This window comes from Psittacula echo (assembly GCF_963264785.1).
Source record: "Psittacula echo genome assembly, chromosome: 4".
In the NCBI taxonomy this organism is placed as follows: domain Eukaryota; kingdom Metazoa; phylum Chordata; class Aves; order Psittaciformes; family Psittacidae; genus Psittacula; species Psittacula echo.
In genome coordinates this window covers 72,918,761-72,990,849 of record NC_137738.1, presented here as the reverse complement: position 1 = coordinate 72,990,849, position 72,089 = coordinate 72,918,761, and positions in this window count along the sequence as shown.

The window sequence follows — 72,089 nt, the reverse complement described above, 5'->3', positions numbered from 1 at the left end:
TTACACACCATAGGCCAGATACATACGGAAATTGTGATTAAAAGAAAAAAAAAACCAAAACCCACAAACTCTGCTGCCAATCAGTACAGTCCAACATTGGGAAGTGCCTTTTAGACATACTTGGACTTAAAAACATTATTGGTGGTGAAAATTTTCTTGTGGATTTAAACCTTCAATCATTACAGTCAACACTAATTTTATTAATCGCAACTCTATATCACAAGCAGTGAGTACTAACTTTTTCCCCAAAACATGCTCCATGTGTGGAAGGCTTGTGCAAAGCTCCTACTGTAGTAGCCTAATCCCTGACTTTCTTGTGGCTCTGCCTCAAAAATTGTTTTCTGTTTCCTTGTCCCTGTGCTATTCAATCCCATGAAACATAAACAAAGGCAATCCCAGATGAAGTTAAATGGAAACTGAGGGTATGTCAGATGCAATAAATAGAGACTAATAAACAAGCATAGAGGTGCATGGCTGCTTGGTCTACACTCAGTGAAGACTTGGGGTGAAAACCTGGCTATGACGAAGTCAGTGAGAATTTTGCTGTTGAAAGAATGAGGCTTTCATGCAGTCTCCAATGCTGCTGCTCAGAGGATGATACATGGATACCTTTTGACTTTCCTGTGCCTCATCAACTGTCACAGTGAAAATAGTTTTCATGAACTGGAAACTGGTTTTGTTACAAAAGTAGTTAAGAACTGCTAAAACAGCAGCTTCAGCAATGTAATTTCTCTATTCTTTTTATTTTTCTTGTTTAGTTACATATGGTACTTGTTCTTCTTACCATGCAGGTGCTACGCATACTGTGAAGTTTTCAGATCGATTTTACAAATTCCTGGATTTACACCAACATGTTTCATCACTTGACTGAAATAAGGCATACAACCTGACACAGATGGGTTATAAGTCCACTTGAGCTGTGGCAATGTGGTGAACTCTAGTTACCCTGAACAATATTGCCAACAAAGATACATATGCTAAATCTGGCTACTAGCAGGAAAATTCTGGAAAGGATTTTCGTAGGTACATGGATGACCCCTGTTTCACATGAGCCATCAGAAGTCAACAGAAATCCAAGCTCTTAAATTACTGAGCTGGTTTAGAAAAATTTCACCCTTAAGCTTGCACTGGGTGATGATTAGAAGGATCTGCCATCATCTGACAAATTTCTCCCCAGTCAACCTACAGAAATAAAGGACAGGGCAAACCAGTGCATGTCCAATGGAGGAACAGGTAATAGTGCTGACCTGACCACTCCCACAACAGCCAGGAAACAGGAAAGTTCCTAAGTGGATCCATAGTCTGGAGGAAATGTTTCACCACATTTCTGAGTTGAAAAAACAAACTGAATAATTTCAGGGACCCTCTTTCTTAACAGAGTGAGATTTCTTAACAGAGTGGTATATGGCCGACTATGTTTTCCATCTCTTCTTCACTTCACTGGCTCAAAGATATACAGATATATATATGTTTATAAAAAAAGGAGCTTCAGGGAATTATGCTCCTCACATGTGTCTGAATATTTGGGATCATTAAGTTAAATGGTTTGCTTCTTCCAGATACCAGAATTCAAACGAAGAAGAGGGAAGTATTTTCAATTTAGCTTAGGAAAAAAAGGAAAATACTAGTGGTACAAAGTATTTGTTGCTTAGAGATAGTATATAATTAACTGTGTAATCTCATAATTAGATCAAAAATTCTGTCCACTCAAAGAAATAAACAGCTGTCAGCCCTCCTCAAGTCATATCTCTAACAGCTTTGAGACTAGCACATATACAGAATGAGTGAGCTATGGCAGCATACTGGTGAAATATAGGTATATACATTCTGCTCATACATCTCTAGGAACACTTCTATTAAAATCTAATGGCAAGCTTCTTCAAATATTGCATTAGAGATAATAACTTTGTGTAAATATCAGTGTGATCCTCTGGGATACATTATGTCACAATATTCTGACAACTTTTTTTTCAAGATTTTTAGTGAAGCATTTTTTTTTACTTTTGAATGCTTCAGTTTTGCTTTGAGATTCATTGCTGTTGCTCTTAAATATTCAAAAATACAATTACCAGGCTAATATTACAACAAAATATTTCCTTTGACATTTTCTCCCTCATTTTCCCCCAGAGGTTTAAAAATATTTGGTTATTTGATTTCAAATAGACCAGATTTCCTAAATTCATTGTTGCATGGAATTTCTGATCTCTATGTGGATTCAGAATGTCTGTATATGTATAAAAGGAAATGCAAAGACAAACCAATAAGTACACCATTAATCACCTTCTTTGTAGAAATAAAAATTACTAAATACTGGATTATATTGCAATTACACTTAACTGTTCCTGCTATTCTACTCTGTTGTAGTAGTGCCCCTGTGAATTTTATTGCATGTCTGTTAGGCCTTCCAAACCAAGGAATAAATTCTCCATAACTGTCTCAAACCGTCTGACATTTTAAAGTGCTAACATATTTGAAATAGTTTCCTATATCCTGTGCCCCTCCACATTTTATTTCATGTCTATGTCTGCTGCTAATTAGGACCATCTTTTTCTTCTTTTTTTTCATTTGCATTTGGAGATTTTATATTTAAACTTCACATGTTGCTTTTCTCCAAGCCCCCACTGTTGTACAGTTATTGGCTTTACAGCAATTCAGGTTGATTTGGCTACATGTGGGTTTTTTTCCCCTCTAGCAGAGGTTTGGGGTTTTTCTGACTGAAACTATGAACGAAAGCTGGTTCAAATTTAGAGTGAGGTAACAGGCATTCACTTTATTTGGTTGGCCCATAAATGCTGCTCAAAGATTTATTTAAGTTATACTTTCCCTTTTGGATTATGTATTTTATTAACACTGTGCACAGAATTTTGTTTAAGAAACAAACCTCTTTCAAAGATTTTGTTATGATTGGCATTTTAAAAATAAAATACTTGATACTTCATGCCAGCGCATACCCAATGATACATACTAGAGAAAATTCGGTGGAAGATTTCTCATTGAAACGAGTTACGAATGGTGAAAAATGAAGAAAGAATAAAGCACTCTGTGCAAATACCTACAAACTGAAATTCAAATTCAAAGAAAAAGGAAAAAGAAAAAAAGGTTCTTAGGTTCAATGGCAGGTTTTATTTCATTTAAAAAAAAAAAATCTTTCTTGTACTTGCAGATCTGTCTGAATATTTATCTTGGTTAAATTGCCTCTTCACTCTCTAGTATAGATTGGCTGTCCCAGTGTCTTTAGCTCTGCCCTTTACAAGAACGGCACTATTTAGCTGGAGCAGTGGAAAGATGCTTAAGAATATTTTCAGTCTGAAAGCATCATTCAGTCCTTCTTTCAATCTGCTTATGTAACTTAAATATTTTTAGTGCCTGGGAGTTCAAAGCTGCTAATGTGTTGTGTTTCTGAATGACAAATAGAACACACTAAAAACAGCATTACACTGTTTTTTTAACAAAGTTTCAGGGAAATTCATGCAGCTCTAAGTGAAACTCTACTCTGCCTTTAGCCATCCAAGTATTTCCTTCCTTGTACAGAGAACTGAATGATTCATTGTACCCAGGTTCTGTGTTCACTGGTAGGTATGAAGCTGACGTGACTACATAACGCAGCCAGAGAACAGAAGCTCTTCTCAGGCTGAGAATCTGAGACACCCAGCAGCAGCCATGGAAAGGAAAATTTCCTCCTCAGGATTTATTCAAGATATAAGGTCTTGACAGCTGACAGAAATGGTACCCATTTTTCTTAGCAAGATGTCTGAATTGCATTGTTCCCACTTGTGGCAGCAGCCAATGAATTTTTCACCAGGAGATGTGCAGTGAATCTAGACTTGCAGGCTGATTGAATAAGTAAATAATGTCATAAAACTGAAGTATTAAAATGATTTCTTCTAAAAGAGGTGTGTCTGTTGAAAGTTAAGAGACCAAGAAGAAAAGATTGCATTTTCTCACTCTATAACTTTACATAGCCCAATGAAAATCACCTAGTCAGCTCATTCCTCATACTGAATTAATCCAAAGACACAAATAAGAAAGTGACTGACGCTTATGAATCGTGACCCCACTTCTCACCTAACTTCAACAACCCAATTGCTAAGACCCAATTTCAATCCACTGTCCTAGATTGTCCTTAACTTACAAAGAGAAGTGTGAACTTCCAAGACCTCTCTCTTTGGGTGAGAAGAATCTTCTTCTGGAGATGATCCTTTCTTCTCCATGACTATACAGGAAGACTAGATGATCAAGCAAGCAAAACTCTTTACTTTTTGATAGCCACAGTTATATGAAATTAATCCCCATCTAGCCTACCTAGCTCTAGCATATGTTTTCTTTTTAAACTAGGGCAGCTCTTGTCCATTTCAATATCTTCTATTGTAATCACCTTTTCTTACTATTCCAACTAAACCAGCACAGAAAGTGTAATAACTGGGAGTAGGGGAAGAGAGTAATATAAATATAGCTAGGTAAGGGAGAGCAGAGAAATAGGAAGGTATGCTTATTGAAATTGTGTCAAAATGAAGGAAACAGAAAGAACCATAAACTCAAGTAGCTAAACATAAAACTAGAATAAGACACATCAACGAAATGCCTGAGGAAAGAGTTGCAAAAGGCTTAAGAAATTTTATCTTTCTCAAACATAACAGGAACAGGAAGAATGCAAGAGAAATTATAGAGGCAAAAGAAGCATTCACAGAATATAAGACTATAGCAGGGAAAAAAATAATCCATTTTAATATAAGTTCATTGTAAGGGAGCTTGGGAGGAACTTTATGCAGATGCATCCGAAGTTCTGCCTGAAATTGAAATTCCAATAGTAGAAGTTTATAAATGACATCAATGTGCTTCTCTAATTATTGTTCATTGTCACATACCATCTGACTAGTCCAAAAAGGAAAAAAAAAAAAAAAAAAGGAAAAGAATTACAGTTTTTATCTATCTATCTATCTATGATGTCTATGAACAAGTATCAAAATGTAGTACATCTGTGTCAAAAGGGAAATTAACTTCGGATTTACTGAAAAAAAAAAAAACCAAAAACAAACAAGGAATTAGGCTGAGGAAACAGTGTTTGTTTTGAATAATAGACTAGCCATAGGACCTAGTGCTCATATGGCGTTCATGCAATATTTGTGCACCAAAACACAAGAGGAGATTCTTTGTGACATACCTCTGGTTCACATGGCAAAAAATAAGGCCATCTGCTGACCATAAACTTTTGCTATACAACTGACTTTCTCAATAGTTATGAAGAATTTGGAGGGTATGGTATTCTCAGCTGTTTGAGATCTATGGTGATTCACTATTGCAGATGATACTTAGCCTCTACAGATGTAGTAAAACGCAACAAAATAATGATTGTCTGAAATTCTCAGCATGTAGCTCAAGGATGAGAAACCTGCCTTCACTCAGTCATCAGGGTAAAGGACTCAATTCTTGAGTTTAAAACAATATGTAGCTTATAAGTAGTATCTCTGATGTTAAATTTTCATCCTTATGAGATCCATTGCTAACTGCCTAAACAATTTTGCTTTTTAAAAGGAGTTATTCTGTGAGTAATTAATGCTAAGTACATTTACAGCTCTTTTACAAGAAATTAAAATGCAAGTCCTTATTGTCCTAATTTTTGTCATAATTTACCGTGAAAAACTATCATTTCCTAGAAGCTTGTACTGCATCTGGCCTTCAGAGACACTGTCAGAAACTCAGGTCAGTGTGAGCTAAGGATATTTCTCATAGCTGTGAGAACACTTTCAGCCTGAGCCCATACAGACACCAGATCTCCATACACATCTATGCATATATGCACATTGTAGAAAAAGGAAAACATCAGATAAAGAAAACATCAGATACACCAGCAGCCTAACTGTATGCCTAACCAAAACGTTATTGAGGCCAGTATTCAACTGTAGATGAAGTCTTATATCTTACCTAGCCTTGGCTGACAATAGTTTAATAATAACAGCACGTTTGCTCAACGCTTACATTCCTCTTTCTGCAATGAATGGCTCATAAGTGTTTCTACCACTTTTTTAGAAGTAAAAGGGCTTAAATATTAACAAATAAATGAAACAAAACCAATAACCCTTACAAAGAAAACAAAACAAAATAAAAACCACACAGAGCTACAAACTATAGATTTTATTGGGATGAAATACGGCAATCTGCCAGCAGTTTTACTCAGTTTCACAAGAAGTCATGAGCAAAGCAGAACTATTTTCATCTTGCAGCAGGCTGTAGTTCTAGGGGGCAGGTGAACTTCAAGATGCTTAATTTACTGTGTTTGAAAAACAAAATGAGTAGATCTCTGCCTGATTCACAGGCACATGAACAAAGTCATTTCAGGAGGTGCCCTTGCTCATATCTGAGCTGTGCGTATCCCTGAAGTCCCCTCAGTGAAGGGGCTTAATTCTGATTTTGAGTGTTTATTTGCTATTTTCGTACAGCTACTGTTCAAGCAAGCTAAAAATTTCTATATTTGAACACAAGTGTATTAACATATTTTTTTGAGTTTAGGAACTGTCTTTGTTATCATAGCCCCCCAAAAAATTAAAAGAAAGGGAAAATAAAGGGTAGACAGAGTTTGTTGTTGGCTTTTTTTGTTTGTTACTTTGTTTGTTTGCTTTTAAAAGGCACCACCACTATCAGGAAACAAGTAGAAAAGCCAAAAGGACCTGACAATTTACTGCCACATTTCACTTAAAAATTAGAAGAAAGTGGCAAGCAGGGAGAAAAGCAACAAATTTGAGAATGAAAACAATAGCTATGCAGTCATTTATTTCAGTTATTTAGGGTTTCTTTAAGCCCCATGCCAGTATCCAACACATATGGCCATTTCACTCTGCTCCTAGTTCTGTATACTTCAATTTATATCAAGTTTCCTAGCATATTGGGCTACCCTTGACTGAAGACCTACTGAATTTTTTTGTGGGAAATGCTGAAAACCTGTGAAAGCCATTTTAGAATCAAATAAAATGCCAGAGAAAGAGACAATCCTAAAGCAAATGAGAAGAAAATATCTCAGTAAACTTCTGAAATACACAGATGACATTATATATCAACTGTGTAAAGGAACAGAAAAAGTCTATTCCTGCAACAAGATCTCATTTATTCTCTTTGAGAGAAGGCTTTGTGCGGTATTTGGTTTTCTGCTTTGCTTCAAAGATTTCCAGATGTAACATTGCAAAAAGAGCTAAATGACCATTTCTGTTTGTTAAGGTTACAGGTATCTATTTTGTTTTGGTCCTAGATGGAGTTACATATAATATCTGTTCTATTAAAAATAAGACAATTATTTTACCAAAAGAAACAACCTAATGTTTAAAAAGGCTGTTAACAGTTGCAAATAGGCATTTAGTTTTGTCATCAAGTTACAAATCTTGTGAAGATTCATAGATTTTATTGCCAAAATGGCTCTTCTGAACATATCATATGACATATGCAAGCCAACAGTGACTGAAACCTTGCCTGTGTTTTCGGTTTCATCCTGTATCTTGCAATTACATCTATGAGAGTCCAATTTTTCTCTCTCTCTCTGAAGGGAGAAACCTTTGCTACAGGTGTCTTTTTGGGGAGGACAGGAGAGTGGTTTATTCTGCCATCTTCTTACATGGAATTTTAATTTTCTTTCTTTCTTATTTGTGAGCCTTCCCCCCCCCCCCCCCCCCCCCATTTATATGTGCATTCATTTTCTTCAGAATCTGTATTTATTGCTTAAACTTTTTATTTGGAATGTATTTTTTAAAATCTTTTAATCAGCTTTCTTTGCCTTCTCCATCTTTTTTGAGCTGTAAAGATCTGAACAGATATTGATAGCTATTTGCTTGTATACCGGGGAGGTGCTTGCAATGAGGGCAAATAGGGTGGTCTCTGTGAGGAGAGGCCAGCGCCAACCAACCAACCACAGGGTACAGCTGAGCCCCACAACCATGATGGTGGGTCTTCTGGGAAACTGTGTTTAACAAACGGCAAAATACTGCATGCTGGAGCAGAGGAAAAGTGAGAAGAAAAAGGTGCAGCAGAGAGAGCTGACCATAACCTCTACCAGTCATCCCATTGCACCCCTCAGGGCAGGGGCAGAGGAGTCAGGGGTAAATGAGCGAAGTTGAGCTTGGGAAAAGGGGAAGCAAGGGAAAGGTGTTTAAATTCTTGTCACTGTTTCTCACCATCCAAATCTATTTTAATTGGCAAATTAAAAAAAATAAATTAATTTCCCCCAAGTCAAGTCTGTTTTGTCAGTGACAATAAGTGGGAAGTGACCAGGACGCCCATCCTTATCTTGACCCACGAGCCTTTCCATCTTATCTTCTCCTCACGTCCTGTTGAGAAGGGAGACTGAGAGAACAGTTGGGTCAGCACATGAATGCCAGCCAATGTCAACCCACCACAGCCAACAGCAAACCAGACAGACTTCCATGCCACAGATAGAAACCAAGGGAGATTTACAAAATGCTTCTATTTTGATTGGAAAAATTTCTCAAGCCTTCAATGAAAGTTTCAAGGGAGAGGAGGGGAGTATGACATTGCTCATTTGCCAGAGGCAGGTGTGGTTGCTAAACAAAACTTTTTTAAAAGAGGACATAAATGAAAATACAACAGAGAGCACAAGAGGCTGCCTATGACAAATATTGCTAAGTTTCTCGTTTATTTTTCTGTAATTGACCTCTGTTTGAAGTATTCAGATTTTTTTTAGTGATACAAAAATAGTACTATTTCGTAATACATACTTTTACTGGCAAGCCTTATTAAGTCTACAAAAGTTACCAAGAGAAACATTAATCAACAAGGCTAGGTAAAGGAATTATCATTTGATACAAAAACAGGAGAGGGTTCTCTTTCTTTGTGTCTCATCTGCATTCAGTGAGAAATAATTTTGGCTACCTTTAATTTTTTTGTTTTTCATAAGCTGGTTCTTTATGCAAATTAAATTAATAATTTTCTATGGATTCCTAAGTTATACATGCTTTTAATATAATAAAACATGAGAGAGACCTCAATGTTACAACCTACTTCTAAAATCTAAAATTCGTTTTCATTATGGTCTCCCCTTCCTTACATTATTCAGCTCCCTGATCCACACAGGATCAATCACTGCAAATAGAAATAGAAAAAGAAAACATCTGAATATTGATAGTTAATTCTTGTTTTCCCCAAATATACCCTTATCTTTCAAAAATTCATTTGAAATATGGGTTTAGCTAATACTTCAGGTGATACTTCCACTTTACCGTAAAGTCTGTGAAAGATATTTCGATGCGACAAATTATCTAATCAAACTGAACATGTTGGAGTTTCTCACATTTCTGCTTACTGAAGTCTGACTGATTAAAGAGCTGTCTGCACCTAAAATGGAGGCTGAAACTACAAAAAGTAATACAAACTACTGCAGTGGTAAGGCAGAGAATCCTCTGAGGATTACTGTTTATCTAAAAATCAATTAAACAAGCATTAAAATCTAAGCTGTGAAAATGTCTGAACCACTGTTTGGATTAGATTTGGGGTTTATATAAAGTACCTATTATGTGGCTTTGTGACATGAACCTTCACTTGAATGAAATCACATCTTAACTGGGAAGAAATAGCTTTAAAGTAGAATTATTATTTTTAAAACCCACTTATTTAGCAATACCAGCTGGGAGAATAACTGTGTTATCACAGAATCACAGAATCCCAAGGGTTGGAAGGGGCCTCAAAAGATCATCTAGTCCAACCCCCCTGCAAGAGCAGGGTAACCTAGAGTACATCACACAGGAACTTGTCCAGCCGGGCCTTGAATATCTCCAACGTAGGAGATTCCACAACCCCCCTGGGCAACCTCTTCCAGTGCTCTGTCACTCTCACAGTAAAGAAGGTTTTCCTGATGTTCACATGGAATCTCTTATGCTCCAGTTTACACCCATTACCCCTTGTCCTTTCACTGGACATCACTGAGAAAAGCCTAGCTCCATCATCCTGACACTCATCCTTTACATATTTGTAAACATTGATGAGGTCACCCCTCAGTCTCCTCCAAACTAAAGAGACCCAGCTCCCTCAGCCTTTCCTCATAAGGGAGATGTTCTACTCCCTTAATCATCTTTGTGGCTCTACGCTGGACTCTTTCAAGCAGTTCCCTGTCCTTCTTGAACTGAGGGGCCCAGAACTGGACACAATATTCCAGATGCGGTCTCACCAGGGCAGAGTAGAGGGGGAGGAGAACCTCTCTCGACCTACTAACCACCCCCTTTCTAATGCACCCTAGGATGCCATTGGCCTTCTTGGCCACAAGGGCACAGTGCTGGCTCATGGTCATCCTCCTATCCACCAGGACCCCCAGGTCCCTTTCCCCTTCACTACTTTCCAGCAGGTCAACCCCCAACCTGTACTGGAACCTGGGGTTGTTCCTCCCCAGATGCAAGACTCTACACTTGCCCTTGTTGAATTTCATCAAGTTTCTCCCCGCCCAACTCTCCAGCCTGTCCAGGTCTCGCTGAATGGCAACACAGCCTTCTGGTGTGTCAGCCACTCCTCCCAGTTTAGTGTCATCAGCGAACTTGCTGAGGGTACATTCAGTTCCCTCATCCAGGTCGTTGATGAAAATATTAAACAGCACTGGTCCCAGCACAGACCCCTGAGGGACTCCACTAGTCGCAGACTTCCAGCTAGATTCTGCCCCATTGACCACAACTCTCTGCCTTCTTCCTTTCAACCAGTTCTTGATCCACCTCACTACTTGATCTTCAAGCCCATACTTCCTTAGCTTATCTATGAGGATGCTGTGGGAGACAGTTATGTTCCTCTAGTGTGAAAGGGAACTATGGCATATTACCAAAACTGAACGTTAGCTTTATAAGATTTGAGGAATTCATCCACATCATCCAGTTTTGACTTTTCTCAACAAGCTCATGTACTCTTTGAGGCAGCATAAGTGGATTATGAAAAAAATAATGTGGGTTTTTTTTTTTTTCCTTAACCGCATCTAAAAATGTTTTGATTTTGTTGGGGTTTTTTGGGTTTTTTTGATTTTTTGTTTTTTAAACAGTATTCACAGTAATCAAATAGCTGGCCATTGAGTTACCAGCATTGTGCAGCTGTTTCACCAGGATGCAGAACTTATTTAAAAGCAACAAAAAACGCTATCAAATTTAGGTTCAGGCAAGGTCTAACTTCAGAGAGATAAATGACAGAGTAACTAGCTGCTCAGTCTGCAAATAGTCAATGTTTATGTTGCACTGATCAAGATTTCAGTTTGTGTGTTAAGTGCAGGATAATTATAGAGTAATTTTAATAATATGCTAAGAGAAAGACATAATATTTTAGTATTAAAAAATCAAACGTATTGTAAAGATATCTGGATATTTGGATTCCCAAATGTTACTCTGCTTCCACGTAAATGTAGTACAGAAAATAAGATCCTCCCAAATCCTATAGAACACTAGTATTAAGAACATAATGACTAATTAGTACTGACAATGCATTAGAACAGAATCACAGAATCACAGAATCACAGAACATCAGGAATTGGAAGGGACCTCAAAAGATCATCTAGTCCAATCCCCCTGCCGGAGCAGGAACACCTAGATGATGTTACACAGGAAGGCGTCCCGGTGAGTTTTGAATGTCTCCAGAGAAGGAGACTCCACAACCTCCCTGGGCAGCCTGTTCCAGTGTTCCGTCACCCTCACTGAGAAGTTTCTTTTCAAGTTTAAGTGGAACCTCTTGTATTCTTGAGCCCATTACCCCTCGTCTTACCATTGGTTGTCACCAAGAAGAGCCTGGCTCCATCCTCGTGACACTCACCCTTTATATATTTATAAACATTAATGAGGTCACCCCTCAGTCTCCTCCAAACTAAAGAGACCCAGCTCCCTCAGCCTTTCCTCATAAGGGAGATGCTCTACTCCCTTAATCATCTTTGTCGCCCTGCATTGGACTCTCTCCAACAGTTCCCTGTCCTTCTTGAACTGAGGGGCCCAGAACTGGACACAATATTCCAGATGTGGTCTCCCCAGGGCAGAGTAATGAGGAAGGAGAACCTCTCTTGACCTACTGACCACCCCCCTTCTAATACACCCCAGGATGCCATTGGCCTTCGTGGCCACAAGGGCACAGTGCTGGCTCATGGTCATCCTCCTATCAACCAGGACCCCCAGGTCCCTTTCCCCTTCACTGCTCTCTAATAGGTTATTCCCCAACCTGTACTGGAACCTGGGGTTGTTCTTACCCAGATGTAACACTCTACACTTCCCTTTGTTATATTTCATCCCATTTTTCACAGCCCAACTACCCAGCCTGTCCAGGTCTCGCTGGATGGCAGCACAGCCTTCTGGCATGTCAACTACTCCTCCCAGCTTAGTGTCATCAGCAAACTTGCTGATAGTACACTCAATTCCCTCATCTAAATCGTTGATGAATATATTGAATAACAGGAACCAGCCCAGACACTCATTGCACTTTAGCTCATGCAAGGACTGTGGAGAAGTTGTGAGGTTTTGTAATAAAAGATCCTGTTTTCAGCTCTTCTACTTACTTCTGTTTCCCTTCAGGTGTCCACTGTGGACAGGTTTAACAGGAAGTTATAATGCAGTTGCATCTGTTCAGCCTACACGATCAATTAACCAGGTTCCATGGACAAATATATCAGTACTCTTGAAGCTGTAACAATAGCTTAGTAGAACAAGTGCCACATATTGTGTCTTAAGTGCAATTCTGGATCAGATCCCTGGATCATTATGGTCCTATAGTGGAATAGTTCTGTCTTCAGTTTCGAAAGTTAAGAAAATAATTTTATATGGAGAGTTACACCCATGCCTTTTATCTGTAAACAGATTTGGCTGCCAACAATAGTCAAACATTAGCTTCTAGCAAAAGTTTCAGCTTTTCCAGATGTTTCCTCTTAATAGGAGGTTTAGACTTAGTCCGTAAACACAATCAATGGATTTTCATCTATTCATAAAGAGACAGAAAGCAAAAGGAAACAAAGTCAACTTGATCCAGATGAGGGTGATTTCAGAGCAAAGCTAATCTGATGACTGAAAAATAAATATTGTCAAAAATGGAAAAAGAACTAAAAAGAAGACTTAAAATACCCTAATCTTGGAATGCCATGTAATCCTGAAGCAATGTAAAGCTTCATGATATTTTCAAAAGACCATATTTTTTGCTTAAATTTTACAATGTGGAAGACAAATGTAATACTTGTTTCCCATTATTGAAGCAATGCAACATTTTTACAACTCAGATTAAAATTAGACTTTCATTATACTAGACCTTCATTCTTTGTTAATTAGCTATTACAGTGCTGATGTTTTTTGCTAATTCTTGCCCTAGAAGTTGAAGCTTGGAGCAGGCAGTAGAGAACTTCACTGACAAGAAATCATGTTCACAACAATGCACTACTGTTTACAGAGGGGAAAGCTGTAGAAGGATTGTGAGTCTTCCATGTTTTTCAACTGCTTGACTCTCATGTGGGATGGAGGGTTGTATTCATGAAAAATTTATGGCAAATTTTGGAAAACATGAGGAAACTATGAATCTATGCCACAATTTAGCACTGCTGCCCAGTGCATGCCCTGATCTACATGGTTGAAAGAGATGCTCATCTTAGCCAACATGAGTGCAAAATATACCCCATCTGACCTCGAAGCAACAGAGCCAACACCAATCAGGCTAAGCTGCTATGGACCTCTGTCTTAGGACACCAATGCTTCCTGCTAACGAAGAAACTGAGATGGTAGGCCTGACCATATGAATTAACAGTTGATTAGAAATATCTTGCCTGGGTAATGTAAAGGGCACGGGTGAAGGAGAAAGGAAAGCCTTCATGTCTCCATTTTCTTCTCCTAATTTTAGTATGAATTTTATCTAAATTACTCTCTCCTATTCGGTGCTAATATGCAGTTCTGAGATGTACCCAGCTTCTGAATTTATATGAAATCTTTCACTTCTTTTTTACACGATATCTGTGTATATCCTAATGTTAGGGTGCATGGACTACATACTTTCTATCTCTATGAAACAGGGAGAAGTGACTGATTTATGGTGTAAAGAAGCTTCTACTTTATGTTTGATTTTTTGTAAAACCTCACAGACTTCCCTCAAAGGTCTTGGGTAAAATATATTCTTCACTTGCCCAGCCACAGCCCTAACATGGTCCTTCAAATTTGAGAATATGTGTAAGTGGAGAGTATTTCAATAGTGATTCCTTCATCTGGGCTAGTGCAAAACACAAAAGCCACTAGAGCAGGCAAATCTGCCTGTCATCCTACAAACAGAGAGAGCAAGGGATGTAAACTGACCGTTGAGCAGTCATATATTTCAGATTTCAGAGACAGACAAAAGACTGGTTTGAAATTTATTTTGGCAGAAGCTCCCTGCCTGTGTCCTATGTCTCACTCTTAAGCAGCATAGAACAAGTTAGGAAGGCAAATTCTTTCAGGTGCAGCGGAAATGAGCCTGGTTTTGTGCTGGAGAACCTGGAGGAACAGAGTAACAGGTCTCTCACCAGCCCATCCTTCACCAAGCGACATTTTCCAACTGTAGAGCAATCTAATTCCAGCTACAGCTTTCATCATCCATGTTCAAAATCCTTGGCAGTTGACTACAAGGGCAGATAAGATTGCCATAGTTATTATGATGCTTGTTGAACATACTGATGAAGCTCATGTTTACTTGTTCCCTTTCAAAGAAGGCATGCTTCAATGACAGCAGCCTGTTCTGACGTTCAATGCCTATGTTTTGGATAACCTACTATATACTAGTAGCTTTAAATGACTTCTTGCCCATAATTATAAATTATTTTTGCTAACATTTACAGCACATAAAAGTGTGAAATGTTACTTTTTTATCTTTTATTTGGTTCTAAGATCCTTCTCATATTTCTATGTAAATTTTGTTGACAAAAATGAATCTACAAAACTGTGGAGAGATAATGGACTTTGAATGACTTTTCCTGGGGCTTTCTGTGGGTCTGAAGACATGAATCAGAGGGATTCCTATCATCATAATTCATCATTGCACTTGGCTTACAATTTTCTGTTGCAGTTTTTTCTTTTATACCTTCTGGATGCAGACACATCATATCATGCTGCAGTGCATTCCAGGGTCAGAGCACTGTAGCATGACTCAGGGCAAGCAAGACACTTTTTTTCTTGCTCTTCTTGAATAACCGTTTTGAGCATCTGCTGTGCAGAAGAATATTAATGGAAATGATTTGAAAATTAAACGATATACCCAGATTTCCTTAAAGGTTACAGCCATATCTGAAAATTGCACACATGGGGTAAAATCTCCAAACATATATATATATGCATAAATGTATACATTATTTTATAGTTTACAGGGCTGATATATTTTTCTGAATGCAGAAAATTATTGTGATGCATGTGAGAAAAGAATGCAAGCGAAATAATTCCAGCAAATTCTGTCAGAAGGAAATGAATGTTCGAATGGAAGAGAAATTACTTCTATTTTGGCTAAGTCAGGTACTATATTACAAGTAAAATGTTATTCTTTTTACTTATGGTAAAGCTGGCTGAGAGTTTTGGTTTGTATTGTTTGCCGCGATCCATTTTGTTAATTTTATTTGCAATGTGAAAATTAACAAAATCATAGTGAGTAATTTGCACAAATCTACTATACTTCTTGTGAAAATGCCATTCTCACTTTATTAACTGACACATTGATTTAAGCTGGTAGCATGCAGCTGACAAATTAACTTGTCGAGTTCTGTTCTCTACCAGAAGGAATATTTTGGTTGGCACTAGAAATCATGGATGATTGTCTAAATAGGCAGCTCTGATTCATTCTCTGAGGTGGTCCATGAAACATGACCCATAACAATGAAATTTGCTGTTCTGTAAAACAACCCAAATTGCAGCAGAAAAATATCTTTTTTGTCCTTGATGTATCTGGGTGTCCTTGCCATTTTTAGAGTTTCAGCTGTCTATAGGATGAAGTACATTTAGCATAGCATCATCATCCTTGTTTACTGGAGCTGACAGTTGCTGTACAGCAGCTTGTGATTCATAGCTGCCATCACATTTCTGAATGCGTGCTTGCCACTCGTAGGAAATACGACTCCTACCTAAGATTTCTGGGTTATTTTCTGGGAAATCTTGATGAAGTTAAGAGCATGTGACATACAAAGATGTGAACTGGTGAGAAGTGCATCCTGTACATTCTTTATACAATAGACATTTTACACATATCAACATTATAACACATACCCAGTGGCCTCTTGCTTAGTAGGCTAAGTATCGGGAAACCTACCTGGTTGTTACGACATACTGCATGTGTGGTACAACCCTCCACAAGTGGACCTCTTTGTGGGTTTTGTCATTGTCAGTTTGCAAAGAACTGCAGAATTCTTCTACTTAGAAGAGTTAAAGCTGCCATTGCCATTATTTCCCCCCAGAATTCCCTTTCCTGACTTTGACAGGTTTTACTCTGAGCAAGGGCATGAAACCAATCTGCTAAAAAAAAGCCTTTGAAATGACCCAGACAAGTGCTGAGCCTCCACATTGAATTATTCTGAAGGACAAAACAGGCACAAAGTGAAATGCAGAGAGTTTTGTTTGAACATCAGGAAACACATTTTTTACTGTGAGGGTGACAAAGCACTGGCACAGGTTATCCAGGGAGGCTGTGATGTTTCCACACCACATATTTGGAGATATTCAAAAGCCATCCTTATGTGGTCCTGGGCAACTGGCTCTGCATGGCCCTGCTTGAACAAAGGAGGTTGGAAAAGGTCACCTCTGGAGGTGATCAACATCAACTGTTCTGTGACACTGCCTTTCTGCATGTTCTGTGTCAATCAGATACGGTGTTTATCAACAAGACAGATACAGTTAATTAACACTTTACCTCATGTAAATAATGTTTTCTACCCTAATACCTGACTTTAGAAACAGTGGGCTATGAAGAGAGAAATTTCCAAGGACAGCAAAGAATCTTGGACTGGGTGAAATCAATACACAACATCTGGTTGTATCCACAAGGACATCTGGGACATCCTAGTAACCCTGAGTAACAATTAGTATCAATAGAAGAAGTTGTACTTTTATCACAATGCATTGCACACATCAATACAATTAAACAATTCAAATTGTCTGAAACTTAGGAAAATTTATCTGGCACAAATGGCACAAAACTCAAAATCGAATAATGAGACTGAAAGGATTAAGCCCTCTGCAGAGCTCCTCAGAGAAATAGGTTTCACAGGTTTGAAGGAAATAGCAAGAAACCTATAGGCACCTCCAACCCTCCCTATAGATATACAAATAACAATGTATGAACAAAAAAAAATTATAAAAAGAGCAACAGATTTACTGACAACTCTGAATGAGATCAGAAAACTACACACACTTTCTGTTTAGGATAAAGAAGCTTCTTTTTATTTTATAAAGAAAAAGGACTTTAAAAATAGAATTCTCCCTTGGATATTAAATTTTGGAATAATTTCAGAGACTACTAACTTGTTTTGTCAGGTTAGCAATTATTTCCAGAATTGACATCAGCCCAATTAACAAGCACTAACAAGGTAAGCTCTAATGTCCCCCAAACAACAGACATTTCCAGAACCTTAAACCCATCCAGTCATGCTTAAATTGACACATGATGACATTTTTCCAGCATATTAAATTTAAAGTCATTTTGTAAATTAACAGCTGAAGGCTATTGCACCAATGATGTAGAAAGTGTATCAATTATCAGAGAAAAGAATTGACTTGAGGCTATTAAAAAATAACCAAGCTTTCGTTTACCTTTCTTTTCCTAGACTTGATACTTTGCAGCAGTTTTTGATTTGTATTTTTCCTTTCCAATATGAATGTTATAAAGAGTATGGCAGGTATGTAAGAATTTGTTTATAACTGGTCCAAAGGGGAGAATCAACAAGGAAAAATGATGGATTAACTGGGTCATATTCTTCTCAAACTTTTACTTTATTGCAGAAAGAAAACTGTTCAGTCAGCAGCATTGTATTACAAGAATGTATGCACCAAAGACAGGAATCAGACCAGATGTGTCTCCACTTTTATTTGTTTTTGCTTTTCTCTGTTTAGTAAAATAACTATTGTTGTTACCATATCTGACACAGGTGAAAGTATAGTGGCAATAGTGTGCATACATTATTTTGAATGGTTGTCCTGTTACTACCAGGGGATTGGCTTAATTAACTATAAACCTTATCAACTCCCTTCATACTTCATGGAAAAGACACTATTGATGTTTTCTCTTACAATATTTGCATTCATAATATGTAAGTCCAATGCTGCTTAAATTGTGTCCAAATGTTCTTTCTAGAGTGTCTAAACAAATGCTAAAGCAGTACAAGACCTTATATACCTGTGAACTTTGTAACATATGTAACAATGCAGATGGGCACCTAACATTATTTTTCAGAGCTATTTGAGTTCAGGTTCCAGCAGCAAGGATGAGATGGGTTGCATCTGACTGGAGCTATTGTAGGAATTGAGCAGTTACAGTTTTTAACCAGCCACAGGAATCAAATGGGTGGAGACTTTTAGATCTCTGCCAGCCAGAGCATCTTAAAATCTTGTTCAGGGATTGAGTTTCCATATGCCTTATGGTTATGGAGAACAATACCAGGAAGTTTATCAAGTCATCTGAAACATCTGGCTTGGCATGTTGATATTTTTATAATAAACTGAGGAGGGGGAAAGAGGATTTGGCATATGTTAGAACTTTTCTATTGTTGCTTTCTGAGTAATGTTCTCCCTTTTTTTATCCAAACTATAATTCTGGTTTTGTGGAATACTCTTACGAGTGATTTTTTTTTTTTTTTTTATGTCAAAGTAAAAATGCCCATTTTGTGTTCTGACAAAAAGCTAAAATCTTTATGTCTGCATCAGATAAATATTACGCTTCTTCGCATCAAAGCCACCAGAAAAACTTTGAAATTTAATTCTGTTAGGATTGAAAAATATAGCAAATGTTGTCTTAAGTTTCTTCTTCAGTTTCTTCATTAACTATTTTTCTCTATGACTTTAGGAAGATGCTGTGATTTATTTTTTCTTTTATTTTAATATCTAGTTTTAATCTTTAGTCTGGAGCCTTCAGTTCTTGTTGTGTCTTCTAAAAATGTAGATGTGTGAGATATTACTTCAAAGTCTCATTGGTTTTATTGTAGCTATGTCTCTGACTATAGGAGGAGGGACAGAAAAGATAAAATGGAAATTCCAGGCATTAGGAGCTTGCTGTATCTTGCAACATATGAAAAACTGCAGTTAAAAAAAAATTCAGAGCTTATTACAGTACAGCTGAAGTAAAATAGACTACAACAACATTGTAGATTTAAGTATTTAGCTATCAAATATAGCAATTGAAGTAGTATCTATCACTACAATTTTTCATGACTTTCAATGAGGGATTTTCTGAGAAAACTTTGTTACTTTCTGAATGCCACTCTTCACTTCACATAGAATTGATAAAACAGAGCTGGAGAATTAAACTCAATATTAAAAGGAGACAACATTAATGGTCTCAGCACAGTGCATAACATGAACATTCAAAGAGAAGAACACCCCTTATTCTTTTCCTTAGAAAGGTGAAAATTTTCATGCACATATTTCCTGAGGAGATTAATTTCCATCTATAGGTGACAAATATGTATCTTGCTGATAAAGCTGTATAAGAAATTTGTAAAATCTTCCAGCTGATGGCACTTCAGCCAAGCCTCTTCAATGTGGAGCTCTGGGAGAACAGAGGTACCCTTTCAGCAGTAAATTTCCCTTCCAATGAAAAGATAGGTGTTTACCCCAAACTGGAACAAAATTCATGAATTTGAGCTTTTCCGTGTAACGGAAATTTAAAAAATAGTTTGTTTGGAAGAATGATATGGAATATTTCAAAAATTCCAAGCCACAGAGCCAGATGGCTGAATGTCTTAGACAGAAATCACAGCAGACCACGGATTCAGCTGCTCACAGGAGTGGGGAGCGCCATAAACCAGCAGGGAGGCCCAGTTTGCCCGTCTGGCAGATTGGAGTCTGTCAGAAATTTCATCAAAATTAATGTGTTCCTGCAAAATGATTTAATTTTACTGAATCAGAATTTTCCAGAGAAAACCAATCCATCAGAACATTTATCTAATTATATTGTTCACACTCTGCATAAGAATAATTTATTGAATTTTTGCCAATGGCTTCTATAGTCTTTTGCAGATTTTATGGCCATGCCATGATTGGTGTTTGAGTTACTGTTGGGTAACCGAACACATACAGCATCCACAGACACTGAAAGGTAATTTTTCCCATGGAAGTACCTCTAGCAAAGGGGAAGGAGGTAAATTCCATATGTTCCTTATGTCCTGTGCGTTGTTCTTGTCCTGCCTGTGGCTGATTATGAGAAATGAACATGTACCTCATTGCAGAAAGACGTTACTGAGATGCAGGTTTCATGTAGGATAAAGAACATGTCTCTGAATTGAACAAAAGAAAGAGAATGCAAAAAATGGGTCTGCGACTGCTATTACAGCTTCAACTCCAGCGTATTTTATTTTTCTTCCCCCTCCCCAAAATTATATTTCTATGACATTCCTTTATAACAAAAAAACCTGTCATTTGTAGTAATGCCATTTCATTTATATGAGATATATATGGGCCTAACATAAGCTCTGAGTATCAAAAACAAAATCAGAAAGCAGAAAAAGTTGCAGGTGCTATTACGGAAAGCTGGGGAAAAAAATCAAGTATAGCATTAGTAACTTATATTAGACAAAGGTGAACAAGATGCATTTTTTGCAGACCCTCATTATTAACATGCATTTTTTGCAGACCCTCATTATTAACAATGAGTTGTAGATAACAAGTAGTGCTTTAAATGGAGTCCTTAAAACTTCCTGCAGAAAATCCAAACTCAAGCAATAAACGCTGCAACAGAAGTGGAAGGATGATTCCCTGTATTCAACAAGTAAACTTCAGAGATATATTAAAAGGGCCCTGAAAAGTGACACTTTGTTGTTTTTTTTCAAAAAGCAGAACAGTTTTAAAAGTTATTTGATAAAGAGTGTATGCAATCATTCCATATTATGTTGTTTGAAAAGGCATTAGCAATTGCAGTGTCCCAGTGATGAAATATTTTTTTAAACTCCAGGCTGAAGAGTTTTGACATTACAAACATTTTTTTATGGTGCGTATAGAAAAATAGAGTGAAATATTTTTATCATCAAACCTACTCACTGCTCTTTCTTAACCTCTTCTTTGAAAATATGTAGGTAGCAAATTAAACTCTTGAATATTGTGCCATCTGATGAATATGAAATGCACATCAGGTTCTACAAAAATTTAGACCTTTCTCCTTCATTGGAAGAGTCCAAAAGAAATACTTAACTTCAGCTGTGAAATCTGAATGTGTGTCTTGCCAGCATGAAGAGGTGGTACTTTTTAAATCATTTAGCTCTAGTCTAAAAGGTGGTATACACTGAGCATTGTCAAATCCAAATAAATATCTGAGAATGTGTTTTTAGATGATGAAGGAATAAATGAAAATAAGAAAATCCCCAGAATGCAGGTAGCAGAAATGTTGCCGATTTTTTCCACAGTTCATACACACTAAAGAAATATTGCATGGCTCCACATAATGAAAATGAGCATACTGACAAGGAAGCCAAAAATTTAGATTTTATCTTAGTTCTTGCATGTTCTTATTGTAATCCTGATGTTTGTGATTTTAAATGCCATGATTTGGGATAAAAGATATGTTAACAGAGTTTACAAATTTTTTAAAAAAACATTGTTAATGTTTCACTGACCCTATCTTCATATGCCTTGAACATTCATATTGTTCTAATTGTATCACATACAGAGATTCCCAGATGTTAAATCTGTATTTCATTATATATAGAGTTTGTGTAGCTGAAGTAATCACAAAAAGCTAATTAGCTGGTAGGTATTATGGAGCACTAGAAGAGTAATTACAAGAAATTCAATTTTGGGCAATCTAGCAAACACGGAGTGTACCCAAGGTGGCTAAAATACCACTGAAAAGCACATAAAGTTCCTAGAGTTCACTTCATATCAGCAGTAGCAGAGTTTCACTGCTAATGGTGTTTCAGACTTTCTCATGATTTAATACTTTCAACAGATACTATGTACTGTGACGCTCAGGGATGAAGAAATACACAAACCAGATTATTCTATTCATTTTCCATGCTGCAAACCATAAAACAAATACTGACTATTCTGAGTGCTTCAGCAGGTTCTATGTGGGCAAGATTTTGTTCTACCTTTGTGCATTTCAAAGGAAAAGGTCTCATGGTAATACTTAACAAAAATTGAGAACTGGAAGGGTTCCACTTTTCTCAGCCAAAGCAGAACATTATCAGCAGCACAGAAAACTTCAACTGTTCAGCAGTCTGACCTGTGTGAATAATTGCAAACAAACCAAGATTTTTTATATGAGTTCATAAAACATATATGTGTGGGATTTTAATAGCCTAAACCAAATCAAATTAATTAATATAGAATAGGATATTACAGTTGGATCCACAAAGTTTTTGTATATCCATGAAAACTAGGTCAGTGTTTGTACAAACTTAAGCTACTTGAAGTGGGTTTTGTTGCAGTTTATGGGATATTATGTGATAGTGTTGTGGTTTAAGCCCAGGCCGTAAATTAGAACCACGCAGTCTACTTCCCCCCCCCCCCCCCAGAGGGATGGGGAGGAGAATCGAAAGAATGTAACTCCCACGGGTTGAGATAAAAACAGTCCAGTAACTAAGGTATAACACAAATCACTACTGCTGCCACCAATAATAATAATGATAAGGGAAATAACAAGGGAAGAGAATATGATACCGCCTGCCGGAAATGAGTCCGACAGAAGAGAGGACGTGCCCTTCCGGGTAGCTCCCAGTTACATCCCCCGGCATGACGTGCGGTGGTATGGAATACCTCTTTGGCTAGTTTGGGTCAGGTGTCCTGTCCCTGCTTCCTCCCGGCTTCTCCTCCTCCCTGGCAGAGCATGAGACTCACAAAGTCCTTGGTCAGGGTAAACATTCTGACCAGCAACTGAAAACATTGGCTTTATCAGTATTATTCCCAGGCTGAAAGTCAAAACCACAGCGCTGCACCAGCTACTAAGAAGGAGAAAAACTGACTGCTGCTGCTGAACCCAGGACAGATAGAGATTATTTCAGCCTGTAAAACCAAAGTCAAATAAATATGTTTCTGTTTGCCATCGCTTATGTTTACATCAAGTACTGTACTCTCAATATGTAACATATCTCTTGTAAAACAACACTTTTTCAAAAGGTACTGATTATATCTGTTAATTCCCAAATTAGCTGAATTGCCTGAAAAGATATTTGAAGTATAATTTTTTTTAAGTGAGATCTCCAACTTATCCAGTTATACATACAGTAATATTTTCATATATTACAATTCACTAGTAAGAGTTACTCTAAGCACATACTTGAGAAGAAAGGCATAGGTGAAGATCCAGAGTTCAGTCAGGTTTTTGGTTAGCAGTTTGCAAAGTGCAGGAAAGTCCCTGCATCTGTGGAGTCAGGATTTTACCATAACTGCTTTAAAATCTCAATGCCTTTAACACGAATTTCTCTGGGATTTTGGAGCCCAGACTTGACCTCCATCAGTTGTGTAGCCAGCCTGCTCTGCACCCAAGTACCCGAGAGCAGCACCAGGACCGACCTTAGGCCACCTGCTTAAGAACAACTTAATTTTGTTCAAAACTTGCACCACCAAGTGACCGTCTTTTCACTAGTACTTATTTCATCTGGGTTTAACAAAAATAAATGCCTGATAAGTCAAGAAAAGGTTTCTGAATCCCACTGCCAAAGTAACACAGTAACCTCAGAAAACCAGACTGCTCCTGGAGTTATCAGATCAAAATGTAAAAAAGTGGTGAAAAAGTACAGACAGACTGGTTGTGAAATAAGATAAAATGTTGTTTGACCACAGAACAGCTTTCAGAAAGAGGTGAAATGTAGTTCAGGACCAAATTCACTTTACAGTATTTAGCTTCCTTTTGTAAAATCATTTGTCTCATCAGAAGTTTTTTCCAAGTGATATTTCTCTAATTACAAAAAAGTTTACCAACAGGCCAAAACTCTAACCTTTTCTTAGAAGAATGAAACAGAGCTCAAAACAGGGTTTGGAGATTGGAAACATGGGAAACATGGAAAATCCTGGTCTATGTTTCTCTTCAGGCATAAGCGAGAAAAATTTTTGCGAGCAAAGTCACCTACAGTTAATCCTTATGAATTCCAAAAAAAATTTCAAAATATATAGCATAGTTTATCAAAAACAGAGGGCAGTAGAAGCAGTACAAACATTAAACAATAAGGACTGATTGAAGTTCATCAGACATTAATATATTTTTTTTAACCTTTTATGAATTAGGGAAATAATTTTTACTCATTCTTATATTATAAGGATGCAGTCTAGAGACTGATGAAACACATATAGCAGGTTGGGATCAGGCTTTTTTCCTTTCAATCCATTTCAAATATCTGAACCACAAGAGCAAGGCTCATATAGTAAGAAAGTCTGAGATGTAAAAGAAAATGCCTGGAAAAACTAGGAAACAGCATTGGGCAGAAAAAATTTTGGTAGGTCATTAGGCCCATGATCAACAAAACACAACCTAACTTTGACTTTCCAAGTTGCAAATTACTTTATAAAATGGAAGGCCCTCTATACAATGATGTGGTGCATTCTTCTGCAAGGGACTGTCTTAATTCATAAAAATACACTGAGCATTTTTGTTGATAGTCTTAGGACACTAGAGAAATGAGTTAGAAACAAAATCAGAAGCACACTTTCTTCATCAAGGAATCTGATCTTGAAGCCAAAACCCATGGCGGTATCAACAATGATCAGGATTAAGACTTTGACCCTGTGTTTTGTGCTTGCTTAAACAACAGAGAACATCTGGACCCCAGAAAACAGGGACTTGTAAAGGGAATTGTACCTCCCACCCTGAAGCTGATAGAGAATTGAATTACAAAAATCTTTCCTCAGTGACCACATCATCCTATTCCAAGTGTGAACAAGGAACATAATTCTGAAATGCATAAAGGTAAATTCCAACTTTTAATCAATATAAACAAAAAACGAAAATAATTTTTCCCTATTTGTACAAAGGGACTCAGCTACAAACACTGGCTGTAGCAAAATACGCTCTCTTACGGACTTCAAAAGGTACATTTGCCTGTTTATCTGTTTCTTCCATAAGATGATCATAAACACATTCACTTAACTGCTCCCTCTTCCTCCAATGTCTTCCTAAGCAGTAAATTATACTATGTCTGTAGTCCTCTAAAGTGTCAGTCAGCTTCCGCATGATAAAATTAATGAGCAGTGTTGCTAAGAGCCAGGTGTGCCAGCTTAAATGAAATATCTCATAGAAGCTCGCACTTTGAACCATTAACTATGGTTAGTCAGCATGGCTATTTTATATACAGAAACAGACGTCCCTCCAGAACTGACTTCATTTATTTTTAGCTTGCAGGTATCAGGAATTACTTGAAAACAAATTTTATACATCACTCTGAAGGCTGATGGACAACATGAGTGGCAATGTTGACTCTTTCGCCTTTTATTCTGATTTTATTAAATAATATTGCTATTCATTACGGTGGCTGAAGACAAGAAAGAATATCTGTTCTTTTGTTGCAGCAGGCTAAATTTACAAGAACATCCCCCCCACACGTGTGGCTAAATGCACATTATCTCTGGAAGTACACACAATATGCCAAGATACTTTTTTTTTTTTTTTTCCCCCAACAAAATGTAGCCTTTTTAAAGTGCTCTGGGGAAAGAAAATGAAAGATGCCAGATGACAAATGCTAAGTGCTCATTGCTTAGCAAACATGCTGAACAAATATCACAAAACTGCAAAGCCATTAAGTACAGGAACTCATTCGGCTGAAGCCCAGAGCAGGAAGACAAATAGAGAGCTAACACTACACTCATGATAATACAGTTGAAAGCAACTGGGTTATATCTAAATTGAATGGGAAGAGACATCTATTTTGGTGCAACTGTATTGTTAGACATTTCTTTGTATTTCTCAAGTATTCTCAAATATTTCATTTTAGGATAACGAAAGGAGGCAAGACAGAAATGGCACCACAATATGAAAATTAACATGACATAACAAAATAAACTCTTCTTATGTAAAACTTTAATCTACTATTTTTACTTTCCTCTCTGCAACAAAGGAGTGGACCATGCATTTAAATAGAGTCAATTAATTATCATTCTGTTGTTTTACTAATATATAGCATCCTTAACCCTTGAACCATCAGACATTTTACAGTGTCACACTGCAAGCTGACTAACATGCACCGTATACTTTGCCATCACTTACATTCAATGTTACTGGGTATAAGAGTAAAACAGAAGGTAAGAGAGTTGTAGCAAAGATGTGTGGAAGGCTACAGGTAGGGAGAAGACTTGTCTGGCTCTCTGGCAAAGACAAAATCCATCTAAGATAATGAGCCTGTTGAGTTCATTGAAGCTACAGAGTCTGTCACAGTGAAGAATTTAGACATAAGTTAAGGGCAGTGGTCTGAAAGCAGGCATTATTCACTTTTCCAGCAGCAAAACAGTCTCAGGTTCTCAACAGAGAAGGATTTGCATAGAATAGCATAGCATACCTTATAAGGTATAGTAAATTTGTTTTAGCAGTTCCACCCATGTACTACCTTGATAACTAAATCTTATGTTTTGATAAAGTCAATCTATAGTTCTGTTATTAACCAACAGAGGGTGATTTATGAAAGGTAAATTGCCACCTGACCAATCAAAAATTTGAATCTAAGGGCAAACAATTTTATACATACACTTTATCAGTACTTCTAATGCCATTAGTATGTTTCAAGGAAAATTCTCTGAGATTTTAAAAGCTTCATAGTGCCATATTCTCACTTTCTATTTTCTTATGAGTGATAAAAATACTTAGATATTGTAGAAAAATCTTCAGGGAATGACTTAGGTGGAAAAAATGCTGGTAAAACACAAACTCCTAAATTAAGTAAATTTCTGTTAGTGAAGTCAAAAAACTATGTATTGGGACAGAAGGTTTTCCGTCAGAATAAGGACCTGCCAGAAAATGTCCCTGTGCAGAAAATAAAAGAAAATGACAGTAAGAATATAGCCTTCTCATCAGTTAAGGACATGATTTAGTTGAAGAAAGGATATTGGGCATCTGATACCCCAGAAGAACAAGTGTGGATCATGACACAGGATTCCAGATGCTTCTCACACCATAGTAACAATGAAAGTGAAAAGCAAGAATGCCAGGTCAGTGCAAAGCTCTATCCATATTTTCTGATGAGATTCAGAGCCTAAGAAAAAGAGACAGGAGATAAACTTGTGCTGTAAGTGACCACAATCTACATATAATAATTCATAGACATTCTTCAATAGACTTGTGTGAAGAAATTTAAGAAAGGGAGAAAGACAACCAGAAATGTATAGGTGGAGGAGAGCAGCTGAAGCTGAGCATGAAAAACATAAAATTTTGAGGAAGCTATGAGCAGCAGAATTACACACCTCTAATGGATATCAGCAGCAACTTAGTTGGACCATCTTCAGGGCCACAACCCAACTATATCGGGTTTTTTTGAGGCAAAGGCTCTAGGACGGTGACTTGTTAGTTGAAGGGGACTCGTCACCACTGTGTAGTGATTAGGAACCAGCAGCTAAAGAAGGTTTTGGATCCTGCTTCTGGAAAAAAAAGAAAAAAGGGAGATGAAAAAATAAGTTTTCAATCTGTATAGCTGTCTTGCAGAGTTAAATGCAAAACTGCCTGTTGTGGTCAGTGGTCAAGTAAGGTTCAGAAAATCTGCACAGATTCCTCCTGCATAGATAAATGACAAGATATGGATATGTTCTCTTCACACCCAAGTCATTCTTGCCAAGAGCACTGGAAAGTGGTGAACTCAAGCATTCAGATGAAGGCCAGTGTTTACTGGAATCTGCTGTGAATTGCAAGAGGATATGTATATTATTAGGCCTCAGAACATTCATTGGCTCCATCTGGGGAAATAGTTTCCATACTCTCAATGCAGACTGTAGCCCCCGAAGGAAATGCTGCGAAGAAAATCATTTAAATGAATAGGAGGAACACTTACCAGAAAGTGAGCCAATAAAGTTGCAAATTTGACAAGAAAATTAAAGAAAGTGGGCTGCTAAGCCAGAACAGTTCCATCCCAAAGTTCCTGTCAGATGATTTCCTAAGGCAGATGTTGTCCCAAAGTCACTGTTAGAAATAGTAGTGGATTTAACTTCCACAAGAAAAAAAAAAAAAAAAATCAAAAGTAGAACAGGGTTGTAAATCCACATTCTTTCCTAGTGCTTCTGTTTCAGTCTGTGTAGTAAGTTCTTTTTCTATCATATAAGGTGGTAATTCCGGCTAATGCACAGGTAGCCCCTTTTTGATCTTTAACTGAACACCTCTGTAAGTCAGGGAGGGGGTCCTAATAGCCTCTTTTGGGAAATCATTGGAACAGCTGTCAACAGCTGGCAACCTTCTGAGCTCTGCCTGGAAAAATAAGCTTTTTCCTCACTTTCGTGTACCCTTGTCATCATGTGACAAATTGTGAACTATTCTGACATTGAAAGTTTTCAGAATTAATTAGTCTTTACTCAATCTGAGAAAGGGCAAACATAAAAAGTTAAAAAAATAACAGTTTTCCAGTTTGTGATAGATCTGAACCCACAGCCTGTGATGAACTGTGGCTTACCTTAATCATCAGATTTTGGCTTCTCAGTGTAAGTCCATTCAATGCTCAGTTCGTAAATTAAGCATGTGGAAAGGATAAATTATATGGCCAAGTGTCAATCTGAGTGTGTGTGGTCAGTGAGCTCAGGTAGGACAAATAGCTTTTTAATTTTTAAAGAAAAAGGGCAATACATAGCTTTTTCTAGTTTTCCGATTATTTATATCTCTGGAGATCAAAATTTTTCCCTGTTATGGATCTGCTTTTGTGAAATATTAAAACTCAGATTTTCATAGAATATCCCTGATATTACTAAGGAAAAAATATATTGCCTTCTGCACAAGTGGTGGTTGTAATTCTCTATATAACTTAGTATCTTAAAAAGTACGCATACAACCAGCATTAACAGGTTTTAGCTTGACTATGCAGGCAGTGGCAGTGTCTGAAAAGCTTTGCTTATTCATTTGAGTGTGCCGTATTGCAAAAGAAATCAGGAAAATCATAATCACAAAAATGTCAGGAGAAAGGTCTGGTTTGCCTTTTTTTTTTTTTTTTATCATCATGCATTCTTAAAGGAGGAAGTTACACACAAAAAAAAATCACTTTGAAACATTACATAAAATAACAGAAGGCCAGAAAGTGACAAATATTTTGGACCTGCAAGACATTTTAATATAGGAATATGTTTGGAAGTACCACAATATTTTTCTCATTTAGAAATTTCTGCAGCATTTTTTTATTTTCCTTGACTTAGCACTTTTGATGTACTTTACATGCTTCTTGGATCTGAATTATTTCTTTTTACCAATCCAGTGAAACCAAGATAAATATCCATTAAAAGGCTAGACTGATCAGTTAGCAATACCACTCAATTATAAACTCCAAGGGCAGGAAGAATTTCCCCATGAATAAAGCTTTACTGTTGAATTAACGTGTTAAGGGAAAAGAGTCACCGCTATAATATTTTACATTGGAAAAAGACAGGTACATTGACATTTTTAGCAAGCCACTGCGTTATGCTGTGTTGATTTGCATAAACAGGGAATAGAGAAGTGGCTAGGCACATTTTATGGAAAAAATGTGACATCATGGGCATATTGGCCAAGAAATATTTATTTCTTTCCTTCTCCTTCCTCCCTCTCTTCCCCTACCCCAGAATTTCTCTTGTCTTAGGAGGTTTCATTTATTTCATTCTGTTCCTTAGGACACAGAAGAGTTTTCTAAATAAATCCATCTGCTCCGTAATTGTTGCTTATTCTCATAAACAAATGTATGTGGGCTATGTCCAGCGCTGATTCTCAACATTAGCGTAGGACATAAGATAAGAAAAATTACTATAAAAAGAACAAGAAACCAGAAATCTTAAATTTTCCAATCCATTACTTATTCCCCTCACTGAATGCATTAGATAATGATTGGTAATGATGTAATTTGGCCCAAGTTCTCAAGTATGCATGCCAAATATCTTATTTTCAGAAGTAAGAAACTCTCTCCGAGACACACAGACATATCTAATGAACATGCAGCATTCTTAGCAATGGGCAAGAGTTGCAGTGTCTAGGTATGCATTTAGACCCCACCAAAGCTAGAATACAGTTTGGATCTGTCCAAATTTTGGCAGCTATTTGGAAATGAGCTCCCATCAGATAAGAAGATAACATTGCCAGGAAAAAAAAAGTAAACCTTGCTCTTACAAATTTCATGTGTTTGCTCTGCAAGACTCTCCCTGAATCAAGCTTCAATTCATCACTGGTAATGTGTAGAATATGTTTGTACAGCTTATGAATCTCTAGAGAAGACTCGCTGAATCTCACATAGCAAACTCCATGTCGAGAACTTGTCTTCTTTCTCTGCCATCTCTTAAGTCCCCATGGAAATAAAACTGGTAGCAGGTGACAAGACAAAGTTTTGCAACTGTCAAGGAGCAATTAGGAAAAGTTAAATAAATGCTGATGGAATTCAAATATGAATGTTAAAATATGAAGTTGTTAATGTGTTAAACTCATCTGTGTGCTGCTATCTTAAAACACTCAAAATTGACCTGTGTCAGTAGAAGACAATCTGCACTAAATTCCCAGTGAGCCACTTCAGTCACTTGTCAAGCTTCCTTAGCAGAGCAGCTGACTTTAACCAGTCATGATTAGTGGGGGCTCATAGAAAGAGAGAACCTCAGGTTATCTCTGTTTTGGAGAAAAAGATGTCATGTCATCCTTCAAAAGCCTAGAAAGCAGTCCTGGTCCTACCAATGAAAAATGAGTGAAGACAATGGTGCAAGCATCTTTCAACTGATACACTATTTGAAAGGACTGGATGTTTTTATATGAAAGCCTTGATTCCACTGTCTACACATGTTTAGTTACATTATGGATACAGAAAGACAGCATGAAGTGCTCTCACAGAAAAACAATACTTTTAAAAATTGTTGCTCATCTGTGCAGAATATATGACAATGAAGAATAAGATTGACATTATTTAAATTAAAAAATGCCCTGCCACTTGTTACTTGGGGAAAGAGACCAGCCACTTCCTCTCTCCGTCCTCCTTTCAGGTAGCTGTAGAGAGAATTAGAGGGTCATTTCTATCAAAGCGTTTGGTACAGCACTTGTAGACCTGTCTAATCTTTAATAACCCGAGCAAGTGTGAGGAACAGGGTATTTGGCTGTTACACAGAGTTTTTTGAAAGTTCTGCAAAGCTATCACTAATACATGTTTTTAAGATTAACATGAGCTGAGGTCTGCACTGCCACAGGTATACAGTGATTATTCCCCAAGCTACAGAGTTTAAACTCTATAAACTCTGTGGTTAAATATTTGGCTGCAGTGTAAACGTATCCTTAGGGGCAAATTCTCACCATATGGATGCACAAAAGTCAACAGGAACTGTAACACTAAAATGTGGATCAGATTTGTACATAAGATTTTGGGCAGATTGTGATCCTTAACAGAATGGAGAAAAAAAGTGCATTTTTAAGTCTAATTATTTCATTGCATTTACGTTTTGTTTTGAAAACACCAGATGGGTTAGACCATATGGACTTAGAATAGAATCATAGAATCATAGAATAGTTAGGGTTGGAAAGGACCTTAAGATCATCTAGTTCCAACCCCCCTGCCATGGGCAAGGACACCTCCCACTAAACCATGCCACCCAAGGCCTCATCCAACCTGGCCTTGAACACCGCCAAGGATGGAGCATTCACAACCTCCCTGGGCAACCCATTCTAGTGCTCAACACCCTCTCAGTAAAGAATTTCTTCCTTATATCCAATCTAAACTTCCCCTGTTGAAGTTTGAACCCGTTACCCCTTGTCCTGTCACTACAGTCCCTGATGAAGAGTCCCTCCCCAGCATCCTTGTAGGCCCCCTTCAGATACTGGAAGGCTGCTATGAGGTCTCCACGCAGCCTTCTCTTCTCCAGGATAAACAGCCCCAACTTTCTCAGCCTGTCTTCATACGGGAGGTGCTCCAGTCCCCTGATCATCCTCGTGGCCCTCCTTGGGACTTGTTTCAGCAGTTCCATGTCCTTTTTATGTTGAGGACTTAATAAATATGATTTCAAATTGAAATATTTTTTAGTTATTTAAGAGTAAGAAAGCATCTTAAATGCTAAACTTTGAATTATATACCTTGTATGTAAAGGGTATTCAAGCACCAGAAAACTTTTCCATTGAGAAATAAACTCCTAAAAATATTTTTTTAATTCTAAGATTTGGAAATATTCTAATTTGCTATTGTTATTTAGAAACATGCTAATCTCTTTAAGAGTGAATTTATGTGGCAAAGTATATAGACATGAAAAATACATTTCATGATGGAAACACTGCCTCTATCCTAACTATAACATATCCAGGAGCACCATTATAACCATGAAAACCTCACTTGAGATGTCCTGTTTGCATACACTTATTAATATTTAAATACCAGTTCACAGTCAACAAAACCACAGGTTCAAACTGGTTATACCACAGATTCCTAGAAACTTAAAAAATTAATTCACTTATCAAGAAAACTTTAATCCTGCTTCCAGGGTTTACGAATCATCATAAAATCTAGGTTTATGAGATGTATTGTATAATTCGCAGTATAGCTTCTGTACTATGAAGATAAAAATGTAGTGTTGGGCAGAGTATGTTTTAACTCAATCAGCTGGTCATTGTGAAAGGAAACACAATGTTTGGCTATCCCCTGCTCACTGCTGACAATCTAATCCCCCATACCAGACTGCCTCTCCCTCTAACAGACACGCTCAGGCTATGTTTGCTGTCAGCTGAACAAATCTTGCAGAGCTCATATGCACTGTATTTTGAACTCTGGTATTAAAAATGGTCTAACAATTTTCTTCACTTTGGCTCTGGTGGAGCTGAGGTGATATCAGTGTCTTTTTATTATTATGCCGTTAGTATTTCCACAAAATCCAGAGCCTTTGCTTTTATTAAAAATTGAATGCAGAAAACCAGTTTATATAATTCTAACTACTTCATATAGGGAAATTAAATTGCCACAATACCCCACATTCTAGTGGAAAAAATCTAATCTTAAGGGCAGTCCAAGACAATCCCTGGCTTGCCCACAAGTGCATGAGATAAATTACATCACTTATAATGCTCTGCTTTCCCCCACACAGTCTGGCTGTGGGCTTCTCCCATCATGGTGCAAAGCTCCCTCAGGGAAGCAGCAAGCTGTCAAGCTCCTCTCTAGTTGTGCTAATCACATCTGACTCATATTAGATGAAAACAGAGGAGCCCTGCACAGAAGCACCTTGGCAATACTGCTGATAGTATGACGGGTAGAGATTTATGTTCCCTGACAATGACACTCTAAGGTGGGGGAGGTGGTTTGTAGGGAGAGAAGTGTTGATGAGAAGACTAAATAAATACAAATTAAAAAAATAGATCTAGCAGATGACAATCTTTAAAACAACTATTTCTCACCAGGATCTTTGGCTCAAGTCTTTGTCAAATATGGATTGCTTCTTGATCCTATCAGACCATTTAAGTGATGGGAAGAGTTTTGCCCCATGCTGAGGTTTCCCTTCTATGCAGACACTAAAATATTTGCAGGTGAGGATATAAAAAAAATATTACCCTGAAAAGCAGTCAGCCTGGGCAACAATAAGAACTGGAACTTCATAATTATTAACTAAATCTAGATTTGGACACAGAAGTTTTTACCTCTTATAAGGAACCTGCCATTTTAAGCAAGGAAGACTTGTAGATGCAGGAAAATATTGGTCATTCTTTACCAGGAATTATGTTTTTTTCAGAAGTCCAAAGTTTGAGCTGTGAAAGTAAGACATGAAATAGTCTACTTCTTACCCATATGGAATGTTTGCTGTTTATTATGGCTCAGTATTTCTTCCAACTGAAAGTCTAACATTTAATGGGGTGATTTAGTTGGCAGTGAATGACAGGTCCTTGTCAGGGTCCCTATCATGTTCCCTTGACAGGGTTAGCAGTCATCCCTCTTATACTGCTTTCTAAAATTTAGGTGTGAATGATGAGTGGGCTGTTGGTTTTTTCTTGTAGAATGGGTGCTTATGTAAAAAAAGATAAATTCTTAAATGTACTGATCTAAACTATTTCTTGAATTTGAGTTAGATATAAAAAAAAACAAAACTCGTCATTGCAAATTTTAAGGCAAATATTTGCAATCTGAGAGCATAGTACTACATAAACTATGTAATATGTTTTTAAATGTAGTCAATCTTTGAGTATTGCATTCTTAAAAAAAAAAAAAGGAAACAACAGCCTTGGCTACCACAGCGTTTGATTTTCATATTTTTTCATATTTTTCCATAACTTTCAACTGTTTTAACTTGGAGACAGCAAATTTCACTTGCTAATAATTGTATCTTGTCATTTTTGAGCATATATTATATCTATCTGTGGAAAAGAGTTTCTTAGGTACAGGATTTGTAGTGGAAGAATAATAACATCTTACAAAATTCAGTGAACCACTGTAAAATGTAAAATCCTCTTATTGTGTAATAAATGGTGAAAAGGCTTAGACAGCTATTTTCACAGTCAGGTTTAGTCGTTTGTTGCTTTTATTTATGGTTTTCTCACTGTGCAGACTAAGAATAATCTCCTGTCTGATAAATGCGAATGGTCTAGATTAAGGGTTCTGGGGCAGGAAGGACAAGAGGAAATAGTGAATTACTGGCATACGCAGAGGTTTGGGATGGTGCCAAGTGCTGCTGCAGTTCCCTGTTTTTCAGCAAGCCGTTATGCCCATGATTTTACTTGAGTTTGCTCTGCAGGTTACCTCCTTCAGGGGCTCATCCGTGAGTGAAACACCTTCTCAGAATTCAAACACATGGTGAGAAATAGAGGAATTTTATATAAAACTTCTCTTGTTGCTTAACAAAACAGTAGATTACCAGATGTTTTCAGAGCACTGTATGCTTTATATATACTACTCATGTCACCGGGTCTTTGCAAGTGAAGTGTTCTGCATCTGTTCTGCCATCTCTTTCATATAAACCCACATGTTCTTAGGCAATAGGTTTGGAGTTAGTTAAACATCTTAGGGATATTGTTGTTAGCACTGTATATCTCAGATTAAACATTACTTGAACAGGGATTTTCTATGAGTTTCACTTTATTTTATAGTATTACAACCACCGTTAATATTGTCAATCATGATCTTATATCAGAAAGTTAGAATTTTCAATTGAGAATACAATGTCTATATATTGGCCAAGGGGAGACGAAAAAGAAACGTGGGAACTTGAAAAGTCTATCCCATGTCAATGGAAGATACATAAACACTTTTACTAAATAATCCACAAATCAACAATATGAAAATAAATCAGCAAAACTTTTAACATTACAATGTAAATTTTGCCATTGATTTTGTAACACACATTGAGTAGTTCATGTTATCCAAATTCTTTACTTGTTGTCAAAAAAAACTATGAACACGTTTATTATTGCAAAATTCTCAAAAGCATTTCTTATGTACCAAAGCATACCTAGTGATTAGTCCAGACAAACATATAATATTGACATGATAATCACGATCACCAATTTGGTTCTGCTCTTCCAGCAGCACATAGCATACTCTTTACAGTAACTAGACTCACTGGCTGAACTGAGAAGAGCATAGTATGATAAATCCCATCTTTCAATACATTGTTTTTGAGATTCATTACATTGTTTTTGAGACCAAGTCTCACAATGGATGTTGCAATGGATGTTGGATCTGGCTCATGTGTTCATTTGTCTTTTATAAATCAGAATGGCCCGATTCACTGCCTTATCCATGAATTAAGCCACAGCGCAAAACCTCAGTAATTTCTGCAAGTGACACATTGCAGATTCTGTTTCTCGATTGCAACACCTCTGCCACTATGTCTGTGACTATTATTGCAAGCACCACATTGTGCAAGCACAAATGCCTTAGCTCAAAACTCAGATTAAAATCAAGCCTTTCTAAAATGATAAAAAATCATGGAGTAACATTCAGAAACAGACAGGACATTTGAATCCTATTTTCAAAAATTATGCAGAGCCAGGTCTGAAACAGGCTTAGGTGTTGAAATGTTCTGTTTTGCAACTGCAAAGAGTTAGCTCGTTGCCAGCAGTGTCCTGTTCTGAAAGTGACACAAAAATTCCCTGTACAGTTATTGAAGAGAGGTAAACACCTAACACCTACGAAAGAAATGCACAATATAAAATTCATTGGAAGCAGAAATACAGAAACTATCATTGAAGGGAAGGGAGTTCTGAAACACACATTCCTCACGACTTCTTTATTTGGGGACTCGGAGTATTTTTTTTGTTGCAAGCCTGTATATTTTTGACAGGTTTTCTTGATGAAAACCCAGTTACAGTACCCAGCATTTTGTGCACAATATACAGATGTACACTGGGCGTTTTAAGTTCTGTAATGTTCTCATAAGAATTAAATCCTACAAACATTGCATCCTTTGCAGCAAATATTATGAAGGTTATATATAGGCAAATTTTATCTTGGTATTAATATGGGTATGAATGCTAGAAAGAAGTGTATCTTGGAAAGCAAAGAGATCACCTGCACAAAACAGTGAGATACAAGAACTAGAGCTTTTGGAAAAAAATTTGAGTCCAAACAGCATGTAAAATATCTACCATAAGACAAATGGTTGATTTCCTAAAGAATTAAATATAAATAGGGATGCCATTCAGTGTCTTAGTGATCTTCTCTACTTTGGCAAGAGCATTTAGGATGGAGGAAACAGCACTATTTCCACCCTGAGATTTGGGAAGGAAGATTAATGCATGCCTTCATCAGTCAAGTTGACAGGACAAAAGACTTCATTGATTACTGTCACATATAACTCAGCTGAGACCTGGCATGAGCTGATCAGCACCAACGCTGGTCCTTTTCTGCTTTATCAACAATTTCTTGGGGTCATAATAGGGCTTTTACAGGAATTACATCTCTTTTCCCAGTTAGACATGAACTGGGAAAGTCCATAGAAACATGAAATGGAAAATCAAATACTTAAAATCTATCAGTTAAAATTAGTTAATAATGTTCAGACAATCTCAGGAGCAGTTTCTCCAAAGGTATGGACGCTCTGGGCAAACAAAGCTACTAACTTTGGTCATATCACACTCAAGGTTCAGCCAGCGCAGCTTTGCCTTTTTGTGGCCTCCCAAAGAACATTTAGACAAAATCACTAGTTCAGCACTTTCCAGGCCATTACCCTCACTTTCTCCCATATCATGTAGCTTTTGTAGAAGGTACCATATGATTTTCTTCAGTTTCCATTGCTAGGGGCCATCCTTCCCATGAAGCCACCACTTGACCTATGTAGCCTGTCACTTCGAAAGCACTGCTTCACATTACAGCAGTTCTCTATATAGTCATATACTTTTTCTTTTGCGCAAGTAAATTTTTTTTTGCTTTGCTTTACATATATATATGTATCTTTATTTATAAAGTCCCACCACTATTGAAATGATCTTATAAATAGAGCACACAGTTTTCTGTTTTCCATTAAACCAGATTTCATCAAGCAATATTTCATTTACCCTGTGGTAAATACAGATTTGGTCTGAATTCATGGCATTTTTCAACAATTTATTACATCAGGAATAGTAACAACTTGTAAGAGCACCTCTAAATTCTAAACTTGACTGCACACTCATGCTCATTATGCTCCTTGAAGATATGCATGATTGCCTTCATTTCTGTGGTACTAACTCAAGGAAGTTAGAAAAATAGCCCAGACAAATATGTCAGGGTTTTGGGGAGTTTCTTCAGACAGCATAAACATATCTATTCCTGTGTTGCTTAAGATATGGGCAACTTTTCCTGCAGCATCAAAACAGACACTTTCTTCTTTCAACCTACTTTTTGACAAATACAATAATCCTCTGAATTTCCTTATTGTTATAAGCTTTCATGTGTCCAACCCTGTTATATTTTTCAATCCAGGAGAGACCTTCATATATGCTGAATAAAATGATACAGAAGAGTATTAAGAGTCTGGACAGGCTTTTAGAATCAGATCAGAATGTACGTAATCTACTTCCATGTTTTCTTACACTTCTGCACAGCAAATATTCCGAATTGGAATATTTTGCCTCCCACAAGTGACTACCCAACTGTCACATACTTAATACATGCTGGGATGCCATTTATGGCCCCAAACAATAGTTTCTGTGATCTTTTATGATCCCTTTCTGCTCTATAAACATATGATGTAACAGTTTCAGAATCACTGTGATCTACCTGCCACGAGTTGTGACCTATCTACATCAACATTTCTTCTAAACACTAGATCTGAACTTATAGTTGATTTGAGGTTGTTCAACAGCTCTGACTCTTTCAAAAACTAACTTGAACATGTCTGGCCATGCCCTTCAGTAGATTTTTTTTGTTTTCACACCCAATCTAAACATGTTGAAAAGTCTTTCCTTCCTTTTTTTTGCACTGGATATATGTTATACATTCCTGTGAGGCCTCTACTTTTCTAAATAACAAACACTAATTGGAGGAAGTATCATTTTCTACAATGAGTGTGAGATGCAAGCACCTGACAAACCTTTCTGATGTTATATTCCACATAAAATACAAAAAATACTTGGAGTTAGCTAATTCACTCCCAGTCCACCCATTTTCTCAATGATTTATTTAATTCTTTCTGACTGTACGTAATTAAGGGATGCAGATTCTTCTTTTTCTAACAAGACTGGCAAAGACACCCCTTGTTCTATATGTACTAACTGTACAATATTTCTATTTCTACCTTCTTTCTTTGAAATACGCTGTTTACTTTCACAAAGAGCCAGAAGTGTCCCCAGGTGACAATGCAGCATCTCTTCCCATTGGCTTCTGTAGGAGCTGGGAATAAACCAGACCACCCAGAATCAGAATTTTTAAAGAAAAAGATCACTTCAAGAGAAGCTTACTGCAGGCTCCTTTCCAAGTAGGAAGTGACCTTTAAAATTAATCCTTAGAAAACCACTCATGCAACACTAACTTAAACAAACACTATAGCTTTAGCTAAACCAGAGGGTTTATTTCCCTGCTTCTGATTTATTTCTAATTATGCATAGTAACAGAAGGGATGTGAAAGATCCTCAAAGGAAGCAAGAAACAGATGAAAGATGTTTGGAAAGTTGTTATAATTTGTGTAAACATTATCCTGGAATAAACCAAGCCTTAACAAAATTAGGGGCACCACTCATATTCATAATCAACCTTTTTGTCTACAAATCTGATCCATGTCACAACATAGATGCTTTTTCAAAAGAAAATACAGCATCCTACAAAGTCCTGAAGTACCTTTCCTCCTACTGAGTTTGCTAAAAATTCAGAAATGCCCTGAGGAGGTTGCAATTCATTATGCAGACCATGGCCTCTCCAAGCAGCCCAGAGAGAGAGATTCATACTTACAAAACCTCTTTCATTTACATGGAAGAAAACAGCTCTTTTTCTGTTCAGTAATACACAATCTTTTTAAAAAACAATGGCAGATTTAAAGAATGAGGCAAAAATTATTAACCTTCTCCGAGACTTAAAATTGGTTGGAAATCTGTGGAAGTAAATGGCAACATGCCATAACATTACTTACCGTTTTCAGTAACCAGGAAATACTTCTTAGGGATGTATGAAAAGTAATTAGGAAAGGCTTTTTGTCAGCAGACTGAAGTTCACTATTAGCCCTTCAGCCCTCCCCTGGGATGCTTTTTTTCCCAAAGCATTAGCATCAGAAAAAGTGGACGCAGTGGTCCAAAGGCATAGGTAAGTCTATACTGCACAGGAAAGAGCAGTTCAGTTTACTTAAAAGGAGCAGTCTTGTCTACCAAAAGGCACCTGGCTGCACAAGTTTGGAATAAGACTGATTCATGCTTGTGCATGAAGAAGGTAGCTTGGGACCTTGATAGCACCATAGAAGAGGGTTCAAGGGAAGCAGAAACCCTGATGTGCTCTGTCTCTACCAGCTTGTTTTTTATCCCATTTGCAGAGGGGCTCTCAGATGCCTTCCCAGCATGCTGGAAAGAGCACTAGCAATGTGCTAAACTCAAGCACATCAGTTTGCTTGTACTCTGAAGCAGGCGTGTTTGAGCACGTTTCACGGTCTTGAATAACCTGGGCAATAGTGTCCAAAAGAATGGCAGACTGTCACGTGCAGCACCTCACTTGGATGTGTCTGCAATCTTGGAAGCTTGACTACCCTACATTCTCCTACAACTGGACCTTGAGCCTGTTTGGAGGTTCTAGCAGGGGCGTGCAGCTACTGTATACCCATGACCGACGAATGGTACTGCCTGCATCGGGGAAGGTCATCCTCTTCAACCGAGCACACAGCTTCTGGAGGGATGCATGTGGAGCAGTGAGGGAGGAAAGGGACACCCACCTAGCCAGCCAGATCAGCTGAATCAACCCTGGCGATCAATGGGGTGACAGATGTTGCAGCCAGATAGCCCTCACATGCCTGCAGCTACCCTCATGGTCTGATAGTCTTCACAGCAGACAAGCTTAGAGGTTTGATCTTTCCACGGCACCTAGAATACAGCTCCGGTAATTAAAGCACTCAAATCTTACTCAGAAGAAAACTTTTTTTTTTCCAGTAGCAGTGCAAATCCCTGAGGTTCTAGACCATCAGTGGGAAGCTGCAGATTGACATACTAGATTCCGATTACCTCTTTAACATCAGGACGACTAAGATCTTGTATTTATTACAAAGCTAAAGCAGTCCTAATGCACATACAGGTCCTACACCAAGCCCCATCCATGAACAATAAAATTTTAAGGTTCGTATGTAAAGCAATATATAGTCATACTGGTAAATCAAACAGGTCCAGACCCATCTCCTAATCAATGGACATAGAATAGTTCATGTCAAATTTATTAAATTCCATTCATCCTGCAGAAGCAGGATAAATGGAAAAGACCTATAAGGCTGGCCCTGGCAGCTGTTTGTGAAGGGGCTGGTAGTGTGCCAGGAGGCATGGGCAGATCTCACAGATGAGCAGAAGGGAGCAATCAGGTTCCAGTGTCCAGGTATATTCCCAGACACTGTTTAATTTACCAGGCTAAAGCTTATATTTATTTTGCATCTGCATATATATATATTTATTTTAAAACCAAACCCCATTTCGTGTAATGTCAGTTTTAAACCTTAAATGTATTCATCAAACATTATGGAATTATTAACAAATATAGAGGACGCATTTCTTTTGTTGAGTATGGTGACAGACTTGCTGCTCTGAGTATTCTGCTGAACCAGATTTCTTCCTTTTCTGTTTCTCATTTAATTGATTTGATTGGGTTGGTTTCTTTGAAGCTAGTCAGGATTTCTACTTTTTTTTCTTTTTCTTTCCTCTTTTCCAAAGGAAAAGGCAATCACAAAGCATGTGTGTGTGTCTGTATATAAAAGTACACCCATATGTGTTTAACAAATATTAAATTCTTACTAATGTAATAGAAACAGGCAGCTGGGAAAAACAAGGCAGTCCTGTGAATCTGTATAGTTCTGCCTCAGAAAAACTGCTTCAGGCTCTTCTATGTTATTAGACACCAATGAATGCAAAAAAAGATTTTGTCCTTATTATTCCCAAATGAATGGAAAGTCTGGTGCTACAATATGAGAAGATCATAGGAACCTGGGAATTTAGTTTAGGTACTAATGGGATACTTGATTTTGCTATCAACTCCTGTTTTACAGATCTGCTATCTTGTAGGAGGTGTTTGATTGTGACATCGTGGCATCCCATATCTATGCTGACCACTGCACATAAGGACACTTCAATTTCTCACTTGACTGAAGATGTGCCCATTATAGTCCAAGAGATCAGTAATGATTCTCTATAGATCACTGGCTTAAAAAGATTCTGGATCATGACTAACCAAACAACACAAAGCCACAAAATCATAACAATTTGCAGCTGCTTGAGCACTTGTGAAATAGCTAAGAGGTCCCAGTTTGGTGAGTCAGATTTGCACACTAAAATACCTACCACTGCAACTGGCACCTTTGGGTAAATTGTTCAGAAAACAAATGGTTGGAAACTTCACAAACACTCCTAACTTGTCTCAGTTAGAGAACACATAGCATGCAGAAAACATGGGAGAACTACTGGAGAGTGAAAGTAGCAAAAACTGGAGTATTAATCTCTCTCTTGTTTCCATCTATATAAAACCTCAGGTTTTTGCCTGTGTTCTGGCAGAGTGCTCTCTCATGGTTTTTTGTTGGGGTTCTTTTTATTTTATCATTAACTTTTAACTTTTTTTATCTTATCAATGGATATCTAATATCAAAATAAAATCAACATTTTTTTAAGAAAACTTCTACTTATGTGCTTTTGTGTTTCTTTGGAGGATATTACTTATTATCTAATATACAATTTCTGTGTTTTCCAAACATAAAACTTTGCAAAATGCTGTCTGAATTGTACAATCATAATTGTCAAACTTTGACTCCCAAAAATAGATGTGAAAATTAACCAAATATAGTGTTGTGGTCAATGGCTTGATGTCCAGCTGGAGACTGGTAACAAGTGGTGTCCCTCAGGGATCGGTGTTGGGACCGGTCTTGCTCAACATCTTTGTCGGTGACATGGACAGTGGGATTGAGTGCACCCTCAGCAAGTTTGCCGATGACACCAAGCTGCGTGGTTCGGTTGACGCCGGAGGGAAGGGATGCCATCCAGAGGGACCTCGACACACTTCTGAGGTGGGCTGATGCCAACCTTATAAAGTTTAACCATGCCAAGTGCAAGGTCCTACACCTGGGTCGGAGCAATCCCAGGCAGAGCTACAGGTTGGGTAGAGAAGAGATTCAGAGCAGCCCTGCAGAGAAGGACTTGAGGGTGTTGGTCAATGAGGAAATGAACATGAGCAGGCTTCAGTGTGCACTCGCAGACCAGAAAGCCAACCGTATCCTGGGCTGCATCAAGAGGAGCGTGACCAGCAGGTCAAAGGAGGTGATCCTGGCCCTCTACTCTGCTCTCATGAGACCTCACTTGGAGTATTGTGTGCAGTTCTGGTGTCCTCAACATAAAAAGGACATGGAACTGTTGGAACAAGCCCAGAGGAGGGCCACGAGGATGATCAGGGGCCTGGAGCACCTCCCGTATGGAGACAGACTGAGAAAGTTGGGGCTGTTCAGCCTGGAGAAGAGAAGGCTGCGTGAAGACCTCATAGCAGCCTTCCAGTATCTGAAGGGGCCTACAGGGATGCTGAGGATGGGCAATTCATCAGGGACTCTTCATCAGGGACTGTAGTGACAGGACAAGGGGTAACGGGTTCAAACTTCAACAGGTGAAGTTTAGATTGGATATAAGGAAGAAATTCTTTACTGTTAGGGTGGTGAGGCACTGGAATGGGTTGCCCAGGGAGATTGTGAATGCTCCATCCGTGGCGGTGTTCACGGCCAGGTTGGATGAGGCCTTGGGTGGCATAGTTTAGTGTGGGGTGTCACTGCCCATTGCAGGGGCTTTAGAACTAGGTGATCTTAAGGTCCTTTCCAACCCTAACTATTCTATGATTCTATGTTTTTATAAACAAAATACATCAAGTATAATGGGTAACACTATTCCATTTGCTAATTAATGTAAAGTAACATTATTGTAAATATTGTAAACACCTATTTGCAACCTGATTCACTGTTTACTGAATGCTTGTATGCTTGCTCAGAATAGGTTTTATCAGATAACATCGAGTTCAAAAAATCTTTGATGCTGGATTCTCTTGCATTTGTTAGTTGATGTCTTTCTTATTTTGCTTCTAATCAAAGTTTAATGAGTTTATTTGTTAGTATGCATAAATAATTCCCTGAGGTAAAACAAAGATGTTGTATTTACAGTTGACTACAAATCAAGAGTTCTCTTCCTTTCCCAGCAGCAGCCTCGCCACATGAGAAACAGCTATGTGTCCCATCACTGGCCATTTGGTCACTGCTGCTAAACCTAAACTCAAGCTTTTCTCTGAAGCCATCTTCCTAATTCCCACAGGTTGTATCAGAGCCAACCTTGACCACTCAGGAGGGATCCAGACAAATCCTTTCTCTGGCTGTCGTGTAAGACAGTTAGAAGAGAGGAATTGAAGTCTAAATTCCCACACCAGAATACAGAATTCTTAAAGTTGAGTCAGCACTACAGATCCCAAGAGTGTACTGAAGGCACCTAACGACTTCAGAATGAGCCATAAAAATGAAAACTGACTTAGTACCTCTGTAATATAGTGCAAATAGTCTATTGACAGATAAGGAGATGATGAGGTTACTGGTGAGAGAAAAAAAAATTACTGGCACAGTAATCTGTAGGACCAAGTACTTCCTAATGGAATTCTGTACTTCATTACTTTGAAAATATTGCTTCAGACCCTAAAACTGACCTTCATTCATATGTACCTCCAATTTTGTATTCATTGCGCTTAGTAACACGAAAACCTTTTTTCATAACATTGCAAAAAAAGAGTATCACTTCCTAATCAGGGATTATAGAAGGAAGTATAAAATGCTAATGTTAAGCTGTTTGTTTTCAGTCTTTAAGAACAGCACTCATGACATACAGAAGTCAAAAGCTGAACTTCCAGGCTCCACCTAAGATGATGAAGAAAGAGGTACACTCCACAGAGCAACCCCTTCGCTACAGTTAAGACATGGGTTTCTTTGAATGGAATAAGCCATTCTGTGGAACTAGCAATTTCTCTTTGTTAGCTCCAGGAGGTAGCTAGGTGGATACCTGAGATGAAATGCCTCACTTTGAGGTAGCTGCCAAGAAGGATCCCACACTGAGAAACTTTCAGGTACAAAAAAGTAGCTGGTCAAATGCTTTTACCAACACATTCACCGTTCACATCTACTTTACTCTGCTGAAAAAGAAAAGCCTGCATTTCTTAAGTTGTATGTGTACTAAAATATTGGTATGCTAGAATAAGCAGAAACTTTTGTCTACCCAAACGCAAGTTAATTTATTTTTCTTTTTTTTTTTTTTTAATATCATTAATTTAATTAGTGTGTATTTTTTTATGCTAGTTTACATGCTAAGCATATTGCATATATTTTTTGGATAAGTATGAGGCTAACATAATTAAAAAAGTACGCAACTTTAAACTAACTACGATGTGCGCTTTGTCAGTATTCAGAAAGCACACAAGTACTCATTCAGAGAGATCAAAATTTAGACCTATTCCCTTTTTTCTCTCTAATTTTTAGTGAAAATTTCAACCAATATGTTAACTGAAATACTACTGAATTACACTGCCTCATTAGAACTTTCGTAAGTTCTCCTGACCTGACTTTTTCTCTCAAATTGATTGTTTAAACCTCTTGCATATGGTAAGATTAATCAGTTTCCTCTCTTAAAACAGATTTTATTCCTGCTTTCAACAGTGTCTTCACTAAAAGGAAGCAAAAAAACTGATCCTTTATCTTATTCTGCTCATAGTAACATTTTTGACTTTGAATCTTTCCCTTTATAGAGCACATCTTTATATCTTCCAGAATCTTGCTGTCAACTTATCTTGCATAGACTTTATGCTTTTTGGCAATGCTTTTACTCTGTGCACAGACTAAACTATGGAAACATCATTCTACCTGTTGTTGTGGCTTCTCTCTATTAATTTCCTCCATTCTATTCGGACTCAAGAGGGGGACAGTATAACAGTGTGAGATGTATCACAGTGTTAAAGAATAAAAGTATGAGAGCAAATACAGGAATGTCATTGTTTCCTGAGCTAGGCTGAAATACTGTCTCACTTGTCCTGAGCAACACTTAAGATTATTTTTCTGCCTTCATTTTCCCATATGTCAACCGAGGATAATATATTTTGTCTCAGTGAGGATTTGGATAATTAAGACTTTAAATGCAATCCTTATGTAATAATTGGACTTACTTTAATGAAAACATTGTAACATATTTCTAACAAATATGGAATCAATAGCCTCAGGTTTCAAATTTCCCAGGCAGTCCTTTTTTTAACTCTAACAGAATAGCAATCTCATCAGAGCAGTTGAATGAACGGACTTTTGGTTCACCAGATAAGCAAAATAAAATGTTTCAGTTAAATGTAATATTTTTATCTGGATTTTTTTTTTTTTTTGCTTTCAACTTTTCTCTCTGTAAAGAATCACTTGAATAAAATTGGAAATGCTACTTTGAAAATAAAAGCTAAAATATTTTTTTTGTATGCTGGAATTCAGCTGTCAGTGTATGTCTCCTTTCCACTTGGTATACAGTCTCTGACATTCCAAATTTAAAGCTTTAAACAAACATGATAGTTAATAAAAAAATTGCAACTAGTAGTGTTCATCCAAAAGAGGATTAAGATTATGTTAATTCCTGGAACAATAAAGACTTGGGAAGTGCTCTACTTTAATTTGTCTGACAGAATCACATTTTGAATAAGTATTGTAATGCTGCTGGATTACAGTAATCACTGATGCGTGCTAGGGTGACTAAACTAATGTCTTTCTATAGTTTAAATCCAAATAAAGATTATATTAATGAACAAGTTGTACATGTTAACAAATAAAAACAGCTGTGTCACACTTCAGTATATTACCAGCCTGAATGTTTTCCCTCCACCCTTCACAATTTGATAGAAAATACCCTTTGAGTTTTTAAGCAAAGTGTTGTCAAAGGCTCCTTCAGATCTCCAGGACTGACTTTTATACATTGTTAAAAAGTAATCAGTCCCACTGCTATGCTGCAGATCCTTCTTTTATTCTCTAATATTAGGATAAGGCATTATCTTGGAGCCCAGCTGTCTAACTGTGGTGAAAACCAAGGTGCAACACTTACAATCACATTTTAGTAGGGTTGGAAGAAGCTGACAAGGCTGGGGCAGCGTCCCATGCTGTACCCCCAACTCCAGCGCCCCCAGCACAGCAGCTCCTCCTGGGATGCTGAGGGAACTCTGCATTTCTCAGCACCTCACACCAAGAAGGTCACCGTGACTTGAAGACAATCTTGTGTTTCTTCAGACAACCAGATTTAGGCTTGCAAGAAGGCAACTGCTGAAAGGATCCTATGTCGGTATGGCAGTGAATAAGCTCACCAGTATTGGATCAAGTGTATTTATTTTTGCCAGCATTTGTATGATTCATGAATTGCTTACTTTTTTACTGTTGGAAAAAAATGTTCAATAAGTGAACACTGTCTCTGTCCCTTGATTCCAGCTCAGCATCTAGAATATTCCCATTTTAGAAACCCTCTGTATTTTCTGAGCTCAGGGGAGAGATCTTTACTGATGTAAGGTAGACTATAGATAAGAAAAGAAGATGCAAACCAATGCATGACTTTCTACAGGGTAATACTCGAACTTGCTAAAGTCTTCATGGGAAGTGAGATATGAATAGGGCTTTATAAACAGACATTTCTGAATGACAAGCTACAGTCCAGATCAGTTTGTGATATGCAAACATTTTAATTATTTTAAGGTTTTTCTTAAATTCCCTGCTTTTTAAAATTAGCTCTAAACAGGCTTTATTAAAAAAAAAAAATTACTGATTTCCTTTGTATATCCCTTGCCACTGATTTATTGATGGTAAGGATCAGAGATAGTACAGGACTCTGGAAAAGCCCCTAACCCCACTTGCATACTTACACAGGCAAAGTCAGGCAGCTCAGAAAGTGGCTTGGAACGGATCTTGTGCTGTAGAGCATGTAGCTAAACCAGTCATGTCTAGGAACCATGGGGTCACAGCACAGCTTAATTCTCTTCCAAAACACCTCCCTAAGAGCTGTAGATATACAGCCTGATGCATTAGATACAAAGAGGTGGGGGTGCTCTTTCTTTCCCCCAGCACTTTTTGAAGAGCCTTGTCGCAACATTCTAACCAGTTCCTCACAAGCTGTGAAGAAACTCAGAGCCACTCATGTGACTCTGCAGTGACAGTGTTATTGCAACCCAGCACTCCTCACACAGTAAACATGACACAGAAACAGTATGTGTTGTATACAGAGACCCAGCAAACAGGAGCACAGGTCATCTCTGCTGCTCTTCTGGTGAGTCAGCCACTCAGATGTATGCCCTCGCTGTTGCTTGCTTGGCGATCAACTAGATTTTATATTCTTTCACAAACGTTTTCAACAGGAGGGGCAGACAGTAGTTTCTATCTAGGCTAGCCTATAGTCCAGCTTCCCAGTGGCTGAAGCTCTTTTTTTCTAAGATGGGAACAAGAACCTTTTCCTGAAGGGGAAAGTATCAGAAACCTAGATTTGTGCATAAGGTGGGTTCTCTTCTCATTTGTACCTCAAAATGAAGCAGGTCACTGCTATGCTACAGATCCTGAATTTATTCTCTAATATTAAGATAAGGCATTGTCTTGGAGCCCAGCTGTCTAACTATGTGAAAACTAAGGTGCTTCTGAACAGAATGAGCTTTCTAGCATCTCAGTATTTATTAGTGACCAAACTTAGACTCCATGAGGGTGTAGAAATAGCCAGGTTTAGACATTTGCTGGTTTTCTCAGTATTGCATCTCTGGAGCTGTGGGCCCGGACTCCCCATGTGTGTCACTAATGGTTTGATACCTACCCTAGCAGTGCTGGCAATGCAGGAATGATGAGCAGCCACCCAGCCAGTGTCAGCAGGGTGCTCGCTGCTGAGCTACAGAAATGAGTGAATAGAGGTTGTGCACTGTTGAAATACCCAGCCTTGCAGCTGTAAGACACAGGCTGCTGTTCTTGCGTTCTGTGTGCTTCAGGCTGGGGATGTGGCTGCTGCTGGTGGTGTAGTGTCAGAGCAACTCTGCACCGTGATCCACTGCATGGCATAGAGGATGTCATCATTTCGATAATCCCATGTTGCTAATCAGATCTTACTTCTCAGACATTATCCTCACAGTAACAAGCTAAAAAAAGGTCTGCAACCACCCTCGCAAGTGGAACACATGGTAAATACCCTAGACTTAAATGTTATTAACACTTGTTATCACACCCTGTGTGATTGCATTGACTAGTCCCAGCTGACTTTGGTGGGACTATTTACCATTGCACTGAACTTGCTTGATTTTTGCAGGAGAAGCAATATCATTGGCCAGAAGAGACTAAGAAAACTGCTGGGGAGGAACTGCAACACGACACAATCTCATTCACTTATGGATTAATTCTGCCAAGGCATAATTTAAAAGGTTAGCTTCTGTCTCTATTCAAGCCAGCATGCTTATCTGTTGACAGCAAAAGTTACGTTCACAGTGACCTTCATAAAATTGTTGAGATTTTCTGTCAGTGTGCCCATGACAATAATGAAAGATTAAAGCTCTGATGCAAAAATATGCAAAAATATTTTAACCCTGGTGTTTTGCAACTCTCTTGGAAGAGACAGATGATCTGCAAAAGTAGGAAGCCTCTTCATCTGCTTATCTTAATCAGGAAACTATTTGGCCAGGTGACCTGTGCCAAGATCACTGAAGAGAGCAGCTCCATATCATTTCCCTGGGCTTGCTCCCCAGCTCTCGTACTTCTGCGAGGGTGCCGAATTTTTTGTGAGACCTTAGCACATAGTGACTTTAACAGACGCACGTTCATGCTTTCATACAAATGCATACTTTAACTAACCTAAAAATACATGCGGAGCTGTGCTGAGTTTTCTCAAACAAAAGCTTTAAAAGGTCATATTATAGGAAACAGCCTGCAAACACTGAAATAAACGTGTTCTCCACAATGTCCTCATTGAAACCCTGTATCTACCCTCATAAGTCCAATTAATTTCACATACAAGCACAGTCTGAAAAAATGAAATAAACAGGGTTTCACTGACTTGTTAATCCTTTTCTACCCATCTCCTGCAATATCAATACCCTTCCTATCTCCAAGTGACATAGGGCCAGACGGGTCAGAGTAAAGGGTATATGAATGGAGACACAGGGCGTGATATGGAGGAAGCTGTGTACAGAAGCAAAAGATGTAGGGCTCCAGGTGGCTCTGGACTCAGGCTTTTTTGTGGAATTGAAACAGATTTTGAGAGATTAGCAGAGTGTGTGGGGCAAACACGTGGAGTTCAGACATCTGATGACATTTCTCTCCTCTTTCTTTTAGAAGATGGCCAGTCACAAATACCAGTCAATTGCTCTGAAAAGACAGCCAAAAGAAAGGGAAAGGAAGCACAGTATATTTAAGAGTGATAAATATGAAAGCAGCAGAAAGCTCAAAGAAGCTGAGCAGCTAAATGTCAGAGCAGGAAGATGAGGGCACATCAGGACTACCGCACTAGAAAATGAAATTTGTGCACACCCACAAAGAGTTAGTGAGACAAGATATAAAAAAAGTCAACAGCTCTAGCATAAAGCAGATGATGATATGAGCAGCTTTCCTTCTGGAAAAAGAAAGCCTTGACTTGAATAGAGCCATGGAGCAAGTAAAATAAGATAAATATGCCAATAAATTTTTATAAAAATTGAAAGCATATGTGGTGTTAAAACATACATTTTAAACAAAACTTAACTTATAGGGATCTTTCCATTGAAAAGAAAATTTGGACCAGACTTAGCTGGTAGCAAGGACTGAAAGAGATCTACATAATGAAACTAGGGTCCGAATAGGTGAGGCCCCTCCCCTGCAGCACCAAAAATCTCTTGCTGTATTGCTCTGCTGTGCAAGCCTTCACAGGAGTCTGAGCTGCAGTCCTTTTGCAGCCCATGAAGGAACCCATGGGAAGGGAAAACCTCAGTACGTGCAGTTTTTAATTAAAAGTATTGCAGTTCTTCTCTGACCTTTGTTGCCCCGATGTGAGATAAGTGGTCAGCATTCCAGCTGCGTGTGTGCTGTGACAGAGCAAGCGCAGATCGAAACTTACCAGTTGGCCACTGTCTGCTTACATGTGGAATTGAAGAGAGCTGTGTTGGGATGCAAGGAAAGCCACTGTGCTTGTTGCAAGACCTTCTCATGCCCTCTACTAAGATACCTGGAACACTGGGCTAACACTGGGTGCACGTAGGTCCTCCCTTGAAACAACGTCAAGTCACTGTAAGCAGACAGAAAAACAACTCTGGGTTCAACTGAGAAGGGTCCTGATGTTGTATGCTATGAGACAAGTGGAAATTGTAGCCCCTAGACATCAATGTTCATCCAATAAGCAATGTGAATATATGGAGTCAAATTACTCCTAGCACTTTGCAGCTCCGTAAGGCTCAGCAAAATCTAGTCAAATTTAATCGCTTTCAGGAATCAGCAGACACAGCAGCACATCTCAAGACAGGAGACTTTAATGCATTTTTGATAGGATCTGGAGAAAGAAGGGAGAAGGGGCTCTTTTGTCTGAAAATCTTTGACTTAAGTGATACGTTTAAAATGTGCCTACCAACATACTCTGAGATTGCCATTGCTGTGGGGCTGCAGAGAATTGATTTGTACTAGGAAGTGCAGATCTAAACGCACTCCTTCATGAGCAAATGAAACTTACTGAAAGTGCCAATTAAGAAATTTATTGCCTTATAAAAACCTAGCCAAGATCAAATTCAAATCTTATGTGGACAAAGTACAGTATATACTTTAAAATACTAACATGCCACCTTTTAGCTTCTCTTGCTCCTTGTCCTATTTAAATCTTCCTCCTGAACCAATCTTTATGTGTCCTCACTCGGCCTAAGACAAAATATTCTTCAGGCTCAGCATTGGCCCACATTATGTCTAGTCTTTCAGTTTCCACTGGTTTCAGACCGAAGGCATTAAGAGTCTCCATCTCACTGTTACTTCAATATTTATGGCATCCAAGGCTGGATGTCTCAAAGTTGCTTAATGTTCAATTCCACTCCCATAAAAATTGGAGCCCCTCCTTTGGCAAACGAGACAGCTTGTCCACTGCTCCTCCCACCTTTCCACTCAAATGGTGAGCCCTGCTTTGCTACCAAAACAGTCAGACATTTTAATGCTCAATGGCACTTTTAATTCTGTGCTTAAAACACTTTTATATTTCTTTACCTTTTGAGAAAGAGCACCAGGGTAAAATGGATTTTCCTGCCTGCTGACCCTTCTTAATGTTGCTGATTTATCACTTCACCAACTGACTCTCAGGGCAATTGTTAGGTGTTATCATTCAGCCCCTTGGAGGGGAGGCAGAAGCCTTCAGCCAGCTCAGCGTTTGGAGGCAGACTAATCGCTTGCTTGGGAAAAGTGTTTCCGCTTCATTCACTTTGTGCGCTTTCTTCTCATTTAGCAATTTGGCTCACCTATAACAGTTTGTATTCCCCAGTCCAAAGCAGAAAACTAACAGACAGCCTTTCCAGCATGAGCTGCAGATATCACAGGCCTGATATGTATAAACCACATCCACATCCTTTATATTCTTCAAAGCATTTAAACATCCTGACTGTGGTTCTTAGTTTTTTATTGCTCAAACTGCCCCTCTCCTTTTTGTACAGAAAGTTGAGATGCTAACTAGTACATACAGTATAGAATGTGCTGTGTGTGAGCGATACCTTGCTGCTATGGTATTCTCACATTTGACTACTAATTAAATTAAAATGGTATGATATCTAGGTTTGAATTGCACTTTCAAGTTCTTTAGTACGCTGCCTGTTTTTCCCTACCCTTTTGTCCTTGGACAAAATTATTGTCATAGAAAAGGATTTATTAATGAACTAGTAAAAATTTTTTTATTCACAATGGATGTTGTGTTGTGATTTCTTCAAAGACCTGAAAGTTTTTGTACCCCACCAGAGCTGGCTGCCCAGGTGATCTGCTGTCAGTAGCAGCAATTGCTGTGGTTTAAATTGGACCCCCTCCTCCAGCAAATCCAGGTGATGCCCAGAAAAACATGGCACTGTTGTCTTCTGATAAAATGTTGACATTTTTTCTTCTTCTGGAAAATGCATACAAAATTTGGGGGAGGTGAAAATTATAAGGAGAATTAAGAATGGGGCTGTCCTTGAAACCAAGCTTGAAAAATTAGGAGTTTGAGCTTGAAAGTAACAAAGGATAAGCTTCTTTATAAAAGCTTATCATTTGACACTTATATACACTGAGAAATTAAAAAGCTGAAAGTACAATTCATCTGAGCAAGAAAGGAAAGAAACAGACTTGTTTGCATCAATCAGTGCATCCTGCTCTTTAAAGGAAGAGATTTGGACCAAGAAAAACTTGCTGAGATGGAGTTAAGAGTCTGTAGTTATATTTTTAAAAACGAGAAATTGCTCTAAGGGTATATTTACAGCAGATTAAAAAATAGTGTCACTTTCCTTACTCCTTATTGCAAGTCACAAAGTCTGGGATTTGGGATGAACATTTTATTCCTACAAAGAGCTTCTGAAAGAGTAACTTCTTTTGGAAAAAACCAAGCAGACCCACTGAGAACTTGACACTGATGCCTGGTAACATCAGCAGGTGCAGTGATGCTCTGGCATAGGCTGGGTCCCATGTGGCTTTGTCACCTACTTTGAGGTGTTGCCCAAAACCTCACCCTCTTCCTGTTATTGCTCTTTACCATTATGAATCTAGAGAGATACCTCTAGCTCAACACCTCTAGAGAGTGCTAAAATCTGATGTTGTCTCATCTGCAACCGTGTAAGGAACCCTGGGGTCTCACCGACCTACTGAAGCCACAGCCAGTTCTCCCTGCATTCACTGAAATTTTACTTGCCTAAGACTTTGCCTCCAGTTCATTTCCACAGAACCTAATGGTGATGCTAACCAAGTGGAGAGGTTTCATTATTTTTCTCTTCAGCCTTTTTCTCTGGCTTCATGTAAACGATCTTTTCCACAACAGATATGGAAGGTTTAGATCATAAGTACAAAACACTTGTTTTTTGCCATGGTGAAATAGCATAAAATTAGTGCATTATTTAAAAAAAAAATAAAAAATCAAGGAGTCTATATTTCCATAATAGCAGCTTCGCAAAGCAAATTCTGGGAAATTTGCACAGCTGCTTTTTTCTTGGTATTTTAACTTTTATGTTCAAATTTCATCCAGATAGTGGGAGAAAAAAAAAAAAAAAAAAAAAAAAAAAGCAGAATTTCTGGAACGTGAGCTAAACTAAAACAGCAGCAGGCTCAGAAGCTCAGACTGAAGATTATAGTATCTGAAAGAAAGAAACAGTTCAGTCGTCTTGCATTCTTTCTTTTTGTTGTTGTTGTAGGTTGTTTTGAGAGTAGGTTTTTACAATGCACAGATCTTCATAAAAATGCACAGCAGGGGCTACGCGCAGCATTCCCAGCATTTTTTTGAGCACCAACCACAACTTTTTCATTTCATAGATTATTACAGGTTTGATAGAGTGATTATAAAGAGACAAATGTCCACACCCTGCCACATTCTTCCCGTATGGGTTGCATTTTTCTTGCCTGGACTGAGGGTGTATAGTTCAGAGCGACCCATGAGTGGTGGTAATAGCTGTGCTCTTTTGATAGGATTAAATGTTGTATTGTTTAGTGTTATTTAACTGGCAATCAGCATTGATTTTTTGTAAGTTATACTGTAAGTTACAGCAGCACTATTTTCCCCTATAAGTACACATTAAAAATACCTTAGTAAATTTTGTAATAATTATAGCTAATTTACGCCTTCCTGATTTGTATTATTTTAAGCAGATTCTAGTCATAGTCCTTATCCTTTTATACTGTTAATTATTTTCACACTTTCTATAACAGGGAACTAAGTCTCAAAAGTGTATTAGACACATTTAAAACTGTGACATGAAGACATAGTGAACACGCAGTCAATTATTTAAAAGAACCATTCTATGAACACAGATGGTGTCTTGAAAAATCAGGATGCTGAACTCAAAATTTAACCTTACAAAATCATCAAAACCTCTCCTTGGTGCTCTGCTTAGTGCTCAGAGTGAAAAAAATAGAAAAAAGATTTCCTTAATTTCTCGAAGCTGATGAAATTTATATATCTGTGAGAGATCAAGGGATTCTCTATGCAAAAAATACCTTGCACAAGTGTTGCTTAAAGCACTTATGAGCATACAGCAACAACTTGCAAAGTATTCATGTAATATTGTGTGTTATTGAAACACCAGTTTAGAGTGAAGTAAGATTTTTATCAGAACATGAAGTTGGTATTTATCAGTGTTCTTAAGATGGCAACAAAACACGTTATTTAAAAATAACAGCCAGAAAAAAGAATATTAATTATTGCATTAGTTTTTCTAGAGATTTGTAAACTGAAAGTACCACCTACAACACCATTACTTTTCTTAGATGAAAATGCTTGGGTGCTATTGGAATGCAGTGAGCTCATCCTGATACAGAAAACACATGAAGATTACACCACGCACACTGGAAGGAAAGTGGGAGTTCATTTCACTGCTGAAACAGTATCATAAAACTGACACCTTTCCCTATCATGTTACATGAACACAGACTTTTGAATTTAAAGTTGATGATACTTGCTTCTTCAAAGACAATGCATTTCTGTATTTCCATAATGGCAGCTTTGCAAAGCAAATTCTGGGAAATTTACACAGCTCCTTTTTTCTTGGTATTTTATGTTCAAATTTTATCCAGGTAGTGGGAGGAAAAAAAATAATAAATTCCAGTTACATCAAAGGCATATTACAACAGTAAAATAAGCTGTCAGTGAAATAAGAATCAAAGGCCACAATGTTTGCTATTGTATCTATAGCCATCCATGCAATGTTTTTTCATGTCTGGTGGTTAAGGTTTATCACTTCTTTATATGATACATTGCCTCCGTATACACAGATGCAATATCCATCTTGATGCAGGGATCCTGCAGATTATTTTTACAGCAATTAAACAGTATTCCAGATCCTTAGCTAAATTAAATCAGATGAGCCCCATTAGAAGCAGTGAAGACATAATGATTTGTCTCAGACAAGAATTGAGCTTTTCTCAACCTCTCTCTTTTTCAGAGAAAAAAAAAGCCAATAAACTAACCTCCAGCTGTGCATCATAGCAGATCCCATGAAACAGGTTGCCTCCAACTGTCCAGACTGAGGCCAAGATGGGTGCTTAATAAGGCTCCTGTCTGTCGCAGGGTTTTAATTTCTGAGGAAACCAGGGCACTTGGGACCAGTATGTACTCAAGCCTCATGCCAGCATGGACTTAAGAGACAGCCAAGGTGTATACTCGAGAGCTCACTTGGGAGCCCAGAAACAGCAACTGCTGGCAGCACAGTGGTTTAGCACACTTACTCATATCATTACATGCTCTTCTCTCTCCAGCAGCTTGACAGTATATGGGATCTCATGGACTGTTTCCGAGAAGCAGGAATCAAGATTTTCCCTGATGCTACCCTGCTCATCAATGACATTAAACTCTATTTGCCAATGTAAACACCAAGAAGAGTGGCTATTAAAAGAAATAAATTTGCCGTCTTCTTTTTTCAATGAAAATGCATGTACAGTGAGAAGATGAGGTGGTTGGCAGTCATCACTGCCCTTACAAAGGCCTTCTGTGTGTCAAATGGGGCATATTCTACAGCTGGGCTATGTTTGTGCCCATCTCCCATGGGAGGATTCATAACTCAGAAACCTGCAGGACGATGGAGTACTGGGGGCTGACCATGCCTTCTGCTGAGCCTTCTTTCCAAGGGGAATTTTGTCCATGACTTAGTAGCTGTTTTGGTGAGCAGGCTGTGGGGTCTGTATTTGAAAGGCTGGGTCTTTCACTATGTGTGACTAGTAGGAGAGTGACCTTGCAGCTGGTTGCATAAAAGTTACCCCTTGTCTGGATCTTAAGCTTGGAGAAGGATTTTTAAGCCAGGGACAAGACTCAAGAAGAGAGCAGCTAACAAGCTAGTAACAGAGATTGTTTCTAGATGAAAGAAGGTGAAGATGGCTATGGAGGTAGCTAGGGAAAGGTCCCCTGTTTCACAGACAGATTAAAAATTATGCAAAAGGAATTTCATTCACCTTGAATGGGTGAATGAGTAATGGACTACAGTTCATCACTTTTCATGAGCTTTTCCATAAAGAAAGCTTTTTCAACCTGATGATAATGTGTGAAACAGAGCTTTCACAACAGATTTCTGGTAATAAGGTTAGCTTCAGTATATCTTCAAATAGCAGTTTGACTAATAATAACAATAACACGTCATGACTAGAGGTTGAGACAAGCTCTCGTAGTCTGTGGACCCAGATTTACTAATGTAGGAAGAAGAAAAAGAGGGAATATCTTATCAGATAAGGGAATAAAACAGAAGAATTCAAAACAGAGACACATACAGCAACTAAATCTGAGTTTTATTTTGCTGTTGTGACTTCTTTATGTCATCATATACATGCCTAGAAACCTTACTATATGTAAGAAAGAAGGCATTTTGTTAATTCAATAACATTATAATAATTTTAGACTAATGAATAATCAATTTCTTGCAAAAAATAGTCTTCTAAAAAGAAAAAAAAGAGCCTCTTTTGACCTGCTTATATCATTTAAAGTCTTACATGTATTAATTCTTCTGTATTTGTGATTGCAATATGTCCATGACATGAAAATTCGGTTGACTTCAGGAATTCAAATTCAACTGTAGAATTGACTTTTAATTAAATATGCAAATTAACACATAAAAGAAGTAATTATAAGTTTTCGTCACAACTGCACTAGACAAAGATTTAATTTACAACAATATGCTATAACTGCAAACACCAGTGCACAAGTACTTTTTTTTTTTAATTCATGAATGGTTATGCAAAGAGCAACTGCTGTTTATTTATTTAAATTAGGAGAATAAGCCTTTTGTATATAGTATACCAAAGAATGTTTTCTCTGGCATTAATAGGCAAGTGTAATATTTTCAAGGTGTTTGTTACAGAAATGTGACTGTCATTTAAGCAACATCATAGAGGAGTTTTCTAAATTGTTTATTTTCATTTCAGGAGACTGTTTGCAGACTACTGTCACCCCCATTATTTGTATTTTGTTGCAGCCACAAAGGTTGGGAAAATCTTCAGTCCTTTTCAGTGAACAATTTGCCACACACACAATCTTGTAAAGAGCATTCAGAGAAGATAGGTTAGACCTTGGAAATATCTTTCGTCTGTTGTTTTAGTTTTTACAATTATTCATGTAATAGTAGAAAGAAGCGTACACCAGAAACTTCCTTTCTGCTCTTCACCCAGATTTTTCATGGGAAAAGCCTTGTTGCAAGTCTGCAAGACAGCAACAAACTCAAACAACCTCACCCTCTTTTTCTCACCCTCAGTGGGAGAAAACCTGGGTACAGACCAGAATTTGAGGTATGACATCATCTTTCTTTGAGAGAAAAAAAAACACACCAAAACAAGCAAACAAAACAAAACAAAACAAACAAAACAAAACAAACAAACAAACCACCCCACCCACCCCCCAAAAAAACCCCAACCAAACCACAAAAATTAACAACCGATCTTACAAAATTCTCATTTATTATTTCACTTGTTCATGGTCTATGTAGTAGGGGTAGGGTTCATTGTTCTAAATATTGTTAAAATACATTACTGTTAAAGCTTTGACAAGTCAAAGCACATGATGATTCACGTGGTGCATTTGTCTATACTAAAGCCTATAGAAAGTACTCGTATGTGTGCTGACCACCCAACCCACTAGAAAGCCATGCAAGTTACTTTCATGTGAAGATTTCATATTTCCTTTTGTTTGTCTTTGATCTTCTAATTTTCCTAAAAACAAACCCTGCTTATGCATTTTCTTTTCTTCCTTTACTAATGACAATTGTGAATGACAAGCTTCTGTGACCAGACCACTACCTTTGTAAAACCAGACTGGACTACAGAAGAAAATGCAATATCTTTTCTGAAATTTCAGGAATTTCAGTGACAGAATCAGGTTTTTTTTTTCCCCAGCTATCTCCCTAAGCCATGGCTTGAGGTGTAGGCTGAGCTAACTCTCCTCCTCAGAGCAGTCCTCACCTCCTTACCCACCATCTTCTCCTGCTCTGCATTAGGGAACCTAAGTGGCTGAAAATCAATGCTGGAGCCAGAAGAGGCAGTGGTTACCCAGCCCAGTGAGTGTCTTGATCCTCTTCACTGCTCAGCCATGAAGGCTCAAGCTGGCATGAGATGTGGCACAGGATAGGGGCAGGATCAGGTACTGGAAGAAAGTAAGAGTCCTTTCTCTCTGGTCAGTGCTGGCTTATGTGTGAGACGCATTACTGCCTTCTCTCCTGTGGTCTTCTTCTTGTGGCTGTGCTTGTAACATATGTGAAACATTCACTGTTGAAAAGCTGCTGTTTTCTTATAATCATCGAAAAAGAAGAACAGAATTCCAGAACAAATTTCTCTTGATTACGGGAAGAATAAAGCCTGTGCAATCTCTGTCCTCCCAGAAAGCTGAACTTCTTTTGCAGTGCTATATCATCAATCACACCAATATGGTTGAAAAAGTACGATTTGGTGGTGCGATAGCGATTATTATATCAGTATATTTCTGATATATCAGTATATGGCTGTATAGGCTGAGGCATACTTCATACTGATACAACTGTAGCCCTACTGGCAGTATACTAACATACATACCACGATAAGTAAAAATTATAACCCTTAGTGAAGGCGTTATAAACACTTTAGAGTGGGCTGCAGTTGGTGACACAGCAGAGTCACTCACATAGTGTCCATGGAGTCAGCCGGAAAATGAGGATTTCAAAGAAGAAATAAGCAGAAATAAAAAATGACTTTCTGAAACATGATCACGTTTCAGTGCAGGTATCTCTTGCAAATAAAACACAGCAACCATGTGGAAAAGGCAGAAACCTTTCTAATACTGCATCTGCAAAACTGTTTAAGAACACAAAGTTTTTCAGAGATCTCTCTGAGGTGTCAGCAGCTCTTTACAGCTTTTATTTATCTTTTTTTTTAAAGAAGTTGTTAAAGCTGGAGTGAAGTTTAACTGACATCACAGCAGGATCAGTTACTGGCACAAGGGAAGAGAAACTCAGCAGCTGCCAGTTTGGATGAGGAGATGAGTTTTCTCTGTCTCTGGAACTGGGGTTCCAGTGCCTTTAATCTTGGGAAGCTGATAGTGCCTAAACTCTTCCTCATCTATCAGATAGCTCACCATTGCCCTGATTTTCTGCTCACTGAGATCTGTAAAAGATTCCCATATTATTAAGTGGGAATTTTATGCCAGCTTTCCCTCTCCCTCAACACTTCAGCAAAAAAAAAAAGTTCTATCTTTACAGCTACTTTTCTTCATGAGTTTAGATCTGTTATCACCATTTTTTGTCAAACACACTGTTAGGCTTAAAAACTGTTTAAAGCAGCAAATACTAATGTAAATAGCTTGTTTAATTAAACTCAAAACTTGGCTGTCATTGTTCTGCATAGTGTCTAATAAGATGAGAGTCAACTCTTATTGCAGATGCTATCAATACAACATGCTAATTAGCTGTTATAGCAGTCACTAATGTTTATACTACTCTGACCCATTCCAGTCTGGTGTATCTAGTTCTAACAAGTGCAGTGGTATGACTTATTTGCCCAGAGGTATGAGTACTGGGTATCCAGCCCTCCACTGTCAGTAGACCACAAGCACCATATTCTACCCTGAAACATCTTGCTCATCATAGGTATGATTCATTGATCATCATTACCAGTCAGTTACCAGCTTTGCCATGTCATTCTTGCTAGTGTGTCACAAAAAGACCTGGAAATGTCCCTGAGCAAAGTTTTCCTCAGACAGGCTGAAAATTTTAACTTCCACAATATTTTAACTGAGGTAAAATTATTTGTTCCAAGGAAGTTTGCAGCAGCTCTAAAGAGTTTCAAACTAAGTGTAGCCTTGTAGATAACATATTTTCAGGTTTTATTTCTCTTGCTTTAGCAACATTATAATTATTTAACTGCCAAAGTAGACATGCAATAAACTCAATCTAAAAGAATTAGTCATAGGCTATCTAAGAGAGAAATAAATCACAAAAAGTAATGGAGGACACTGAAAAATACCCATGTGTATTGATCTTTCACTGCCTTTGAGTGCTATCAGTATTGAGTCATCAATTTAGGAGCAGAAAAGGCAACCATATTAAGTGATTACCAGCAAAAGAAGCTGGCCTCTGCAAATCCTAAAATGAAAGCAAATAAAACTCCAAGGACCTGTTTAATCTGTGTTCATTTCTATTTTCATTCTTCTATACTCCCCATAGGCCTTGTGGAAGGAAAAATAATTGGACCAAAGCATGAAATTCAGTAAATACTTTCTCTTTTGGGCTGATTTAAATAATGTGGATCAAATTCTATCTATTCACTCACATGAAAGAACAGTGTTTGCTTTAAATCTCAAATGGCTGTAGCTAAACAAGGATTTGACCTTGCTTGTAAGTATTTTTGTACTGGAGAGCAGAAATAAATGAAGACAGACCCTACCAGCTCTTTATGGCCCAGAAATCCACAGGTGGGAGCTGTTGATGCCCCTGGAGAGCTCACCTGCTACAGGGAAGAGCATTGAGCTTCACAGCTGAATTAGTGACTTTCCAGGAGAAGGAGGATTTGAGGATCTCTCTCAAAAACCTCTGCAGGTCAAAGGTGCCAAAAAGGAAGTGTTAAGTTTTCACACTATTCCCAATATGAAACACTTCCTCCTCCCTCTCCTTTCCCGTCTACCTCTTTATCTTCCAGGAAGATTTAATTCCCCACACAGAATTTTCCTCAAATCTGGGTAAATCAGCCCTTAGCATGTTGAATTGCACACCCTGAGTTCCATTTCTAGGGACATAAAGCTGATCTCCTCCTCCACCACCTCCCTCCCTCCCTCCTTCCCCCAAATATTGTACCAAGTGATCAGTGGTGACTAAATAGTATTCTGTCATGTTGTTCTGTTGCCAGTAGATGACCTTATGGTAAGAGCTTGCTGCGAAATGCATGAAAGAGAGCTTTGGAATTTGTTGTCCTCTCTCCCAAACACATACATTTATACAACTTACACCTAATTAACTGGCATTTAATATATATTTCAAAGTCCAATTTACATAGAGCAAAGGGTAGAGGAAAATTCCTGTGGATTACAATATACTATAAAATAAATAAAGAAAAATCATATATGAACTGGAAATATTTCTTTAATTTTTAATGTTATTCTGACATAATCCTATGAGGACAAAAATAAGTTTAATGTATTGAAATAAATGCCTCAGTGCCATAGCTCAGGTGTACCTGAGTGAGAATACACAAAAAAGTGTAAGTTTTGCTTCCATGTCCTTAGATGTTAGATTACCATGACTCTGTATATGTCGAAGAAACTAGAAACACATTTATGACTTCAAAAGGATGCTCTCAACTTTAAATACAATCAATGTTTGACTCAAATATATCACCAAGTTCAAGTGTTGGTTCTGAACCCTAATTGATATGCACCTATAATGGTGGCAATCACTGTGTTTTTAAATATTCCTTTTACCACTCTATGAGAGATTTCAAAAAGCTATGGTGCAATGGGAAAACTGCAATCTTGCCACAAATGCTGCAAAATGTACAAAGTACAGAAACAAAGACTCATCACAGTGTTTCAGCTACATATAGCTCTAAACTACACTCTGATCACTTCTGATTTTGCTGTAAATTAGGACTGAGTTGAAATTCTGAGCTGTGAGGCAAAAATCAGAAACCTCTCAGTGCTGGGATATGTAGTTTTGGCATATTGTGTTGCTTGTACACACATAGAAAACCCAGAAGCTGCAAAGTCAACCTAAGTCAATCAAACTGCCTTGGCAGACAGGAGTCAGGCCATGCCGTTTCTCTGTCACAACCATTTTTTGCAAAGCTTACAGTGAATTGCATCATTTTTTCCTATAAGTCAGAAGCTTGCTGAGGAGGACTTGCTCATTTTCTCAGGCCAGGCAGACACTATAACATCAAGGGCTGTAGACAAGGTTCTAACAATCTTGATGCCAGTGACAACCATGGACAGACTGCAATAGCTTTCTATAGGCTAAGCCCCTTGACTGCTCTGTGAATAGCTGCAATGCTGTCTCCGAACTTCTCTTCTCTGCTGCTGCTCCACTTGTGCTCCCAGTCCTGGCATGGGTCTCACAGGATCCAAGTGACACAGAGGACTTTACACTGGTTTTCTACACTGGGAAGCACTCCTCTTTCACATATAGATAACTGTCCAGTGTGAAACAACCAGGCATCAGGTTATAAGAGCAGGAAGAAGAAAGCTTTCATCTTGTAGTTCTCATTCAGGCAAACTAGTACACCAAAATGGAAGAAAGCCTTTACCTAACCTTCATATTTGCATTCTTGGCTTCATGAATTTCTATTCATGTATTCCCTGTATTCACGAATTCTATGTATTATTGCCATACAGCAAAAATTTCTACTGAGGTATCATTTAATACTCAAAACTAAATAAAGTGAGCATCCATCAGTTACGAATTTACATGTGAAGAGCTATCATAGGTCAGCTCATAGGCAGTAGCTGATAAAGCCACTGTATTCTTCTAGCAACTTCAGCCTTAATGACAACGTCCTGCTTCCTATACGATCCTTGCTTGACAGTGAGCAGATCCTGCTGTTCTGTGACAGCAATGTGCCAATGAGTGCACAGTGAATGGTAGCCTGAATTACCAAAGGTGTTTCAGGACATACAGTCGGGCAGAGAAGGAGACAGTCTGCTCCCTTTCCAAGCACCTCTATAAAGTACCAAATATAAGAACGCAGCCTTTACATGAAGCAAGATGAAGAGGTCATCAAACATCTAAGTTATGCTAAAATAAATAGGTGAAAAAGAAAAACAGTCATTGGTGATGTGAAAACATTTAATAATTAGCAGATCTGAGTATGCCACAGAGATTCAAAATTACCATTCTTTATGCCACAACTGAGGAAAACAGTAAGATCCTTTCATCGTTGTTTCAGAAGAAATGCTTTTTTACATTTGAAGCTGGAGGGTTTTCTTCATATAAAAGAAAAAGAAAGAGGGAGGTTAATGACTCAATGTCTATTAAAGAATGGCTGACATAGTAAGAAAGATTTAATTAGAGCAGTGATGCCTGAGTTTTCAGAAAAGGGTTTCATGACCTCTGAGCGCATCAGGAGATTCAAAACTCCTTCTGAGGTAAGAACAAGCACTTGAGAAGAGCTTTATTTAACAGAAAACAAATAATGAACAAGTTTTTAGTGACAGAAACAGAATTAGTGAAAGCCCAGCCTTGTATACACTGCACTAGGTTTTCTGAGAGTCTGGATTGCACAAACCCACACATCTGCCTGCACTGCCCTGCCTTATCTCTTCTCGAGCCTGGATATGATGTGATTGCTGATGCCATACAGGTATTTCTGGACAGCGTGGGTGAAACATGGCTTAGATTTCCTGGCATCACACAGAACAACGTCTTCCTAGAAACCAACATTTGGTACATTGTGGGGAAAAACTTCTCCCTCAGAGTCAAAAGCTACCATCTGAATACTCCATTGGAAGGATTTCTCTTGACTGCAGGTGCTTTGTTTATTCACTCCAGGAAACATTCAAAACCTTGTGGAAACACAAACCACCATTGACCCGCAAGGATAAGGCCAATGCGTTCATGGTAGAGGTGGCAGAAATTTTCCTCCTGCATCACTTTATCTGTGAACCTGCGTTTGTCCATTTTGGTTTATTTGTTACCAAAGAATTTCATTTTATAGGTGACCTTGCATTTTCTGATATTTTAAAAGCATCTATTGGTATAAATGGGGCCATCCATTTCCTGAAAAGAAAGGCCAGATACATAGCAACTACTGAGGGCTATAACAAGTCACTAATGCTTTCAACTTGTTGCTAAGAGTCTGCTGCTTACAATTGTCTTCTCCCTTAGTAGAAACCAGAAAATATCAAGGCTGCAGGAAAAAACAGTAATCCCTGTCCCCCCATCTCACAAAAAGGGTGGATCTATCTATTCTATCGCTAAATTCTTAACAGATGCCTCCGAAGTTTGCTGAGGAATTTTTCTTAAAAATTTTGCAACTCCCATCTGTTAAAGGCACTTCCCCTCATTAAGACCATTTACATGCAAAGTTTTAGAGAGCAGCTGCTTTTGTCATGACACCATCAAAATATTTGGAATTATTTTTTTTAAAGTGGGGGAAAATGTATTTTCCATTTGTACTTGGCATCACATTACTGAGAATCTCTTCTGGTAAAAATCAAACTGAATTTGCTGTGGTGGCATTGGTGTAGCTAACAAAGTTTGGCCCGGCATTCTACTGCTAATTATGTTAATGTGTTTCAGAATCCTTTTATGAACTAAATAGTGGCCATTCTTTTTGCCTGACTAGAAAGAAAAACCTTGCCTATTCATCTGCTTTCCCTATGTAGGCTATTTTCTAAAACAGTGTTCCCCCACCAAGGTTACAAACCTTAAGATTTGCTTAAGATTTATTTCCCACTTACAAATTTTTAAGGACAACCATATTTGTGTATATTCACCCTAACTGATAACACAAGGAAAATTTTGCAGCTCAGTACTAATTGCTTTAAAAGGTTGACTATCTTGTGTAATCTATTTATGGATAACTTAACAAACTGAGTGCATGATGATAGGAGGCAGAGTTTTGCTTTGTTGACACAATAGATTCTTTTTTGTGCAAAAGAAAATTAATTCTTGCTAGTAGCCAGCTGATAAGATTAAGGGAAAGAGCAAGAGAGAATGCATTTCTCATACTGCCTTAAGAAGTCTCTTCCACCAGTTTTTCTGATCCCATGCAGAACTTCAGCTTGCCCATTATAGTGACACTAGTTTACTCTTATTTTAATGTCTCATCCTCTGATTTCTGAGAACACCATCACAATATGGTCTTCTTTAATGGCTTAGTCCATTCTTTACCAGGCTTTAGGCTAGGGTACATCAGAGGAACAGCTCAGAGTATCAGTACAATCTCTTCAGGAGCTAGTCCATGCGTAAATATCTGCTACTACACCACTCAGTATCTTCCATCACTTACCTGCCTTTAACAGTTAACAGACTGCAAAACACCAGACTCATTCCATTTGTTAATTTTGGATTGATCTTGGACAGGTTGGATGAACACATACTCCTCTTACTTAAAAACACAGATCCATAAAGCAGCTATGTGTCTGAAATGACAAAGTTATGCCAACCTCCTTTTCTTTACAGAACACTTGTATAGCTTGTCAGCAGATTCGATTTTGGTCAGCAGTGCCAATGGTTGACAGAAATAAGCTGCAACACAAAAAGAAGGGATTTCAATTTCAAGCCAAATATAGGAAAAGTGATGTTGGTTGGGTGGCAATAGGAGTTTAAGCTTAAAGGCAAACAATTTCAATTGCCAAGATAACACAAGGCCAGAAAGAAAGCTCTGTTAAAGCTTATTGTCAATGTTAATGGTGTTGGGAAATGTCTCTCTTCAGCCAAATCTCATGTCTATCTCCAGATTGGACTACTGCAGCAATTTTCCAGCAAATTCAAGGAGAAAGCTTGCAGAGGCTTTGTCTTTCCTTAAACAGTCAAAAAAATGGGGGCAGAAGGAAGGAAAGGGGGATCCCATTTCAGCCTAAACTGGTGTACAGTTTTGTTCTGAGCTCCGAACCGCTTTCTTGGCAAAGATCTTAATGGCCTGCAAACCTACAAAATGGGTGAGATCCTGGGTGGAGGGCTGTTCCCAGGAAAGCCAGTGAGGCCATATTTTGCCTCCTTTTCCCCAGTATGAGCCAGAAAATTAAACTTTTGCTACTGATAGAACTCACCAGAGTTGTAGGATTTGAAATATTCCAGCAGGAAATTACAAATAATCTCCCAAATGTCTTTTTTCTCAAGGCACATCAAGTTGAAAAGAAATAATTAAAGAAACAATTTCTTGACTTTTTACTTTCCAGCATTTAAGTACAAGGAGCAAGAGAAAGACAGAAACCTCACAATATACTGAAAGGATAAAAGACAGTTTTGGAAATAAGAACAGCTTTACTCAGTGTCTATGTCTTTGACCAGGTGAGTACTTCCAAGTCAATTCAACATGCCAAACCTCAGGTTTCTTGTTTGAAAATTTAGATAAATTTTTAGATAAAAGAATCATAGAAAAGTTAGGGTTGGAAAGGACCTTAAGATCATCTAGTTCCAACCCCCCTGCCATGGGCAGGGACACCTCACACTAAACCATGTCACCCAAGGCCTCATCCAACCTGGCCTTGAACACTGCCTGAAAGAAATACTATCTGAAACAGATATTATTAACCTGTCTGAAACAGATATTATCAGATCTTTACAATAAGCAGTACTTAGACCAGTCCAGAGAATCTACTTCAATTGACATGAACCTCTTAAACTTTCTATGCAGACTGTCTGTGAGAATTAAGTGGCTCAAACAGCACCCACGATTTGTTGAGTGTTTTGAGTTGCATGAGAGAAATTCAAAGGTTATGTAGGTTTATATTTTCAAATACAGATTTCATAAACACAAAAAGAAACTTCAAAATGTTTTTGTGAACAGAGGTGCATATACCTGAAAAATTCCACACTTGGCCTGGCTATGGTGTTATCTTGGGGTAATAAAAAAGTAGGTAATGAAAGTTGAATTGCTCTCGATGGAACAACCAGTCTTTTTTAATTTGCTGTTGTCCTGAAAGGAAGACAAAAAAAAAAAAAGATTTCCTAATTTTTCACCGAAGGAGTCCTGTCAGAGGCAAAGTAAAACAATGTTATGGAAATTAGATTTCTTTAGAAAAGTTATCTATTTTAATCTACAGGAAGTAGGTGCACGTGCTTTTTCAAGAATTCATTAACTTACAAAATTTTTTTCTTCCTGCTTCCCAGGAGTCATCCAAGCGAGTGAGGGAAACGCCTCTTAAAAATAAAATTAAAAGTTGTATCTATCTAAATGCTATGGTAAGCCTTAAGGTATTAAGAGAATGGAGCCAGAGGACTTAAGCAGACATCTATGGAGGCATAAAACTTGACCTTTCCATGGAAGGCATGTGAGCTTCCCATCCAGCAGCTCAGAGTCAGCAAGTCACTAACCTGTCTGAAGCAGCCTGTCAGGGGAGTAAAGGACATTTCCAGTGTCTGCAGCTTTAGTAAGTATTTTTGCAGAAGCTGTATAATGTTTTTAGTATGCCTTGTTACATTTTAATAGTCAGTCTATTAAAACTGAGTGGAAAACTCAGAATAACTGTTTGCTTCAAGAATGAGCCTAGATGTATCCTATATGATTTTCAGTGGTTTTATTACTACTCCATGTATTGCTTAGGACATCTACATGAAAGCATCCTGGGTTTTAAGAATTCATTTATTCAAGCAAACAATACTTTACCAGACACGACTGAAGGAGCTCATACTTCTGATGTGATATATAAACAGCAACTCATTATCCTCTGATATTACACTTAACAGCTGAAGAAATGAGTTACACGCAACGACAAATTGATCCTAGTTTGTTTAGAAGAAGAAAGTAAGTTAGTGTTTGTAAAAGCAACCTTTTCTGGTTTTAAAATAAAAAAATAAGCATCAGGCAAGAATCAATATCTTTGATTGCATATACAATATATACAACACCTCAGCTCAAGGTGGTTAGCAGCTCTTATTGTTTCTCATTAGCAGCTCACCTATGTCTTTTCTCCCTCCTCCAGCACTGAAAGGTGCTGTGTCCCACTAGGGTCTAAAACAAAGCCATTGTTTACCTGCTCCTTAAGATGCTGGCAGCCCTCATTCTCTGCTGATTTTAAAGGGACTCAGATTTTTCAAGGGGTTTAATTTCTGTTTAGAACGTTTTATACTGCAGAAGTCCTAGGTATTCAGCAGCTGGCAGGGTAAAGCCTTTTTTTTCTACTGATTTGCCCAGGTGCACACAGTTCTTCCCATCAGAGGCTAACCCACAGTGGTCACTAAGGGTCAAAGTGACTTGTACCTTCCATAAGGCCGGCACATTCAGAAGTCACTCAACATGTGAGCAACTCCTACCCATCACTATTGTTTTCAGATAATCACCAGTGTGACTAATTGCTGTATTTCAGAGCTCTGCCACAGTGTACTATTGTGTTCAGATCAGAATAGGCAGGAACAGAGAATTCAAAAAGGAGCGTAAAGGCTTTTAACTCCTAATCTTCAATTAAAACTTGGCCCAGATAACGAGTAAAGGTTTTTTATTGTATCAGACAGATGTTTGGTTGCCATAGAGAAATGAGCTGTGGTTTTTATTTCAGTGCCTAGGCTAGCAAGCCAGTCCTTACACGCCAGCATCCATCCTTGCAGTAGGAACCAATTGTGGTGCTGTCCTGGGAGGAGCTAAAATATGAATAGGCACGGTGAGAGAATGGAAATGCTGTGCTCCACAGGCATAGGAAATCAGGCATGCTGCTACATGGTCTAGGTAACCAGCACTTAATGTCGTAAATCTCATACCTTCAGTTTGAAGTATAAACAAGTTCTTTTTAAGGAAGTATAAGGAATTACTGAATTTATACATGAGCTGATGTGCATATATGTGTGGCTGAGTCCCAAACTTCCCTTACAAAGTTTCTAAATGTCCCTTGGTTATGATGATATAGTAAGTTACTGCTTGGCCTAGAGAGCTGACATTTATGACTATACTAAAATGTTTCCTCTTAGGAGCAAGAGATAAAACCAGCCTGACCTTTCTTCTCTGCAGTTTTATCTCTCTAGATTGTAAGCAAAAACCTATTTGTCAGACTAAAACTGAGTCAAGCTCTTTCTTCCCAAGCCTCTATGCCAGCTTGTTCTGCTCCACCCCACAGAGTCCTTGGAGTTTTCACTCAGGGCCATGCTTGGTGGTTTATTTGTACCCCTGCTTTTGTTTGTCAGCTCTGTCTGCTCTGGGCAGGCACTGCAGCACCAAGACAGGGCATATCCTATGCACAAGGCCATGGCTGCACTGGCTCCAGCTGCCCTGCCAGCTTCCTCAGCTGCCCCCAGCTTCACCCTTTCCCAGGGCTGCTGCAACCTGGCGAGCTCAGGGATCATAGTGGAGCTCTCCTCCTGTTCCACTGCAACTTCTCCCTTTGCCTGAGTGACTCCTGGCCACACACAATGACATATACATGGAGGCCATATTAAGCCCTGAAAATATTGTTTAAATCCAGGTATAGACAGACTTTCTGTATGGTCCGGTATGGTCCAGTGTGGCAATGCTATTTCATGGTAGCCAAAAATTATACTAAAAACATTACTCTTATATGCACAAGATTCAAAGGCACCCTTTCTCAGAAAATATTCCCTGCCCAACATGGTTACCATTTCTTGGGAATTCACAATCAGCTATCTAACTGTGTAACTGTCTCATAGGAAATTTTATCTTGTTTAAGATGATGGAGATTTCATAACTTCTGCTAGCTCAGGTACTACTGTGGGGTTTTTTTCTGTATAGAATGTGACTTTAGTCCTTTAAACTGTATAAATAAAATACGAACCTTAATCTTACAGTCATAGATTTTGTAATAATTGTCCCTTCTTTTGAAAAAGAAAAGAAGAAAAATGAGCAGGTGCTCCCTGGGATACCAGAAACTACCGTCAGAGGAAAACAGTCAAGTTTTAGAAGAAAATGCATGTGTCATAGATAAAAGCTTTCCATATACATTAGTCTGATTACTAACACTGCCAGTATATTCATAGAAAATTTTGTGGCAAAGATTATATATTATTAGCCGAAGTATAACTTCTTTACAGGAGAGTCACCATCAGCCTTAAGACTGCTACCCTTAGCCTTGCACCCTATCACAGTATCACAGTATCACAGTATGTTAGAGATTGGAAGGGACCTCAAAAGTTCATCTAGTCCAATCCCCCTGCCGGAGCAGGAACACCTAGATAAGGTTACACAGGAATGTGTCCAGGCGGGTTTTGAATGTCTCCAGAGAAGGAGACTCCACAACCTCCCTGGGCAGCCTGTTCCAGTGTTCCGTCACCCTCACTGAGAAGTTTCTCCTCAAGTTTAAGTGGAACCTCTTGTGTTCCAGTTTATACCCATTACCCCTTGTCCTATCATTGTTTGCCACTGAGAAGAGCCTGGCTCCGTCCTCGTGACACTCCCCCTTTATATATTTATATACACTAATAAGGTCCCCCCGCAGTCTCCTCTTCTCCAAACTATAGAGACCCAGCTCCCTCAGCCTTTCCTCATAAGGGAGATGCTCCACTCCCTTAATCATCTTAGTTGCCCTGCACTGGAAGTGCAGTAGTGCTTCCCTTTATCTGCTCTTCTTTTTGTAGCATGAAATTTGTATAACAGAAAAAAAAATCAAACCAGTGGAGTGAATCATGTTATAGATAATGGTCATCTAATTCCCTGGAGAGGACATCCATGGATATATACAACCACCTGCCTCTGAGAAACACAAAACATATGTGAAGTTGGACTGGCACACAATTTTGCTGTAGTTAGGTCTAGTCTTTAATCTTGGAGAATGTATCTCCAGCAGATCCTTGAGATTCTGCAATTTAACATGTGGATCTATTACACTCTCTCAAAGCTGGGACATATTGGGCACGTTCTGTCTTATGGAACAGTTTAAAAGTCTTTGAACTGTTTAAAAGCTTAGCAATGACAGAAACCTGGCTACATTAAAATAATTTGTTTAGACTCCATGAAATCATACCAATGGATCTTCTTTGGTGTATGTTTTCACCTATAGCTAGGATCTATTATCAAAGTTATTTTTTCATAAGGGTCTTTTGTATCGTACTGTCTACAAGACATTATCTCTGGAAAACTCACCTGAGGTAAGAGAACTTTGTGCTAAAATGTAATGGTTCAAGTTCCTAACTTGTGAGTTATAATTATTAAGTTAAGAAGAAAACAAAAAGCATAAAGAATAAAAAGGAAAAAAAAAAAAGAGAAAATTAAATGTAGCAGTAAAGATACTGCTTCTATCGGTATACATAAAGCAGCTGGATTGTGGCATGTTGTGTAGCTGGATCACCAGCAGAGCACAAAGTGTACAGCTGTGCATATTAGGCAGCCAAATGTTGTGTTTAAAGCATGCTAATTAACCAGACCATTCCCAGAATAAGGAGAAAGAAATTGCCCAAAGTGATTGCACAATATTTCATTCTTTTTCATCTATCCATTCAGCTAAGCAGTTCACATGCCAATAAACGTCAAGCATTTTTTAAAGAATGTGGA